This window comes from Procambarus clarkii, chromosome 24 (assembly GCF_040958095.1).
Source record: "Procambarus clarkii isolate CNS0578487 chromosome 24, FALCON_Pclarkii_2.0, whole genome shotgun sequence".
Classification (NCBI taxonomy): Eukaryota; Metazoa; Arthropoda; class Malacostraca; order Decapoda; family Cambaridae; genus Procambarus; species Procambarus clarkii.
This window is the reverse complement of record NC_091173.1, coordinates 277,122-349,210: the sequence shown is the minus strand read 5'-3', so window position 1 is coordinate 349,210 and position 72,089 is coordinate 277,122. Positions and strand designations below refer to the sequence as shown.

Sequence of the window (72,089 nt, the reverse complement as noted above, 5' to 3'; positions counted from 1 at the left end):
GTCTTTTTCTGGCCTTGCACTCCTTCTGCTGTCTTCTCTAATTGTGCCGGATCGCTTTTCCTTTTCCTTATGTTTCGTTTTTCTCCCCCCTCTTCTCCTATCTGCTTGTCGTTTCCTGCCGACCTTTTGCTTGTTTTGGATTATTTCTTTGGACTTCTTCTATTTTGACGCCCGGGTGCTTGAGGAGGCATACTCTTGCACCCGTAGAACTGTAGTACCTGACGTCGAGAGCGAAGGGAACCTTTTATTGTCAATCCCCCTTTCGTCGCTGAACCCGATCTCGACGGACTGACGGTTCTTAAGGTGGCGTTTGTGGGGCGTATACTCACGACGCACCCCTAGGGGGGCCCCGGCATGATCGGCGATAGCTTCCTGTTGGGTGTCCTGCCTCTAATTGTGGCTCCATGGTGGGTATGGGGGCACATTCGTGGATGAATTTATCACTTTTCGTCTCTATGTCGTTGAATGTTTCCGTTGTACCCTCTCAGGCTCGTGGGGTGGGCGACCAAGCCCCGAGTCGGCCTGTATTGGAAGACCAGGCTCTGTAGCTCCCGCTGCGTTGGGCCCCGACCTTGCTCCTCCTTCGACCGTCCTGACTTCTTCCCCCAGCTCCCCTCCCTCCTCTGTGGTTGGGTCGAGCCTCCAGCCCCCGGTGGTGACCACTTCGTCCCCTGGTGCGGCTAAGTCTCTCGTTGTGACTACTGCGCCTTTTGACCCCTCTCTCTCTAGGGGTTCTCAACGCCGTTCGCGCCCCGGCCGCACTCGCTCGATTCCTTCCCGTGCTGATGCGTATCAGGCCTTGTTTGGTCCTGCTTCATGGGCCAAATACTTTGATCTCCTCCCTCTTGATTCTGCGCCTCCTGACGATTTCTCCCTCCATCGGCATCTTGTAGATTCCGTGGATGCGTCTGTTACTTTCAACCCCACTCGTCTCGGTACACGTGTCGTTGCTGCTCCTTCTCAGGATGCAGCTTCCCGCTTGGCTGCCTTATCTTGCCTTGGCGAGATCCCTGTTCGGGTCTCCAAGAACGTTCAGATGAATGCTAGTGTTGGCACTATTCTCCTCCCGCCCCATGTTGCGACCGGTGTTCGGAATCTGCAGGATTGCCACGATGATATTTGGCATATCCTTGATGCCCAAGGCCATGCTGTCCTCCAAGTTGACTCGTTTACTCGTCCCCCTCGTGGTCGTCGCCGTCAACCCCTTCACGTTGTGAAGATCACCTTTGATGGTAGGACCCTTCCATCCTCTGTCATTCTTGCTGGTGCTAGGTGCTCTGTCCAGGAGTATATTCCTTCTCCTTGACTTTGTAACAAGTGCTGAAGGTTTGGGCATGGTGCCCTCCGCTGCTCTGGGACTGTCTCTCTCTGTCCTTTGTGTGGGAGTGAAGGTCACTCAAAGTCGGAGTGCACTTCTCCCCAAGCTCGCTGCCTCAACTGCGGTGAGGCCCATCCTACCTACTCCCGTGCCTGTGTCCATTACAAGCTTGAGGCAGCCGTCCTTAACCTGAAGCACCGGGAGCGTTTATCTTTTCCTGAGGCGAGGCGCCAGGTTCGCCGGCTCCCGCCTTATACTAACATCTCTTATGCTCGCGTGTTGCGCTCTTCCTCTCCTCGTCCTTCCCTCCTTCCTCAGACTCACAACCGTTTCCGGGCCTTGGACCCTGATACGCCCACTGCCCCCTCCTCAGTCCCGAGGGGTCCCTCTCCTGGTCCTCTGTCTGGGGTTCCCCTTCTTTCTACACGGTCTGTCATGTCTCCTGTGTCTTCTTCCTCGTCCCCCTCCGATCCTCCTTCCCATCCTCTTCCTCCATCTATCGGCTCTCCCCGCCGCCTGTCGGTGCAGGCGGATGTCCATCGCTCTCCTAATGGCCGTCGTGTGTGCTCTCGTTCAGCTTCTCCTGTTGACCGGGCTCACCATAGCCTGTGCTATTTGGAACGTTTTGTTCCAAGTAGCTGAGTCTAAAACAAAACAACAACTACGGCGCCACCGGAATCGACCAAGAACTCACCAGACTCCAGAGGTTGTAGAGCCTCAGTGTTCCAGACCAAGCTGTTGGATACAGCCCATGCAGAATTATATTATGGACATTGCAGGCTTGCGAAACTTTTTCATCTCCTCGCCAGATATTTCTTCTGTGTCTTCTGTGTTTACATCCTCTTACCATAAGATCAGTGCCGAGTGAGTCTCTGGCACCATGTCCATTCAAGATGGCATATGGTCACACGGTGAGAGGACCATTAGAGGTGACCAAGAACCAGTGGAGGGACAAGAAGCAGATGTTGGTACACGTAAACATGGTGAAGCGATACCAAGGACGGAATATTCGTCCAGTGACGATGGCTGTTGCAAGGGAACAGGACTAAGAGGTGATGGAGGATGTTGGTAAGCAGGTAGCAACAAATCCAGAGATTCTAATAAATCTACCTACAAAGCAAACTCACGTGCCAGAGAAGTTACAACGATCCCTCACAGATTTATTAAAAGCATATAAGTATGTTTTCAGAGATGCTCCAGGTCTGACGGCAGTTTCGAGGCACAATGTTATTGTCTAGGAGGGTGTGAGACCGCAAAAAACAACATCCCTAACGACTCAATGCCCACAAGGTGGTAAGATGAGTGCCCCAACATAATTTGGTCGCCCCAAGTATTAGTCCGTGATCATCCCGTCATCTACTTGTACCTAAGCCAGGTAATGAGCATAGATTATGCATTGATTACAGGCAGCTAGGTTAACAAGGTCGCAATAGCTGTTACATATTCCTTTTTTGAGGATAGAAAAGGGTATTGATACCATCGGTATCAATACCTACGTCACGAAGTTCGACCTCTTCAAGGGCTATTGGCAGGTAGCGCCTGACAGCTGGGTGGACAGCACTTCGGATTCGTAGTCCTGAGGTTCTGGGTTCGATTCCCGGTGGAGGCGGAGACAAATGGGCAAAATGTTTCTTTCACCCTGATGCCCCTGTTTGGTAGCAGTAAATCGGTATCTGGGAGTTAGACAGCTGCTACGGGTTGCTTCCTGGTCGAGGACCGGGCCGCGAGGATACTAAGCCCCGAAATCATCTCAAGATAACTCTCAAGACGGTACCTCTGACAGAGACACCTGCCAAAACCTATTTCTGCTTTTGTGACTCAAGATAGTTTTTTTGAATGTCAAGTAATGTTATTTGGAATGAAAAATGCGGCTTCTTACATTTAGCGATTGATGAATACGGTACTACGCGACGTAGAGAATGCGATGGTCTACATTGGTGATGTATTGATCTACGACTCAAATTGGAAGCACATTTACGATATCTGGAAGCATTCTTTTTGGCTATTCAACAAGTTTGGTTGGTAGTCAATCTGCATTATTCTGAATTTGTCAAGACCTGTGTTATCTTTTTAGGACATATGTCTGGTGGAGGATGGATCGCCCTGAAGAACAGTAGCGTAGAAGCCGACGTTCAGTACGACGAATACTTATATATTTTATACTTAAACACTCTTCAACGCTTAAGGAGGTCCTGTGCTTCCTGGGTATGGCCGGATTCTATCGTAAGTTCGTTCCAAACTTCTCAACGACAACAGTGCCTTAGACAAATCTCCTGAACAAGGAAACAAAGATCATGTCCAACAAGGACAGTCAGTGAGCTTTTGAGAACCTAAAAACCATACTGGTATGTCTCCAATTCTCATGTCCTATAATGTCAATGACAGATTCCCACAAATGTCCCGAGTGTGGGCGAGCCTTCCCGACCCGGATTGGTCTCGTCCAGCATCATCTGGCACACAACCACCGACCTTCCACTTGATATATTGATGTCATGGCCAACTTATCATCCGAATGACAAACATCATCATCATCAGTATGCCTTGACCTAATAGTTTTCCTTTGAACATCCTTTCCTTTGACCCATTACGACAAGGGTCGTAACGGGCTCAAACCCAGCCTGGCGATGCGATGGGTGAGCGCACTCCCACTACGACACAGAGACAGTCACCTTCTTTGTCCCTAGGGGTCGTGACAGTATATTACATGTGAGACAAGGGTCGTGACAGTATATTACATGTCAGACAAGGGTCGTGACAGTATATTACATGTCAGACCAGGGTCGTGACAGTATATTACATGTCAGACAAGGGTCGTGACAGTATATTACATGTCAGACAAGGGTCGTGACAGTATATTACATGTCAGACCAGGGTCGTGACAGTATATTACATGTCAGACAAGGGTCGTGACAGTATATTACATGTCAGACAAGGGTCGTGACAGTATATTACATGTCAGACAAGGGTCGTGACAGTATATTACATGTCAGACCAGGGTCGTGACAGTATATTACATGTCAGACAAGGGTCGTGACAGTATATTACATGTCAGACCAGGGTCGTGACAGTATATTACATGTCAGACAAGGGTCGTGACAGTATATTACATGTCAGACCAGGGTCGTGAAAGTATATTACATGTCAGACAAGGGTCGTGACAGTATATTACATGTCAGACCAGGGTCGTGACAGTATATTACATGTCAGACAGTGTCAGACCAGGGTCGTGACAGTATATTACATGTCAGACAGTGTCAGACCAGGGTCGTGACAGTATATTACATGTCAGACCAGGGTCGTGACAGTATATTACATGTCAGTTCAGGGTCGTGACAGTATATTACATGTCAGACCAGGGTCGTGACAGTATATTACATGTCAGACCAGGGTCGTGACAGTATATTACATGTCAGACCAGGGTCGTGACAGTATATTACATGTCAGACCAGGGTCGTGACAGTATATTACATGTCAGACAGTGTCAGACCAGGGTTGTGACAGTATATTACATGTCAGTCAGTGTCAGACCAGGGTCGTGACAGTATATTACATGTCAGGCAGTGTCAGACCAGGGTCGTGACAGTATATTACATGTCAGACAGTGTCAGACCAGGGTCGTGACAGTATATTACATGTCAGACAGTGTCAGACCAGGGTCGTGACAGTATATTACATGTCAGACAGTGTCAGACCAGGGTCGTGACAGTATATTACATGTCAGACAGTGTCAGACCAGGGTCGTGACAGTATATTACATGTCAGACAGTGTCAGACCAGGGTCGTGACAGTATATTACATGTCAGACAGTGTCAGACCAGGGTCGTGACAGTATATTACATGTCAGACAGTGTCAGACCAGGGTCGTGACAGTATATTACATGTCAGACAGTGTCAGACCAGGGTCGTGACAGTATATTACATGTCAGACAGTGTCAGACCAGGGTCGTGACAGTATATTACATGTCAGACAGTGTCAGACCAGGGTCGTGACAGTATATTACATGTCAGACAGTGTCAGGCCAGGGTCGTGACAGTATATTACATGTCAGACAGTGTCAGACCAGGGTCGTGACAGTATATTACATGTCAGACAGTGTCAGACCAGGGTCGTGACAGAATATTACATGTCAGACAGTGTCAGACCAGGGTCGTGACAGTATATTACATGTCAGACAGTGTCAGACCAGGGTTGTGACAGTATATTACATGTCAGTCAGTGTCAGACCAGGGTCGTGACAGTATATTACATGTCAGACAGTGTCAGACCAGGGTCGTGACAGTATATTACATGTCAGACAGTGTCAGACCAGGGTCGTGACAGTATATTAGATGTCAGACAGTGTCAGACCAGGGTCGTGACAGTATATTACATGTCAGACAGTGTCAGACCAGGGTCGTGACAGTATATTACATGTCAGACAGTGTCAGACCAGGGACGTGACAGTATATTACATGTCAGTCAGTGTCAGACCTGTCGTGACAGTATATTACATGTCAGACCAGGGTCGTGACAGTATGTTACATGTCATACCAGGGTCGTGACAGTATATTACATGTCAGACCAGGGTCGTGACAGTATATTACATGTCAGACAGTGTCAGACCAGGGTCGTGACAGTATATTACATGTCAAACAGTGTCAGACCAGGGTCGTGACAGTATATTACATGTCAAACAGTGTCAGACCAGGGTCGTGACAGTATATTACATGTCAGCCAGTGTCAGACCAGGGTCGTAACAATATATTACATATCGGACAGTGTCAGACCAGGGTCGTGACAGTATATTACATGTCAGTCAGTGTCAGACCAGGGTCGTGACAGTATATTACATGTCAGTCAGTGTCAGACCAGGGTCGTGACAGTATATTACATGTCAGACAGTGTCAGACCAGGGTCGTGACAGTATATTACATGTCAGACAGTGTCAGACCAGGGTCGTGACAGTATATTACATGTCAGTGTCAGACCAGGGTCGTGGCAGTATATTACATGTCTGCCAGTGTCAGACCAGGGTCGTGACAGTATATTACATGTCAGACAGTGTCAGACCAGGGTCGTGACAGTATATTACATGTCTGTGTCAGACCAGGGTCGTGACAGTATATTACATGTCAGTCAGTGTCAGACCAGGGTCGTGACAGTATATTACATGTCAGTGTCAGACCAGGGTCGTGGCAGTATATTACATGTCTGCCAGTGTCAGACCAGGGTCGTGACAGTATATTACATGTCAGACAGTGTCAGACCAGGGTCGTGACAGTATATTACATGTCAGACAGTGTCAGACCAGGGACGTGACAGTATATTACATGTCAGTCAGTGTCAGACCTGTCGTGACAGTATATTACATGTCAGACCAGGGTCGTGACAGTATGTTACATGTCATACCAGGGTCGTGACAGTATATTACATGTCAGACCAGGGTCGTGACAGTATATTACATGTCAGACAGTGTCAGACCAGGGTCGTGACAGTATATTACATGTCAAACAGTGTCAGACCAGGGTCGTGACAGTATATTACATGTCAAACAGTGTCAGACCAGGGTCGTGACAGTATATTACATGTCAGCCAGTGTCAGACCAGGGTCGTGACAATATATTACATATCGGACAGTGTCAGACCAGGGTCGTGACAGTATATTACATGTCAGTCAGTGTCAGACCATTGTCGTGACAGTATATTACATGTCAGTCAGTGTCAGACCAGGGTCGTGACAGTATATTACATGTCAGACAGTGTCAGACCAGGGTCGTGACAGTATATTACATGTCAGACAGTGTCAGACCAGGGTCGTGACAGTATATTACATGTCAGTGTCAGACCAGGGTCGTGGCAGTATATTACATGTCTGCCAGTGTCAGACCAGGGTCGTGACAGTATATTACATGTCAGACAGTGTCAGACCAGGGTCGTGACAGTATATTACATGTCTGTGTCAGACCAGGGTCGTGACAGTATATTACATGTCAGTCAGTGTCAGACCAGGGTCGTGACAGTATATTACATGTCAGTGTCAGACCAGGGTCGTGACAGTATATTACATGTCAGTCAGTGTCAGACCGGGTCGTGACAGTATATTACATGTCAGTGTCAGACCAGGGTCGTGACAGTATATTACATGTCAGACAGTGTCAGACCAGAGTCGTGACAGTATATTACATGTCAGACTGTGTCAGACCAGGGTCGTGACAGTATATTACATGTCAGTGTCAGACCAGGGTCGTGACAGTATATTACATGTCAGACCAGGGTCGTGACAGTATATTACATGTCAAACAGTGTCAGACCAGAGTCGTGACAGTATATTACATGTCAGACAGTGTCAGACCAGGGTCGTGACAGTATATTACATGTCAGTCAGTGTCAGACCAGGGTCGTGACAGTATATTACATGTCAGACAGTGTCAGACCAGGGTCGTGACGGTATATTACATGTCAGACAGTGTCAGACCAGGGTCGTGACAGTATATTACATGTCAGTCAGTGTCAGACCAGGGTCGTGACAGTATATTACATGTCAGACAGTGTCAGACCAGGGTCGTGACAGTATATTACATGTCAGACAGTGTCAGACCAGGGTCGTGACAGTATATTACATGTCAGTCAGTGTCAGACCAGGGTCGTGACAGTATATTACATGTCAGTCAGTGTCAGACCAGGGTCGTGACAGTATATTACATGTCAGTCAGTGTCAGACCAGGGTCGTGACAGTATATTACATGTCAGTCAGTGTCAGACCAGGGTCGTGACAGTATATTAAATGTCAGTCAGTGTCAGACCAGGGTCGTGACAGTATATTACATGTCAGTCAGTGTCAGACCAGGGTCGTGACAGTATATTACATGTCAGTCAGTGTCAGACCAGGGTCGTGACAGTATATTACATGTCAGTCAGTGTCAGACCAGGGTCGTGGCAATATATTACTGTTATAAGCCAGCGCACCAGTTAAGACTGGATACGTTGAACCCATTCTTCTAATTGTTGATTTAGGTGTTTGTTCATGGCTCCTGCGTGGGCCTTGTGTGTTGTTGTCTGTTTATGTATTTCACTGTTTTTCCGTATTCATTTTTTGTTGTTTCCTGTAGTTTTGTATTTTTGCCTCTGTGTCTGTGGTTTCAGAGTCCTGTTGTTATTAGGTACTGTTATGCACCTGTGTTTGGGTTGTTGGGCAGGGTTTGTTTGTGTCTTATCTTTCTGTATTTCTGTACTTACGGTTTTGTGGATGTGACTATGTTTTATGGTATTTATATCTTGTGCTATTTATTTGTAACATTCTGTTTTTTGTGATGTATCCAGTGCCCGTTTCAAGGTTTTCTCTTTTTGTGCTTTGTATCATGTATTTTCATTCTTGGTTTTTATTGTGTATGTTTAGTTTGCATTCGTGTATTACTTTGTTATATTTGTCCTTTATGTAATCATGAATTGTTTATTCTGCATTTGCCTGTTTTGTGTTTTGTACATTGTGTGTTTCTTTTATAAATATATAAGAAAATTGTCAATTTATCATTTTTACACTGCTGCATTGTTTATATTTATGCAAATATGCATTTAGATATGATTATGTACACGTGTAGTATCCTATGATTGTATTATTCTTAAATGTTATACTTCTATGTTGTTATGTGAGCTCGTAACTGCTTGTTGCACGACTGACTGTTGGCTTCCTCATGCCCGTGTGTGTGTGTGTGTGTGCGTGTGTGTGTGTGTGTGTGTGTGTGTGTGTGTGTGTGTGTGTGTGTGTGTGTGTGTGTGTGTGTGTGTGTGTGTGTGTGTGTGTGTGTGTGTGTGTGTGTGTGGTAATGTCAGAGCCACCATCCTGTGCGGTGGTTGTCTGTCCTTGCTTCTCTTGTATGTATGTATATTATCATTTGTCTGTGTAGCTGAACATATGCACATGTTTCAGAATTTGTGTATTTACTATGGTGTGTTATGTGTTCTTTGTCTTTACTCGGAGGGGATTTATATTTGTTTACAATGTTGGTATTGTTTAGTTGATATGTGGAGACAGTGAGGGACTGCCTTCACTGGTGTGGTGGTGTCGGTAAGGGTCAGACGTTGTTGTGTGTGGTCTCTCTTGAACATTTGTATATTAACGATATTTATATATCTTTTATCTTCTTACCAGTAAGGTAAGAAGGGATTATTGTGTGGATCAGAGTTGATAAGTGTTATTATTATGTTTTCAAATTTTAGCTCCTTTGGTGAAGTGACTTATATTATTAGATCCGTTTGGGGACTTTGTCATATTTCATGTCTTGTGGACTTTAACTCATGAAAGGAGATTCCTGACTGTCGGATCATCAGTCATTGTGGACTCTGACTTGTGAGAAGAGTTCTTTGACTTTGGCATTTGCCAGTCGAGCTGGTACTTAGTTTTTATAAAGGCAAAGTGATAGTTAAGTGACATATATTTATTGATGTTTATGCTGAGACATTAACCCCCCCCCCCCTACACTGGGTATATAACATCACTCACCTTGTCCACAACTTACCGGCCAGTCTTATGGTGACTAGTGTTCCAAGGTTATTAAGTTATCTTTGGTTAGTGCCATCTAGCTGGGGTGACTTGTCCCATGTTTAACGTGCTTGATTATTACTTGGTTGTGGGTATCCATATCTATTGTGTTATATCTACTGGGATATGTATATAAGCTGTGTCATGTAGATAAGTTCACCTCGGTAAACTGGTGGATTTTACTAAGACTTTCATTCAGCCGTAGACATTTGCAACTTACATATTTGAGGCCAGGAGGTTCACTGATTTACCACAAACATTCTACACCACGAGCCTCACTTGGGGTCATGACATAATTATTACAGGTCGTACTAGGGTCGTGATTGTATAGTACATGTCAGACCAGGGTCGTGACGATATATTATGTGTCAGATAGTGTCAGACCAGGGTCGTGACGATATATTATGTGTCAGATAGTGTCAGACCAGGGTCGTGACGATATATTATGTGTCAGATAGCGTCAGACCAGGGTCGTGACGGTATTTGTGTAGTGACGGTATTTTGTATTATCCAACTGAGTCGCGAGAAAATAACTGCTTAAAGAACCGTATTGAAGTGGGCGTGACTAGATGGACGTGTACACTGATTGGTGTGTACCTAACTTCTCTGTCTATACAAACTGAGAGTTTCATATAGTCCTGGACAATGTTCAGGACTATATGAAACTTGCTTGTTGGTCAATAAGCTATTATAGCGGTCTTAATAACCCTCCTGCTGTTGATGGGCCTTGTGACCAGCACCAAACTTGGATATAACTGTTGGGTTGAAGGATGAATATCTAGTGATTATAACGATGGGAGTGGACCACACTTGTTAAGTGTGGCTGTGATTTAGGTGAGGCGCGGCAGTGACTGCTTTGAGCCTCCCGGCCATGATGTCATAACCCAGGTGTGTTTGACACACACACACACGCTTTTAATTCCCAAATGAAGATAGTGCCAGGCCGACTTCCGTGTGGAGTGGACGTGCCGTGTGTCAGCCCTCCACCCTCTATTGGCAAGTATATTTAGAGCTATCTAAAGGGTCGTGGGTCTAGCTCTAAGGCCTCCAACTTATACTATTTTACGTTTTAATAACGCCCAGTAATTTTCGTAGCGCTAGAATCCTCTCCGTAGTTAACATCACTGGGCCTTAAGCCAATATATCTCGGGCCAGGGGACAACACAGATCATCCCCACAAGCATTCATCAATCTGACATAATGTGTATTAAACATTGGTTTGTTCTTATATATAAATTAATGTTATTAATCATAAATATTCTGTGTATAGTTACACGTAGATTGGGTTGGGTGTTTTGGTTCTGTTGGCGATTATTTGTATTTGAAGTACGTGGGTGAAGCTGAGTCGTCCACGACTCAAGTCCATTACATCCAGCGGTCGACCCCACAGACGCATTCATAAATTTTACCATGCTGTTCATGCAAAACGGCAATTTTCACAACTATAAATTAATATTATAAGAACATAAGAACAAAGGTAACTGCAGAAGGCCTATTGTCTCATACGAGGCAGCTCCTATTTATAACCACCCAATCCCACTCATATACATGTCCAACCCACGTTTGAAACAGTAGAGGGACCCCACCTCCACCACGTTACCCGGTAATTGGTTCCACACATCAACAACCCTGTTACTGAACCAGTATTTACCCAAGTCTTCGCTAAATCTAAACTTATCCAATTTATACCCATTGTTTTGTGTTTTGTCTTGTGTTGATACTTTTAATACCCTATAAATATCCCCTTTGTTATATCCATTCATCCACTTGTAAACCTCTATCATGTCACCCCTAACTCTTCGCCTTTCCAGTGAATGCAATTTAAGCTTTATTAATCTTTCTTCATATGAAAGATTTCAAATTTGGAATTAACTTTGTCACCCTACGCTGGGCTTATTCAAATTAATTTATATCCAATCTATAGTATGGCGACCAAAACTGAACTGTATAATCTAAATGGGGCCTAACCAGAGCAAGATATAGCTGAAGAACCACACCAGGTGTCTTGTTACTAACGCTTCGATTAATAAATCCCAGTGTCCTATTCGCCTTATTTCGAATATTCATGCATTGATCCTTTGGTTTAAAATTCTTATTAATCATAACTCCCAGATCCCTTTCGCAATCCGACTTCGCAATCTCAACACCATCTAGCTCGTGTCTTGTAACCCTATCATCATTATCTAGCCTCAAAACTTTACATTTATCAGCATTAAACTGCATCTGCCAATCCTTTGACCATTTCAAAACCCTATCTAGATCTACTTGAAGTGATAGTGAGTCCTCCTCCGTGTTATTTTCCCTACCGATTTGTGTATCGTCAGCAAATTTGCAAATGTTGCTATTCAAACCTGAATCTAAATCATTTATATATATATTATAAACAACAGAGGTCCCAAGACAGAGCCTTGAGGCACTCCACTAACAACATTATCCCACTTAACCCCATTTATACTAACTCTGTTTCCTTTAATTCTTTTTCCTTTATCTTACCCCTCTATTGTCAACCCATGTATGTTTTTTGTTTTTTCTTGTTTTTCAAAACAACGCTGTTTGAATGTAATTTTCTGTAATAATTTGTAATTGTATTTGTGCTGCTTTTTCAACAATGTTCCCCCCTCTTTTACCTCTATTTTTATTTGTACTCAACACATTTTGTTCTTTTTACCCATTAGTTTTAAGCTTTAGTCATTAGTGTTTTTTCCTGCCCGAAACGCTTTGCGTAATAGTGGCTTTAGGCATTGTATGTACTAGCTCTATCTATAAAGCCAACAAACTTTGTAAAATCTCTTTATGTATGTACCTTTACCTAAATAAATATTATTATTATTATTATTATTTATTATAGCCATGCCCTAATCCAGCTTAATATAGCACCCCCAATACCATGAGCCTCTATCTTTTTAATCAGTCTTTCATGTGGCACTGTTCAAAAGCTTTGCTAAAGTCAAGGTACACAACATCACATTCCTTACCACTATCAACTGCCTCAACTATGCTAGAATAAAAAGATAGCAAATTTGTTAAAGATAAACGGCCATTTATAAAACCGTGTTGTGACTCGTTTATTAATTTATGTTTTTCAAGATGAAAATGAATGGTATTTGCAATTATCGATTCAAGTAACTTTCCCACAATAGACGTTAGGCTAATTGGCCGATAGTTTGATGCAAGTGATCTATCTCCTTTCTTAAAAATTGGTACCACATTAGCTACCTTCCATGACTCTGGCACTCTGCCTAACTCTATTGATTTATTAAATATGGTAGACAGTGACTCGGAAAGCTCCTCTTTGCATTCTTTAAGCACCCTGGCAAACACTTCATCCGGCATTGGGGATTTGTTTGGTTTGAGTTATACTATTTGTTTAATAATATTATCCCTGGTAACTGCTAAACTAGTCAACCTGTCCTCGTTCCCACCCACATAGACTTGATCGACTGAAGGCATAGAGTTAAGTTCTTATTTAGTAAATACAGAGAAAAAATATTTATTAAAAATACTACTCATCTCTTCGTCATTGTCAGTTATCTGACCTGTCTCAGTTTTTAATGGACTATCCTTTCCCTAACCTTTGTTCGATATAAATGAAAAAACTTTAGGATTTGTCTTTGCTTGGCCTGCTATGCGAACTTCTTAGTTTCTTTTTGCCCTCCTTATCTCTATTTTAACATTTCTAACCAGTTGTGCAAATTATTGTTCTAAACTTACTTCCCCATTTTTAATCCTTTTGTACCAAGCTCTCTTTCTACCTGGTTGATACCTGGTTGATGGGGTTCTGGGAGTTCTTCTACTCCCCAAGCCCGGCCCGGGGCCAGACTTGTCTTGCGAGAGTTTGGTCCACCAGGCTGTTGCTCGGAGCGGCCCGCAGGCCCACATACCCACCACAACCCGGTTGGTCCGGCACTCCTTGAAGGAAACAATCTAGTTTCCTCTTGAAGATGTCCACGGTTGTTCCTGTAATATTTCTGATGCTCGCTGGGAGGACGTTGAACAACCGTGGACCTCTGATGTTCATACAGTGTTCTCTGATTGTGCCTATGGCACCTCTGCTCTTCACTGGTTCTATTCTGCATTTTCTTCCGTGTCGTTCACTCCAGTACGTTGTTATTTTACTGTGTAGATTTGGGACCTGTCCCTCCAGTATTTTCCATGTGTATATTATTTGGTATCTCTCTCGTCTCCTTTCTAGTGAGTACATTTGGAGAGCTTTGAGACGATCCCAATAATTTAGGGCTTTATATCGTCTATGCGTGCCGTATATGTTCTCTGTACTCCCTCAATTTCAGCAATCTCTCCGGCTCTGAAGGGGGAAGTGAGTACTGAGCAGTACTCAAGACGGGACAACACAAGTGATTTGAAGAGTACAACCATTGTGATGGGATCTCTGGACTTGAAGGTTCTCGTAATCCATCCTGTCATTTTTCTGGCTGACGCAATACTTGCTTGGTTATGCTCCCTAAACGTTAGGTCGTCGGACATCATTATTCCCAAATCCTTGACATGCTGTTTTCCTACTATGGGCAGATTCGATTGTGTTTTGTACCCTGTATTATGTTTAAGATCTTCATTTTTGCCGTATCTGAGTACCTGGAATTTATCACCGTTAAACATCATGTTATTTTCTGCTGCCCAATCGAAAACTTTATTAATATTTGTTTGTAGTAAATCAATGTCTTCAGCAGAGGTAATTTTCATGCTGATTTTTGTATCATCTGCAAAGGATGACACGAAGCTGTGACTTGTGTTTTTGTCTGTATCTGATATGAGAATAAGGAACAGCAGTGGTGCAAGGACTGCGCCTTGAGGTACTGAGCTTTTAACTGCGCTCGGACTCGATTTTACTTGATTGACTGTTACTCTTTGTGTTCTGTTCGACAGGAAATTGAGTATCCAGCGTCCTACTTTACCAGTTATACCCATTGACCTCATTTTGTGTGCAATCACTCCATGGTCATATTTGTCGAATGCCTTTGCAAAATCTGTGTACACGACATCTGCATTATGTTTTTCCTCTAATGCCTCAGTGATTTTGTCATAGTGGTCAAGTAGCTGTGGGCTGGGGCCAGGAGACAGGTGAAAGGGGTGAAGCCGCACGAGAAGCATCATGCTACAGGTGCTGGCGAGGGAGCTAAGCCTAAGACTGGTGTGTCGGGGGAGCAGGGAGACTCCTCCAACAAGCATGTGCACAAGTGCTACACCTGTGGTAAGCCAGGTCATCGGGCAGCTGATTGCAAGGTAAAACCGAAACCAGGTTACATAGCAGGTGTGAGCTCAAGTGGTGAGAAACATCCCAACGTTGGAAAGGATCCACTAGCTTGGATCCTTGAGGTGGTGGACGGAAATGTTAACGGAAAATCGGCGAAAATCTTCCGTGACAAAGGCGCCACTACTCACACGGTATGGAAAAGCCTAGTAAAGCCAGGGTCTGAGACAGGTAGATATATCTATATATATCAGGGTGACGGTCAAGGTGACGGTGAAGGTCAAATTCCCAAATGGCTATGCTAAAGAGATGGTGGAGGTGTATGTGTGGGTCGACACACCTTACATCAAAGGTAAAATTCGTGCCGTTCAACAGGAACGTGCTGTATATGGATTATTATTGGGGAATGTCCCGGGAGTCTGATTGCCCGAGTTCACCCTCGAAGAAAACGGGGGAGAGTGAGAACGCTGACTCAACTGGGTGCTGCCGTCCTCAGTCAGCTGGAGCCACGGATGACGTCACAGGGAGTGACCACACCCTCACCCAGCTGAAGAATAAGGGAGAGAAAGCAAGCTGTGAAGTAATGGAGAAAGAAGCAAAACCTCTGGTTGAAGCGACAGCAACTCCATTAACAGGTAACTCGCTCATGGCAGCTGTCACTACGAGGTCAGGGAGCAACAAGCCGACTCGCCCAGAAAAACCTTTGAAATTACGAGACATTCAGGGAGTGTCTGCAAAGGTGAAACAAGCAAAGGAACGCAACATGCTCAAACGTTACAAGGACCCTCCCGTAAATGGATCCACAAAGCCGAAGAAGCATGTAAGACGTAAGAACAGGAGAGGACCGCGGGGCTCGACATCAACAGGGCCGATCGACCACCCACTGCTCTCAGTGATAACCGCCGACGAGGAGGTAGGTCAGCCAGGTCTCTTTAATCAACAGCAGCAGAAGACACACCGAGATGTTAAGGCTTGATCTTCAGCTGTCTGAAGATCAAGTAGACCAGGTTACTCGACTGGTAGCAGAGTACAAGGAGGTACTCTCTGACGTCACTAAGGTAGCGAAGGTAGAGGGTTACCACATACCTTTGCTAGAGCAGCAAGTGGTACGAACAAAACCATATCCTGTGCCTCATCACCTTGTACCACAGGTGAGAGAAGAACTGGCATCTATGATTATCACGGGAGTAATAGAGAAGTCGACCTCACCGTACTCAAGCCCGATGGTGTTAGTGAAGAAGCCTGGGGGAGGTGTACGCATCTGCCTCGACTTCAGGAAGTTGAACTCCATCATAGAGTTTGATGCTGAACCAATGTTCAATCAAAATGAGATCTTCTCGAGGTTAGCTTCCAGTTGCTATTTCTCCAAGCTTGCTCTGACAAAAGGATTTTGGCAGAATCCATTAGATGACGACAGTAAGCGCTGCACTGCCTTCATGACTAGCGAAGGTCTCTTCCAGTTCACAGTCCTTCCGTTTGGACTGGTGAACGCCCCGGCCGTGTTCAACAGAACTATGCGCAAGGTCTTGGGGGGAATTACTGGAGTAGAAGTGTTCGTGGACGATGTGCTCATCCACTCTGCTACGTGGGAAGAACATCTGACCTTGCTAAGGCAGGTGTTGGCAAGATTACAAGAAGTAGGAATGGTTGCAAAACCCACTAAGTGTGAGTTGGGGTGCAAGGAGGTCAGGTACCTTGGTCACGTGATAGGAGGAGGGTTCACCAGGCCGCTGCCTGAGAAGATCACCAAGATCAGTGAAGCCGCTCCACCCGCCACCAAGACGCAGGTTAAGTCATTCCTGGGACTTGCAGGGTACTACAGAACCTTCATTCCCAATGTCACGTCTATAGCAACTCCGCTAACTAATCTCACCAAGAAGAAAGCACCTGTTAGAGTACGTTGGACAGAAATGGAGAACTCAGCATTCTCGACGCTCAAGAAGAAGCTGACTGAAGCACCCATCCTTAGACTACCAGATTCTACCAGGGAGTACATCCTTCGGACAGATGCCTCAAATACAGGTATTGGTGCTGTACTCATGCAAGAGAACGATGGTGAAATCTGGCCAGTTGCGTACTCCAGTCGTAAATTGAGCGATGCTGAGCAGAAGTACTCCACTGTAGAAAAGGAACTCCTTGCTGCTGTCGTGGGAGTAAGGAAATTCTACCAGTATCTGTACGGTAAGCATTTCACGTTTCAAGTCTAAACCTGCACGGCCTAGCTTCGTGCAGGTCGGCGTTCAATCCCCGACCATCCAAGTGGTTGGGCACCATTCCTTCCCCCCCCCTCATCCCATCCTAAATCCTTATCCTGATCCTCCTTCCCAGTGTTATATAGTCATATTGGCTTGGCTCTTTCCCTTGATAATTCTCTCTCTCTCTCTCACTCTCTCTCTCACGTTTCAAGTAGATCACCAACCCCTCAGCCACATCGGTACGCTTAAAAACGCAAACCCTAGAATAATGTGCTGGGTGTTGTTCCTTCAACAGTTCACATTCCGCGTGGTTTACATAAAGGGAGCCGACAACGTAGGTGCTGACTGGTTGAGTAGGTCAGGGGTGATTAACGAGACGTCGACCGAGGGAGACATGAGCGAGGAAATGCAACGCGAATCACCAGACACTACTTCCCAGTGTGTCTCTGATGTTTCAGGCATGACACAGGTGGAGAGAGGCAGTGGACAGACTAGCGCCACTCAGGGTTTCGAGGCGTTGAGCCGACCCAGACCTGGAGCTACGTCCAACCACAGTGCCTGCTCAAGACCTGAACAGATAGCCACATGTGACCCGGTGACTGAAGAAATTCCTCACTTACCCAAAGAGAATAGTCTAGACGAGGACCCGCCTCGCCTAGCAGTATAGAAAATGGGGTCCGCTCGACCCGGCCGCACCATGTGCACGTGCATCAGCGGTGTGAGGTGGAACGAGCTCCACTATGTGGGGCTCGGTCTTTGTTGGGGGCGATGTAAGAGAATGGTCTGTCAAGATTCTCCTACAGCTGACTTGAATGGCTCATTGCAGTGCACAGTGCACCGAACTACGTGCACAAGCTCTATCTATGTTAACCTTGGATAATAAACTGGCATGTTGGATATCTCCAGGATGCCCACTTAACCAGGAATACGTTTATAATACGGAGGCCGCCGTATGTCCAGGCAGGAAGTAGATACAGGGAAGTTAAGCATACTTGCCACAAAGGGTCAGTGAGTACACATAGGAGGTGTCAGCATGAGGCAGTAGAGGGGACGCCAGCGATGCGACCGTCTGACCTCTGGGGTCAACCGGCGCATTGGAGAATAACAGCTATGGCGTGGTCGTGACGTGTTCATGACGTCACCTCTCCTACTGATCATCGAACGATCAATATGATTGGTTCCCGCTCATTTGCTGCAATGCTATTGGTCAAATTGTAACCTTTTGTGTTGTGTGCCACGAGATGCCCGGCAGCTCCTGCAGAGCATTCTCGTGAGGAAGTCTTTCTACAGAAGACGTGTCCTGTTCTGTCTGTCGGCCAATAGACTGAACACCGTCTATTCCTCACCGTCAAGTTAAACTCAGCATCTTTTCAATATACCAACGTTCGCCCGGAATCGCGTTCGTGAATATATTGTTCACAAGCCTAAGTGACAAATCACCAGAGCGAAACAGACTGGTATCAGGTAATCCCTGGTGACAGACAAAGATCGTTGTGAATGACCTAGAGTAAACTAAGGCAGTGCCGACGCCTAAGTAATCTGTGTGTATCTTTTACCACAATGTACCTGCACCACAGTGTAGAGTGTACACTGTGGTACCATACACGCATTAATAAATGTGGTACACATGGTACCATATAACTTGCAGCAGCCAGCCGCCACTCTGTCCCAATCGTGTAGCGTCGAGCTGCCCGCCGCCGCCCTCACTGTACAACGTGATGTCACCACCCTTACTTACCGCCAGTGTGTTGGAAATTTCCAACACTAACACACCACCATTGTATTATAATACATCATTATTATATACTAATTATAGTAGTTATTAATTTCACTAACGGTAGTGTTAACATAAATTAATATTTCTTTATCTGAGCCTATTGCTAATATTCTCACGACATCGAGAGGCAGGATTGAGTCAGATAATGTACATTTAAACATATTTATTACCAATATGTTAGAGAATTGAATGTGGTTCTCTAAAATTATCAGTATTCCATACAATAATTAACTACAGATAATATAGCTCCCAATAACCCAAAACCGAGAGTTATTAACTGAAATTATTATCAAGTAGCAGTTTCATCTGTTATGTACGAATGCTATGGAGAAAATAAATTTTCTCTCCATTTCTCGATTAACACCGTTTAACGAGAATATGATATTATTTAATTCCCTATAATTGCAACCCAGTTCTCATTAACGCATTACATCAGTAATTACACGGAAAAGAATTATCCGTGATTAGTAATTTCTGTAATGAATGCGTGAGACGAGTTGAGGGAGGGCGGAGAGACGCCGCCATTACTTCGCCAGCAGCTACCACGCTGTGAGGACGCCAACAATTACATCGTGTGTCCCGGGAGCGTCGATTACCATCAGTACTACAGTAGGCCCTTGCATTTAATCGGCCTAGGAGCGTGCAATTGCTCCAGTAGTAATTTGGAATTGATTCGGTGGACAGCCAGCAGGTTAAGTGTTTAGTACTGGTTATATTGAGTACTCTTCATATCAATTTACTGTGCACTGTCCATCGTTATGCTACGCGACCTCCCCAAACAATAAGTACGTCCATAAGGAATCAAATTTATTCCTTTTATGGCATAGTGCGGATATTATATAGCAGGTGTAATCAATTAATATATTTAGTTGAAATTTCAGCTTGTGTTGTAAGCGGTCGTGGTCATCATGTTCCCTCGCCATGCTTGAACTCACGTGTTGCTGCAAGTAGCAGACGACGCCATTGCACCTCTACCTCTCCGTTCACTATTACAGCTAAGCAGCTGAAATCCTTTCTCATGTTCTTTTATTGAGCAAATTCTAGATCAGTCAAAGAGATTTAGTTTATTTGATTTGAGATACTTAACGGAATATGTTAGCCTCATAAAAGTCAAATGAGAATAATTGCTTAGCTTATCAACATAATCTTTTTACCATTAATCAATTTATCTAATAGTTCTTAATAGTATTTAGTAGAATTACTAATTTTTATTCGAGGAAGAACCAGCCTCGATGAAGCGTACTGGGAGTAGATTACTTCTGGTATTAACCCCAATTTTGTGAAGGACAGAAAGTTTATTCTTGAACATTAATATTTTACAGCCCATAGAAGTTTAAAGAATAATCTTTAATAGTTTCTTATCCATAGGCACTGGTGTTTCAGTCCTTATTATTTAACTTTATCTGTTTCCCTTTTCAGTCAAAATAGGGTGGTCCTTTGATTAATTTAAATTAATCTATTAATTAAATATCAATTAATTAATAGAGAGAAAGCTTTCTTCCCAACACAAAAATATGGTCCTTCGAACCGGATGTATTACAATTAATACCATAATCATAACTAATTACTGTGTGTAGTAATCTAGGCTAACCACATTTTATTAATCGTGGCTACTGGCAGAGTACCACATAGGTTAGCCTAACACACACCAATTTATTTGCTGCTAATACCTCATGTATAAAGTAGCACTAGTGGGACACAGTCAATTACCCACAACACTCAGACCTATACCTCACACTGAGGTAAGAATCTTCAGGTCACCAGGAGCAACAGCTCATAACTTCTATAATAACTCCACATTAACACTAGCGTTAGAGTGGCCTCACCATCTACTATTATTTATTTAGGTGGTAATGACATCCATCCTACTCGACACCCAGCTGAGGCAATTAATCACCTTAAAACAATAATTTCCTCGTTTAAACTTGTTAGCAGTTCAGTAGTGTTCACATTGGTGGAACCTCGCCAACTAAGCAATAATAATCGTTGGGGAGTGAGTCCAGAATATTACCAAAGGGCTGCCAAATATATAAACTTTAGGCTGAGGAAGAGAGTACGATTGGATGCCACATACATTCAATTTACAGCCAGACCATACAGGCAAAACCTGGCAAGAGATGGTGTACACCTGTCAGGTGAGTCTAGGTCACATGTAGTTGACAAATTGGTCAACACAATCAACCACCATAAAAGGCTGTGGCTACCAAGCCAAAATTAACTGTACATATTTGTATTTTCACTTGCGTGTGCAAGTGCACATTTATATAAACTATAAAATCTAAAAAACCCAAAAACACAGCACAACTATATATTCACATTTTGCACCACAAATTAATCAATACCAACCTTTATTAGGTAGGAGTTTAGGCTGTGATTGTGCTGAGTTTTGCACAAATGCAGACTAAATAAATTAGTAGTTTCTTAGGTAGAAATTCTTTCCACTAGTCTTGGACTAGACAGTAGTGCATACACTATTCATTTTTGTGCTGACCCTATCAAGGGTGGGATTCAAACTTTATGGTAACTCAGATTAGAGTATATCCATATCAATTATTTATGTGTATGAATTTTGAGTGCTGCTGAATGATCACTATTACATCTAATGGTGATAAAGAAGAGCTAGCGGAAAAAAGTTAATGGTGACGTTCAAGCACTGCTCAAAATCCTTAGCTACTTATTGTTAGGTAGGTACATTTAACCTCGAGTGAGGTAGAGTGTAATTTAGCCAGATTAATTTAGGCTATATTCAATATTACTTGTCAACTAATGAGCAAGTACCCAAGCTTCATTAGTAATACTTATTCAAGTCCTATGAAACTTGGACTTAAAGCCAACATGGCTACTTCTGAACAATTAAGGAGAACCTATATTGGCCTTAAAGGTCACTTAACCAGACTAATTAATAAGTCTGATACTTTGTCTAAAGCAACTCCCATTGGTTCCTATCAACTAGAAACATCATTGAGAGTAGCTAATCTCAAATTTGATCAAGTCAGATCTACAAGCCAGTCTTATCTCAACCTACTGAATGCAACTGAAACTGATCCTGATGAAATAGATCAAATTCTAGCAGATATTTCTCAGTATGAAGATGAGACTCAAGATAAAATTGATGTAATATCCAATATAGTAAAACAATATAAATCTAATACAAATAATACTGTGTCTCAATCCAGTTATCAATTACCTGAGGTTCGTCTACCTACTTTAGACTTACCTACATTTGCAGGACTGGATGAAGAAAATTGGGACACATTTTGGACTTCATTTGAAGTACATATACATAAGAAATCTTCTCTTGACAGAGTTTCTAAATTCTCATACCTGATTAGTCTTCTCAGAGGGGAGGCTAAAAAGGTCATAAATAACCTAGCTCTCACTGAGAGTAATTATGAGGAAGCTATGAAACTATTAAAGTTGAACTATTGCAACAAGGAGTTGAGTATAGCTAACCTGTATTACCAGTTACTGGATCTGAATGCACCAAGTAACCGACCAGACTCACTTCAAAGCTTCAGGCTAGAAGTAGAGTCTCTAGTGAAGGACTTAGGTACTATAGTTGATGTACCAGCCTCAGAATGGTCAATTAAGTTACTTTTACAGAGGAAATTAACTCAAAATATCTTAGCAGAAATCTGCTCTCACTATAAAACCGCGTTTCTTACTCTCGAGCAAATATTCGAGGGACTGAGAATAACGGTTAACAGGTTAAAGACTCATGATAAGATTAAACCTGAGTCTAAACAACCTAACTTTGACAACTCAGTCAAACCCAAATCGACTTTGAATAAGTCCAATAAATCCAAACCTAGGACTACTCCATCCACTGGAAAACAGAGTGGTAGTGTAGGTATTTATTCAGTATCTCCCTCTGACGCTATAACTGATATGTCTACTAAAAGGACAAACTCAGCCAGAGAGAGAAGGTGTCTGTTCTGTGACCAAGAACATGTCACCTACAAATGCACTGTTTATCCTAACTTTAATACCAGGATTAAGAATTACACAGATGCACCAAGTGCATGGGTTCTCATGATCCCAGTAAATGTGTAGTGCAGCTACGGTTATGCAGTAGATGCAACAAAGGTGTACATCATTATGACTTATGCAGAAAAACTTCTACACAATCTGTGACACCTGGGGAGGATTCTATGAATTCTACCACAGTACAATATTGCAAGGTATACCAAGAAATAAATGTACTTGCTACTGAGTTAGGCAATAATACCACTCTGCCTACGGCTCAACTCAAACTAATTGATAGGAAGTCTAGAGTTAACACTAGAGGTCTCTTTGATCAAGGATCACAGAAAACCTTCATCACACAACAATTAGTCGAGCAGTTGAAATTAAAACCTGCCAAAAGTGTGAGACTGAATATTTCTGGGTTCTTGACTAATAGTGGACCTCGTGAATACCAAGTAGTCAAGGTGTTAGTGAGACTTGGATCTTCCACTAGTCCAATACAAGCGGTAGTAGTAGATAAACTTCCTTCAGACCTGCAGGTCACAGGACTAGCTCGCACTGTGACATATCTCAAACGTAACCGCATGAGGCTAGCAGATCACAAAATAAATTCTGACTGCCTCACAGATGTTGGTATCCTAATAGGCACTGACTATTATTATAAATTCATAACAAGATGCACCAGACAACACGGAATGAATTTGTTGTCATCTGCTGGAGGCAAATTGCTTACTGGACCGGTGCTTTTTCAACAAAAAACAGCGTCAACCAACAAACAAACAATTCAATAGTGGCGTGACTAGGCTTGGAACAGTCACCCCTACATTTCAAAGAAATATCTGAAGATAATGAGTCTGATCCACCTGTACATCGTCTGTGGGATTTAGACACTTTAGGTATTGTCCCTGAACAACTAAGCCCTGATGATATGTGGGCTTACCAGCAATATCTGGACACAGTTGTCTATAAAGATAAACAATACTGGGTGCGACTGCCATGGAAGTTGAATCATCCACAACTTCCAGTTAATTATTTCATGGCAGCCTCTCAATTACAGTCTCAATACGGCTGAAGAAACAGCCAGATAAATTGAACATGTACCATCAATTAATTCAACAACAACTCAATAGTAAATATATCAAAGTTGTTGATAATGATGACCGAAAAACAAGTCACTATTTACCCCATCACGCTGTGGTGAAAGATTCTTTGAAAACGCCAATACGTATTGTCTTCAACTGTAGTGCCAAAGTGAAGACAAACAGCGTCGTGTCTTTGAATGAATTTAAATTTTAAAATTTTGCCCCGAGGGGCGAGTTTATTGGGCAGCGCCACTCATCTTGTGAGTGGGCACACCGCCATAGCGGCATGTACAACACTCCCCAATAGGAAGAAAACCCGCTGGGTTGTTCATCCTTTCACTTGTACCCAGACACAGCTGGGACTTGCTTAACTGTCTCAAGTGAACAGCTCCTCAAACAAGAAGATTAACATCAACCCTTAAAAGCTTACGTCATCTTGCGGGTGCAAAATGGGGAAATCTTTTAAGAACAGTATCAATATTTGACAAATAGTGTTTTCCTAACTCAAACAATGTGGGGTTTATTATTCTACACATATTCCTAATGTCTCTCAGGTGTTCACATTCACGTAGATAGTGGTCAAGGCGGTGTCCATCACTCTCACTACAGATTCTGCAACTTCGCTGATCAACTGTTGTTTCCATTCCAAATCTCCATGGATATTTGTATCCAAGACGGATTCTCGCTATTACTGATTCTCTCCCTCGTCCTCCTCCTCTTCAGCCATAATGACTGGGATTGCCAGCTGCAATCATGTTGTTCCATCGAACAGATTCACTGGTTTGTGTTTCTATCCTCCTTTCCTCAGTTACCTTGTCACGGTGATGTTGCCTGATAATACCTCTAATTTGTAGTTGAGTCTTGGGTATGAAGTATTCAATATGGTCTCCTTCAGCAGCCAGCACATCTGCTCGTTCATTCCCACATATTCCAACATGGGAGGAGATCCACAGAAACTTGATGACTCTTCCCTGATTGGTAAGTACTCTCACAGCTCTCTTAATTTCAGCGACTATTGCAAGATTTTCTGCCTGATTTTTACTTAGGCTTTGCAGTGCTGCTTTTGAATCGGTGCAAATCACTGCACCATTAGTGTTCCGTTCAAGAAACCTTAACACCATAACAATGGCAGTTAGCTCTGCTTGCGTTGAAGAGGCATAGTTCTCAATACGCGCTTTTTCTTCATTTCTGTGTTGGAAAGTATTATCCTTGATTACCGTGTATGCTGCACCAGTCCTGCCATTGACAGGATTTGATGACCCGTCAGTGTAGATTTGATCTAGTTCATCTCCGGCTTCTTTATAAATTTCCTCGAGATACTTCTGCCTCATTTCTTGTGGTATCATGTTGGATTTTTTCGTTGCCATTTCATTGATGATGATCTTGCATGAGTCATCCTCCCAGGGCGGTAACCTCTCTACAGGCAGGAGCTCACGGGCTTGCTCAAGCAGGTGAAGCTCTTCGAGGTAGCAGACTGATCTGTGATGCCATTTTTTGCTTCTCCTGTTACCCCCTGAAAGTAGCACAGAGCTCAGTTTTTTCTTAGCAATATTATTGTAATGGGGATCTCTGGCTATCCTAATTGCAAGCTTAGCATTCAGCTCCTGAATTCTGCTTTTAACACTGGGAAGGGACAACTCCTCTCGTAGATTAGACGTTTTGGCAGTTCTTGGAACTCCAAGAATGATTGTCATGGCTTCATTTTGAATGCTTTCAAGCCTTTTCATATCGCTTTGAGAGTAGGTGCACAGAACTGGAGCGGCATAGTCTATGACGGAGCGCACATAGGCTGTGTGTGTACATCATTTTAAGCACGGCAATAGAGGCTCCATGTCCATTCCAGGTCATAGCTTTCAGTGCCCTGAGTCGACTTTTGCATGTTCCTATGAGTTGATTGAGCTCCTCTTTCTTTCCGTTGTTAGAACCGACAGTGACGCCAAGGTACCGATAGTGGTCAACCCATTCAAGTGTTACACCATTAATTTGCAGTTCTTCATTTGCTCTCTGCTTGCGATGGGAGTATGCCTTCATCTTGTTTGTGGAGAGAGTGAAACCGAGCTCAATACATTTCCTTCCAAGGAGTTCAAAGGACTGTTCAATTTTTCCCAAGGTGGGAGCTTGTATTAGGACATCATCTGCACATCCCAGTTGTTGTGTTCCCTCCGGAAAATCAATATTTGCAATGGCGTTCATAAGTACATTGAATAGTGTAGGGCTTAAGACTCCGCCTTGGGGGGTCCCGAGTTCCATATTCATTGTTCTGGAGACTGTTCCATTGAAGCAAACCTTGGCTTTCCTTCCTGTGAGGTAGTCTTCAACCCATTTCATGAGTCTCCCCTTGACACCCATGCATGCAAGCTCGTCCAGGATCGTAATCCCCTGTGCTTTGTCGAAGGCTCCTTTGATGTCAACAAATACAGAGTACCTAGCCGTGTCATTAGCCAAGTAATTAACTATACAATTTGCTGTGCTCCGTCCTTTAACAAATCCATTGACCCCCTCCCCTAACCTGCCTATTTTGTGCAACAGTCGGTTTAGGATGATCCTTTCAAGCATCTTGCAAGTGCATGACACGAGACTGATAGGTCTGTAATTACCAGGGTCATTAGGCTTCGGTATGGGAACAATTATTGCATGTTTCCATTGTGTGGGCAACACTCCACATAGGAATGACTTGTCTCCAGATGGGACCTAGCTTAACACAAAGGCTATATGATGTGTTATTACGATTCCGCACTGGTATTTTCGCTTATACTGCTAATATCAGTAAAGCTTTCCTTAGAGTAGGCTTGCAAGAGGAGGATCGTAATTACACCAAATTTCTCTGGATTAAGGACCCACTGGATCCTGACAGTGACGTCATAATCTACCGGTTTGCCTCTGTGCTATTCGGTGCGAGTTCTTCACCCTTTCTACTTCAAGCCACATTAGACACACATTTGAAGAAGTCAAATAGCCCTTATAAAACGGAGATCAGTGACAACTTGTATGTCGATAATTTCCAGGGAACTACAAATGACAAATCCAAATTGGTAGAAATCTACCATGAGGCTAACCGTGAGTTATTAGGAGCCAATATGCCACTACAATCATGGGCCTCAAACAATAAATCATTAAACCAGATAATCGAGAAAGAATTTCCGGGTTATCAGGTGCCTAATCAATTAAAAGTTCTGGGCGTGGAATGGAACAGAGTTACTGACGAGATGAATGTCAAGTCAGTACAAACTAATAATTCATCCCTTACCATGAGAAAATTACTCTCGTATGTCAGTCAACCATTTGGGCTTACTTAGTCCTATATTAATAAGGGGCAAACTCCTCATGCAGGAATGCTGGCAGAAACATATGGGATGGGATGATCCGTTGTGGGATATCTGGGGCTTGTCTCATTTTATTCAATTATTAAATTAATGAAAATAATTACGAAGGACCACCCACTTTTAAGAAAAGAGGGAAACTAATGAAAAGTGATCATTAGAAACACAAGGAAGAACCAGTGTCTATGGCTAAATATTAGGAAGCATAATCACTTAAATAAATTAATGGGCTGTATAGTTAATTAACTTAAATCAAAGCCTCAAACACCTACATTGGGGGGGTATTGCTAGAACTTCATATACGTCTAGGAACTAGTGTGGTTCGTGCACCAGTTCATTGTGTAATAACTAATCTTATGACCAAATTAAAGAATCTATAGAAGATTATCACCAGAAATTATAAGGATTATTAGCATCAGAAATTAATCATTCAAATAAACACAGATTATCTCCAGTGGACATGACGAGCATCCGATTGGATAGAATGATGTATAAATAATCAATTTTGGAATAAAAATGAGTACAAAAAAGTCTTAGCTTAAAGACGATTTCTATGACATCATTTACGCCTCATCCTCGTGATCTCTGGAATTCCTCGTAGAAACACTTAGAGGTGAATAACACGAAGTTAGGTAACAGCGCGTTGACTCCTCACATGCGAGCTGTAATTTAAGGGATATTACGTAGCATTGAACTAGGATACTTAAATCTCTATATTCATGAAATGGAAAATAAATTTGATGTGGTACTAACGTTGGATTTGTTATGGTCGCTCGATATAACGACAAGCTGCCCCGACATATACAATCTCTAATGATGCATCAAAAGGGAACTATATACTTATCTATGGGTACAAATTATGTTGAAGCTTGCCGGTATCGCGTCTCAAGCTCAAACTTCCGCAATGTCGTATACGTGGTTGATAGCTTGGCTTGAATATCGATGCATTATTAGTTGGCCGGTCACTGCAGATCACGTAGAACAATAATAACTCATTCTGTGTTGAGTACCAGTGTAATTCTTGCTGATAATCTCAACGTCACGTGTCTCAGACTCTGACGCCATGACCTTGTTGCTCAATTCCACAACACGAGACCTCCACGCCACACACAATGGCTTCTCCCCCAACCGCGTCCCGCATTCGCCACAGAAATTATTTATCACGAATAATATTATTTCGCGTAATTGTGGCTAAAAAACTTTAATAAAGACTAGGTTGTAATTCTGGGATTTAAATATTATTACTTTCTAGTTTTATGGTAGTAAACAAGAAATGGAGAAGATTTTAAGTTTCTCCATGGCATTCTCGCGTGACGGTAAAATTATTACTTGATAACAATTGTGACTAAAACTCTCGATTTAGAGTTATTTGGGAGTTATGTTATCCATAAATAATTATCACACGGAATACTGATGATTTTAGAGAATCACATTCAATTCTCTAACACACTGGATATAAATGTGTTTACGAGGTATAATCTGACGCAATACTGGTGTTTAGTTTCGTAAGAATTCCAGTATCCCAGAATTCCAGTGTCCTCAGTTTCTGAGGACAACAATTCTGATCCACCGAGCACCCGCCCACCTAGAGCAGCTGCTCAACAATGTAAATGGAAACTAGAAGCCTATTATAACTCTGACTAAGAGCAAATAATTTACCATCCAATTTGAGTAATCATGATGATGCTGTGTTGTGATGTCAAGTAACACATCAGTTACACGTCACAATGACCCAAGACATTCACCTCACAATGGATTCTCAGTTACCTTAAATTGTATGATTTAATCATTAATTTGTTTGTGTAGGCTATCAACTATAACATTATTCCATCTAGAGTATCAATGAGTTTACAAAACTTTAAGACTTAGTAACATAACCGTTACACGTCATCGCGACACCAGTCTTTGAGTACATTGTAGGCTTTAGTAGTTATTAACTTTAGATGATTCACATTTCCATGTTTTACATTTAACATGAGCTCCTTTACAAGTCTTAAGAGTCTTGTCTGTCCTTGACAATTACGGGACATCTGTTATGTGTGTACTAACGTACTAACATACTAACATACTAACATTAATATTAACTTCGGGATAGGTACGTCAGTACTCAACATTGAACTGCGACCCGAATTTTCCCCCCCCCAAGAGTTATGTTGGAAATTTCCAACACTAACACACCACCATTGTATTATAATATATCATTATTATATACTAATTATAGTAGTTATTAATTTCACTAACGGTAGTGTTAACATAAATTAATATTTCTTTATCTGAGCCTATTGCTAATATTCTCACGACATCGAGAGGCAGGATTGAGTCAGATAATGTACATTTAAACATATTTATTACCAATATGTTAGAGAATTGAATGTGGTTCTCTAAAATTATCAGTATTCCGTACAATAATTAACTACGGATAATATAGCTCCCAATAATCCAAAACCGAGAGTTATTAACTGAAATTATTATCAAGTAGCAATTTCATCTGTTACGTACGAATGCTATGGAGAAAATAAATTTTCTCTCCATTTCTCGATTAACACCGTTTAACAGGAATATGATATTATTTAATTCCCTATAACTGGAACCCTGTTCTCATTAATGCATTACATCAGTAATTATACGGAAAAGAATTATCCGTGATTAGTAATTTCTGTTGTGAATGCGGGAGACGAGTTGAGGGAGGGCGGTTCCAGGTCCTGGACTATCAAAATTAATGTTATATGGAAACTGAACTGACCCCTCTTACCCAGGCTCGTGGGGGCGACCAGGCCCCCAAGTCGGACTGTGATGGAAGACCGGGCTCTGTAGCATCTACATTGGGCCCAGACGAAGCAACTCTTTGACTTTCCTGACTACCCACCTTCCTTCCTCTCCTCCCTCCTCTGTGGTAGGGTTGAGCCTCAAGTCCCCCTGTGGTGATCATCTCATCACTAAGAGCGGCTACTTCTCTCATTGTGACTACTGCGCCTTTTACCCCCCCTGTCACTGGGGGTTCTCTGTGCCGTATTCCCCACATCCACAGAGATACTCGCATGATTCCTTCCTGTGCTAATACATTCCACGCCTTGTTTGGTCCTGCTACATGGACTAAATACCTTGATCTCATCTGTCTGGATTCTACACTTTCTGACGATTTCTTCCTCCATAAACACCTCGTTGATTCGGTGGATGCCTCTGTTACCTTTAACCCCATCCATTTTGGTACCTGTGTCATTGCTGCTCCTTCTCAGGAGTCAGCTGACCGCTTAGCCACATTATCCAGCATTGGGGAGACCCTTGTTAGGGTCTCTAAAAATGCCCGGTTAAATGTCAATATTGGCACTGTTATCCTCCTGCACCATGTTGTGACTGGTGTTAGGGACCTGAAAGACAGCTATTAGAATATTTAACATATCATTGAAGCCCAAGGCAATTCTATCCTCCAGGTTGATATGTTCACTCGACCCCTCGTGGTCGTCGTCATCAGCCTCTTCCAGTTGTGAAGATCACTTTTGATAGTAGGACCCTTTTGCTGGTTCCAGATGCTCCGTTCAGGAGTACATTCCCTCTCCTAGACTTTGCAATAAGTGCTGGAAAATTGTGCATGATACCCTCAAATGCACAAGTGCAGTGTCTCTATGCCCCATATGTGGGGCCTCGGGTCACTTAAAGATGGAGTGCTCTTTTTCTTCCCAGGATTACTGTCCTGATTGCGGTGACCCTACCTTCTCCCGCATGTGTATACACTACAAATTTGAGGAAGCCATCCTCAATTTGAAGCTCTACGATCGATTGTCATTTCCTGAGGCGAGATGCAAAGTCCACCATCTCTCCTCTTTCGCATGCAAATCTTATGCTCGTGTGTGTTGTTCCACCTCTCCTCGCCCGTCCCTCCTTACTCAGTCTTACAACCGTTTCCAGGCCTTGGACCCGGAGACACCCACCACCACCACCTCACCTGGACCCGGAGACACCCACCACCACCACCTCACCTGGACCCGGAGACACCCACCACCACCACCTCACCTGGACCCGGAAACACCCACCACCACCACCTCACCTGGACCCGGAGACACCCACCACCACCACCTCACCTGGACCCGGAGACACCCACCACCACCACCTCACCTGGACCCGGAGACACCCACCACCACCACCTCACCTGGACCCGGAGACACCCACCACCTCCACCTCACCTGGACCCGGAGACACCCACCACCACCACCACCTCACCTGGACCCGGAGACACCCACCACCACCACCTCACCTGGACCCGGAGACAACCACCACCACCTCACCTGCTCCTTTACGTTCTGAACCAGAAGGTCTTGCTCCTAGTTCACCGTCTGGTGTTTCCTTCTTTCCTTTCCAGTCTGCTGTCTCCTGTGTCCTCTTTCGCTTCTCCCCCCGATCCTTCTTCCCAGCCCTCCACGCTGCCTGTCTGTCCAGGCTGTTGTCCATCATCCTCCCAACAATCTTCCTGTTGATTGTTCCTGTTCTCCTTCTCCTGTTGAGACTATGGAGACTCGCCCAGTACGTTATTGCTGGCAAACCTGTCTCTTTAAGTCAGAAACGTACGCCTAGCTCCTCTCCTTTTTCCTCTCCACCAGGTAAGAAGGCATCGCTTTCTTCTCCACCTTCCAACTTTGACTGTATCCCTGCATCTCCTCCCATTTCGGTGGTAGAGTTCCCTGTTCCAGCTATGGAGGATGCTTCCCTTGATTAGGTGCTCTCCCCTGTTTGTCCACCCTCCCCTTGATTCCCTTGACCCCGCTTCACCAATGCTTCCTTCCACTCCGGACTCTGACCCTCCGCCTCTGGTCCGTCCTCCAGCTCCCTTGACTCCATCGTCCTTGCAAGATTTATATATATGCCACATAACCCCCAATTTCACTGATCCTGAACTTAGTATACTGTGTTCTTCGTTGCTTTTGTTTCCTCCTTGTTCTCCGTTTCTGTTCTCCATATTTTTGACAATTTCTATTCTTCAATGAAATATTCATGGATTTTATGCCAACTTTCATGAACTCCAACTTCTGATAACAGTTTTCACCGCTTTGTGTTCTCGAACCATTTGTCCCTCTCTTCTTCTCTGTCCCTTCTGAATTCTGGTGAACCCACTCATGATGACTCCCGCACTTGCACCCTCTTTTGTCTTGATCTTTCTCTCTGCTCGTCTTCTCTTTACTTAGATTTCACGTGGTGAGGTCTTGATGACCTCCATAACGGTAATCATTTCCCCATCACCTTTTTCTCTTTTTCACCCTCCCCTCTCCTTCCCTAGGTGGCTATTTGCCAAAGCTGACTAGAATCTATTCATCCTCCGTGCTACTCTTTCTGACCTCTCTGTTCTGCCTCTCCCTCGAGCCTTCCACCTTTTTCATGACAACATATTTGACGCTGCCCTCATCTCTATTCCTCACTCTACCTCCCGGGGCACGCGGAAGTGCTTTCCTTGGTGGATAGTAGACTGTGTTCGGGCTATCTGCTGAAAGCGTGCAGCCTAGAAGAAACACCGACGCCGACATATATCTGATTCTTTAATTTGATTTTGGAAGACGAGGGCAATGAGGAGACGAGTAGGACCACCCTTACAGCTAACTGCGAGAGTTGGAACTCTTGTCTCCACCATTATGTGCGATACTCCCCTGTCCCAGACCTGGAAGAAAATCTGCAAGATAGCGGGTAAGTTTGTTTCAGATGTCTCGCCAGTCCTTTACCTCCGTGGTTCTTTTGTGAAGGATCCAGTGTCAGTCGCAACTGAACTGAGTTCCCACCTTTCGACTGTTAGCTCCGGTTCTCATCTTCCTTCATCTTTCCATACTCGTAAGCCCATTTTTTTATTTTATCGCTTAGATTTTTGCACTCATCTCTGGCTTCCCTATAATGATCCCTTCTCTTTGTATCTCCAAACTTCAGTCTGTCCTGGTCCTCTGCAGTTCTACGGCAGCGGGCTCAGATGATATTCATTATGAAATGCTTCTCCATCTCCTTCCGTGCACGTCCCAGTATTTACTGAATCTGTATAACAGTATCTGGGAGTCGTCGTCAGTCACTGAGGACTGGCTCGAGGCGGTGGTTCTTCTTATTTGGAATCCAGGGTCTCTAGGGACATCCTGTAAGGGCTTGTGCCCCAGTGCACTCACGAGTTGCATTTGCAAACTCTTTGAACGTAAGGTTAATTTGACTTTCAAAGTGTCGCAGCACGACTGATATCCTCGTGAACTTGGAGGTCTATATTCGTACTGAATTTGCTGTAAAGACCTTCGTCGTTGCTGTCCTTTTTGACCTGGAAAAGGCGTATGACAACACCTGGAGATATTATATTCTCTCCCAACTCCATTTTTTTGGCCTTTGTGGTAATCTCCCTCTCTTCCTACAAAGCTTTCTCTCTAGTCGTTCCTTTACAGAGCGGCTTGGTACCACTCTCTCTGCCTCTTTTCGGTAATATGAGGGTGTGCTCCAAGGTAGTGTTCTGAGTACTACTCTTTTTCCTAGTTGTCCTCAATGGTCTCCTCTCCTCCCTTCCTTCTGGCATCTTCTCTGCTCTCTATGTCGACGATCTTACCCTCTGCTAAAGAGGTGATAATTCGCCTTTCCTTCAACGGCGGCTTCACCGTATAAATTGATGCCGTGTCGTCTTGGGCCATCTATCATCTTCATCTTGAGGTTATCTTCAGATGATTTTGGGGCTTAGCGTCCTCGCGGCTCGGTCCTCGACCATCAGGCCTCCTTTTTGTTACACATCCCCAAGAAGCAGCCCGTAGCAGCTGTCTAACTCCCAGGTACCTATTTACTGCTAGGTAACAGGGCATCAGAGTGAAAGAAACATTTTGCCCATTTGTCTCCGCCTCCATCGGGGATCGAACCCAGAACCTCAAAACTACGAATCCGATTATGGATTATGGCTGTGATTATGGTTATCCTGCTTACTCGGCTGCTTCTTTCTACTTTTCGTGGTCTTGACGCTCTGCACCATACTGGGTTACGCCTCAGCTCTGGTGCCTTTCGTTTGTCTCCTACCCTAAACCTGTATGTTGGAACTGGGGTTCTGTAGCTACAGGCTCGCCACTGTCTTCACTACCTTGTGCGGTCCTTGCAACACCTTCACTCTCGCTTATGTCGTGCTTTGACCTTTACTGCTCCCATGACTCCTGTTCCCCTTTACCTCCTACCTCTTTCTGTACAGTTGTCTCGCTTGCAAAATGCTCTTTCGGTTCGTGTCACCAATATTTCCTCTCGTGTCTTTCTGTCCTTGCTCCCATGGAAGGTTGCCCCTTCCTAAGTTTTGAAAAACTTTCACTCACGTATCTAAAGCTTTTCACCCTCTTCCTAATCTGAAATGCCTTTTCCTAGAACACTTTTCTTCACACTTCCGCTCCATTTCCATCTTCACCGATGGGTCGAAGTCTGCATTCGGTGTAGGCTACTCTATTGTTTTTCCTGACTACACCTATATGTGTCGCCTGCCTCCGGAGACTAGCATCTTCACTGCAAAATTTCATGCTATTCTCTATGCTCTTCGTCTACTGCTTTCTCGCTGTCAAACCTCCTTTGTTGTTGTAGTTGACTCGTCGCAGTGTCCTCATGGCTCCGGAGTCCTTTAATCCAGTCTATCCGTTGGTAGTCGAAATTCAACATTGGCCGTTTCTTATCTCCAGCATATTTAAGACAGTGGCATTTTGCTGGGTTCCCAGCCATATTGGGGTGTCCTTAAATGAACGTGTGGATGCTGCTGCTAAGGTGGCTATCCGTACTTGTTCCATCTCCAGTAAAAAGTATCCCTTATTCCAACTTCTTCCCAGTTATTCATTCCTCCATCCTGGCCTGTTGGCAGGGTCGTTGGTCTTCTGTTATTGGTAACTCGCTGCGTGTTCTTAAGGGTAGTGTGTCCTCGTAGCCTTCCTCCTACCACCGTAACCGGCGGTGGGAAACAGCTCTGGCAAGGTTACACATTGGTCATACCCTTTTAACTCACGGGCACTTAATGGAGTGCCGCCCTGCTCCTTATTGTCAAAACTGCATTGTACCTCTTACAGTTGTGCATATCCTTGTTGAATGTTCTGACTTCCAGGACTAATGTGTGTCTTGCTTCTCGACCGTCCCTCAGAGTCACTTGACCCTGGATAGAATCCTTGAGGAATCGGACACCTCTGATATTGTTCGCCTTAATGGCTTTTGTTCTCATATTTGCATCCTTGGTGATATTTAGCTTCCTATGAATATCCCACACATTTGATGGTGATACATAGCCTTCTGGCTTGGTGCCTTTTTTATAAATGCTATATATGCTATTAAGTATCGTATTCTTGTGGATGTCCTCATAAAGCACACAAAGTTTGCAAGTGCAGGATACGGATAACATGGACCTGTATGATTAACAATTCTATGAGATCGAGACTTTTTTTTTTAAGATCGGTAGCTAGCTCTTGACACACTATATAATTCTTCATTTATCCTAGAGCAGCTGCACAAATGCTGATGTACCTAAATATGATTACAAAACAACAACTCTAGAATACACGTACATTTTACAAATACAAATAATTACCAAGAGAACCTAAGTACCTAACTTAACTTAGATTTGACTATACACAATATTCTTATCTATATATATACAAAATTTATTGTTCGTTTGCTAAAAATCGTTAATCTCCGAAAGTTTTTCACCGATTGCTTTGAAATTTTGACACAAGGTTCCATTCGCATCCGAACGTATTTTTATATACATTACTATATAGATGTCATGTCTGTGATGGGTAAAAACATGTTTTTTTAAAAACTGTGAGATGAAAGGAAGGAAATCTTCGAAACCTCTTTACCGATTGCATTTTGCTTTGTTTTTTGAGATATATACAAGAGTTGTTACATTTTTGTACAGTCACAAGTACGCGTAACGTTTCGGGCAGGTCCCTGGAATACGATCCCCACGAAGAATCGTTTTTTACAACCAAGTACCCATTTTACTGTTGTGTTAAACAGAGGATACAGTTAAGGATTTGCACCCAGTAAATCCTCCCCGGTCAGGATACGAACCCATGACACAGTGCTCATGGAACGCCAAGTGAGTGTCTTACCACTACACCACGGAGATTTTAAAATGTTGACTCATTACATTCGAATAGGCGTGCGTTTTTATATTCCTACTATATACATGCCTTACCAGTGACAGGAAAAAACATTTTTTTTTTTTTTTTTTTAAACAGTGCCGTTTGTTGCACGTAATAGCAACACACCCTATACTAATATATTACGATTCCATTTGAATGTTTCCAATTGCATTGATATATTCAATATTCATAGATTTTGATTTATTTTCATTTTGATTTAATTATTTTGTGTGACACTGAGTTCAAATTCAGGTATGTTGTTTATCATACAGTTCATTTCATGAGTATAGTTTATTATTTTTTTTCATTTTTTTCATTTCGTTTTTTTAACTGTTCTACTTATTTTTCAGTGATGGGAACATCAGATCATTTGGGAACGCATCAAACGAGGGAGTAGGGAATGGTGGGGAGGACGAGGGGACTGGGGGTTGGGATAATAGTGAGGAGGACGAGGGGACTGGGGGTTGGGATAATAGTGAGGAGGACGAGGGGACTGGGGGTTGGGATAATAGTGAGGAGGACGAGAAGACAGGGGAGTGGGGAATGTTGGGGACGGTGGAATGGAGAATAGTGGGGAGGACAAGGGAACTGGGAAGTGGGGGATTATGCGGAGGAGGAGAGGACCAGGAAAGGGGGTACAGGGTACAGCTAGTATATAACATAATTATTTTTTATTTGAGAAAATATCGATATTCGTTAAATAGAACGTTTAAGCTGGATGTGTTTTTGGGGTCGCAGCTCTGAAGAGTACAGCCTCGGGAGCAGTTGATACACAAATTACAGACAACAAAACCTAAACGCCTGACCTTACCTATCCTAATTCCATTTCATGACAAATTTATAATTCAAAATAATATTGATTTAAACAGAAAATGCGGATTTTTAATACACAGTACATTAAAATGGAAGAATGCTTCTTTGTGGGTCGATTACAGCTTGACAGACCTTGCCAGAGGATGAACCATTATTGTTCATCAACAGGGTGGCGGTTGCTGGAATCTGGTCAAGGTTTATGAAGGTGAACTGAATAAAGAGAGTATCAGCAATGAGTTCCCGCACCACCAACAAGACGGTGATGGACAGGTACATGAAGCTTGCTCTTCCTGATGGCAAGTGTCAGATGATGTACATCTGGATAGACCCCCATCGTCGAGAGCTTACACTCCAAGACCAGAACCCTCGACTTTATACCTGAAAGCCCCAGTGATAAGTCGTCCAGTGTCCAATTGTTTTGTATATTGCTGAGAAACCTTTCAACTAGAGGCTTGATGAGTGGCTGCCCGGGTGTGATGCTCCATGGGACAGTCCTCTGTCCTTTTGAAGCATTATGCTCCTGCGGCCATCCTCACTAATTTTGCTGTAAGCTATTTCCTCTTCCTTATCTCTCATTTTTCCTCCCACCTTTTCTCCTTTCTAATTGTCCTTTCCCGCCGACATTTTGCCATTCTTGATTATTCTTTCGGACATCTTCTGTTTTGACACCCGGGTGTTTGAGGGGCGCACACTCTCGCCCGTTGAATTGTGGTACCCAACATTGCGAGCGAGGGGACGCTTTTATTGTCAATCCTCACCTTCGTTGCTGAACCCGATCTCGACGGACTGATGGTTCTTAAGGTGGCGATTGCTTGGCCGTATACTCACGATGCACCCCTAGGGGGGGGGGGGGCAGTCTTGTTGGGTGTCCTATACTCTAATTGGGGCTCCATGGTGGGTATGGGGGGCTTATTCGTGAATTAAATTCTTACATGTTTGTTATTATGGCGATGAATAACCCTCTTCACCTCCCAGACTTGTGAGGCGGACGACTAAGTCTCAGAGTTAAACTGTGTTGGAAGACCGGGCTCTGTAGTCCCCGCTCCAGTAGGCCATGACCATACTCCTTCTCGGACTCTACCGACTGCCTCTCTCTGCTCCCCCCTCCCACCTCTGTGGCGGGGTTGAGCCACAAGCCTCCCAATGGTGACGACCTCATTACCTGGCGTGGCTCAGTCTCAGTTGTCCCGGAACAACAGTGGACATCTTCAAGAGAAAACTAGATAATTTTCTCTAAGGAGTGCCAGACCAACCGGGTTGTGGTGGATATATAGGCCTGCGGGCGGCTCCAAGCAACAGCCTAGTGGACCAAGCACTCGCAAATCAAGCTTGGCCTCGGGCCGGATTTGGGGAGTAGAAGAACTCCCAGAACCCCATCGAGCAGGTATCAAGCAGTGTCAAGTTGTCACAACTGCACCTTTTACCCCTTCTCTTACTGGGGGTGTTCAGCATCACCTCCACACTCGCTCGCGCTTGATCCCTTCACAGTCTCTTTCTTCCCAAGCTTTGTTTGGTCTTGCTACATGGACTAAGTATTTTGATCATAGTCATGTTGACCGCTATTTATCCTGATGATTTATTTCTCCATAAGCACCTTGTTGATTCGGTGGATACGTTGGTCACCTTTAACCCCGCCCGTACTGGTGCCCATGTTGTTGCAGCCCTTCTCAGGAAGCGGGTGCCACTTGGCTTCGTTGTCCTGCATTGGGGAGACCTCTGTTCTGATCTCCAAAAATGCCCGGTTGAATGCCTGTATCGGCACAGTTCTTTTCCTGCACCATGTTGCGACTGGTGACAGGGAACTTAAAGACTGCCACGAGGATATTAAGTATATCCTTGAGGCCCATGGCCATTCTATCCTCCATGTAGATAGCTTCACTCGTCCCCCTCGTGGTCGTTGCCCTCAGCCTCTTCGTTAACCAACATAAGAATCATGAACACTCGCCCATCACGTTACTGTAAGCAACATATGAGTCACAAGCAATCATTCACCATCTTTATTTAAGCAACATTTGATTCAAAAACATTCACCCACCAAGTTAATGTAAGCAACAAAGGGTATTTATGGGTTGTGAAGGTCACGTTTGATGGTAGGTCTCTTCCCTCTTCAGTAATTCTTTCTGGTGCCAGATGCTCTGTTCAGGAGTACATCCCGTTCTCCTCGCCTCTGCAGCAGGGGCTGGAGATTTGGGCATGGTCCCTTCAGGAGCACAAGTGAGGTGTCTCTCTCTGCCACTTGTGTGGAACCTCGGGTCATTCCGAGACGGAGTGCTTTTCTTCCCAAACTCTCTGCATCAATTGCAGTGACGCCCACCCTGCCTTCTCCCACGCATGTGTGCATTACAAATTTGAGGAAACCATCCACAATTTGAAGCATCATGATCATTTTTGTCTTTTCCTGAGACTAGGCGCCAGGTTCAGTCTTCCCTCTTCGCTCATGTTTTCCCTCATGTTGCCCATTCTCCTTTTCCTGTTGAAACTGTCGAGGCAGTCATATAGTATATTGCTGATGGTATGCTTGTCTTTCTCCATCAAAAGTGTAACCCTGGGTTCTGTTGTCCAAGATCTCCTTCTTCCTCCCCGACGGGTAAGAAGGCTTCGATGTCTTCCTCTCCTTCCAACTCAGACACTGTCCCTGCTTTCCCTTCCCTTTTCAGTAGTGGGGTCTCTTTTTTTTCCCCTCCTATGGAGGTTTCCTTGGTTCTTGATCCTCTCTTGGATGCTGTCTTTGCTCCGGTGCCCTTACTTGTTTCTGTCCTTTCTTCCTCCGTTTCCCTTGACCGCTCCTCTCCATTGCCTCCTCCCGCTCTGGACTCTGTCCGTTCGCCTCAGGTCCATCCTCCCCCCCCCCTTGTCTCGGTTATCTTTGCCCGCTTTACCTCTGCCCCGTCACCCTAATTTCACTGATCCTGATCTTGTTCTTCCTTAGTCTACAGTGTTCTACTTTGCCTTTGTTTCTCCCTTGTTATCTTTGTTTCTGTTCTCTCTTTTTTGTCTGTCTGTTCTTCAATGGAATATTCGTGGTTTTTATGCTAACTTCCATGAACTCCAACTTCTGATCGTGCAATTTTCCTGCTTTGTGTTGGTATCCAGAAGCCGATGCTTGGCGCTCATCCTGGTCGCTTCAGTGGTTATTCGTTTCTCTCTTTCCCTCCAGCTCTTGCTGGGGCCCATGCCTCTACTGCTGTCTTGATCCGTCTTGATATTCCCTTCGTCACCATACTTTTCAGTCCCCAATTCAGTGTTCTGAGGCCCGCATCTTTGTGAGTAAATGGTATACAATCTGTTCTGTTTATTCCCCCCCCCCCAACGTCCCACTTTCTCTTCCTGATCTCAAACAGGATCTTCCTGATCTCTTGGACTCCTTACCAGAGCCTCTGTTTTTTGGGTGATTTTTTTTTCTCTCTGCTCGGCATCTCTTTATTTGGACTTCACCTTGCGGGTTCCTAATGACCTACATAAGTGACCAGTTCCCCATCATTGTCACCTCTTTTCTCCCTCCCCTCCCCGCTCCTTGCCTTTGGGTCAGTTTGCCAAGGTTGACTAGAACCTCTTCACTTTGCATGCTACTCTTTCCGACCTCTCTGATCTACCTCTTCCCCTGAGCCCTCCTCTTTCATGACAGTTTTTAATGCTGCCCTTCGCTCTGTTCCTCATTCTACCTCCAGAAGAAGCGTGGGGAAGTGCGTTCCCTGGTGAAATGCAGACTGCTCGGGCTTTCCGCTATAAGCGTGCAGCCAGGAAGAAACACCATCGCCGTAGAACGCTCGTTTCTTTTTTCTTTTCTTTTTATTCAGAGAGTGAGGTGGCCCGTAGGGCCATCTGTACGGCTAAACATGAGGGTTTTAGATCTTTCGTTTCTACCATTATGTCTGATATTCTTCTACCCCTGATATGGAAAAAAATCCGAAAGATAGTGGGCAAGTTTATTCCAGATATCTCGCCAGTCCTTCACAACCGTGGTTCTCTTGTGGCGGATCCGGTGTCGGTCGCGACTGAACTGGGTTCTCACTTTTCGACTGTTAGCTCCGGCTCTCATGCTCCTTCTTTCCTTACTCGTAAGCCCCTTCTTGAATCTTCTCCCTTAGATTTTTGCACTTCTCTTCAGCTTCCCTACAATGATTCTCTCTCACTCTCTCTCTCTCTCTCTCTCTCTCTCTCTCTCTCTCTCTCTCTCTCTCTCTCTCTCTCTCTCTCTCTCTCTCTCTCTCTCTCTCTCTCTCTCTCTCTCTCCCACTCTCTCTCTCTCTCTCTCTCTCTCTCTCTCTCTCTCTCTCTCTCCCACTCTCTCACTCTCTCTCCCACTCTCTCTCTCTCTCTCTCTCTCTCTCTCTCTCTCTCTCTCTCTCTCTCTCTCTCTCTCTCTCTCTCCCACTCTCTCTCTCTCTCTCTCTCTCTCTCTCTCTCTCCACTCTCTCACTCTCTCTCCCACTCTCTCTCTCTCTCTCTCTCTCTCTCTCTCTCTCTCTCTCTCTCTCTCTCTCTCTCTCTCTCTCACTCTCTCTCCCACTCTCTCTCTCTCTCTCTCTCTCTCTCTCTCTCTCTCTCTCTCTCTCTCTCTCTCTCTCTCTCTCTCTCTCTCTCTCTCTCTCTCTCTCTCTCTCTCCCACTCTCTCTCTCTCTCTCTCTCTCTCTCCCACTCTCTCACTCTCTCTCCCACTCTCTCTCTCTCTCTCTCTCTCTCTCTCTCTCTCTCTCACTCTCTCTCTCTCTCTCTCTCTCTCTCCCACTCTCTCTCTCTCTCTCTCTCTCTCTCTCTCTCTCTCTCTCTCTCTCTCTCTCTCTCTCTCTCTCCCACTCTCTCTCTCTCTCCCACTCTCTCTCTCTCTCCCACTCTCTCTCTCTCCCACTCTCTCTCTCCCTCTCTCTCTCTCTCTCCCACTCTCTCTCTCTCTCTCTCTCTCCCACTCTCTCTCTCTCTCTCTCTCTCTCTCTCTCTCTCTCTCTCTCTCTCTCTCTCTCTCTCTCTCTCTCTCTCTCTCCCACTCTCCCTCTCTCTCTCTCTCTCCCACTCTCTCTCTCTCTCTCTCTCTCCCACTCTCTCTCTCTCTCTCTCTCTCTCTCTCTCTCTCTCTCTCTCTCTCTCTCTCTCTCTCTCTCTCTCTCTCTCTCTCTCTCTCTCTCTCTCTCTCCCACTCTCTCTCTCTCTCTCTCTCTCTCTCTCTCTCTCTCTCTCTCTCTCTCTCTCTCCCACTCTCTCTCTCTCTCTCTCTCTCCCACTCTCTCTCTCTCTCTCTCTCTCCCACTCTCTCTCTCTCTCTCTCTCTCCCACTCTCTCTCTCTCTCTCTCTCTCCCACTCTCTCTCTCTCTCTCTCTCTCCCACTCTCTCTCTCTCTCTCTCTCTCTCCCACTCTCTCTCTCTCTCTCTCTCTCCCACTCTCTCTCTCTCTCTCTCTCTCCCACTCTCTCTCTCTCTCTCTCTCTCCCACTCTCTCTCTCTCTCTCTCTCTCCCACTCTCTCTCTCTCCCACTCTCTCTCTCTCTCTCTCTCTCTCCCACTCTCTCTCTCTCTCTCTCTCTCCCACTCTCTCTCTCTCTCTCTCTCTCCCACTCTCTCTCTCTCTCTCTCTCCCACTCTCTCTCTCTCTCTCTCTCTCCCACTCTCTCTCTCTCTCTCTCCCACTCTCTCTCTCTCTCTCTCTCTCTCTCTCTCTCTCTCTCTCTCTCTCTCTCTCTCTCTCTCTCCCACTCTCTCTCTCTCTCTCTCTCTCTCTCCCACTCTCTCTCTCTCTCTCTCTCTCTCTCCCACTCTCTCTCTCTCTCTCTCTCTCTCTCTCCCACTCTCTCTCTCTCTCTCTCTCTCTCTCTCTCCCACTCTCTCTCTCTCCCACTCTCTCTCTCTCCCACTCTCTCTCTCTCCCACTCTCTCTCTCTCCCACTCTCTCTCTCTCCCACTCTCTCTCTCTCTCTCTCTCTCTCTCTCCCACTCTCTCCCACTCTCTCTCTCTCTCTCCCACTCTCTCTCTCTCTCTCTCTCTCTCTCTCTCTCTCCCACTCTCTCCCACTCTCTCTCTCTCTCTCCCACTCTCTCTCTCTCTCTCTCTCTCCCACTCTCTCTCTCTCTCTCTCTCCCACTCTCTCTCTCTCTCCCACTCTCTCTCTCTCTCTCTCTCTGTTTCTTTAACCAACAGGAAGAGCCTGTAGGCAGCTTTGTACCAGAGCCTCACACACACACACACACACACACACACACACACACACACACACACACACACACACACACACACACACACACACACACACACACACACACACACTGAATGAGAGGAGGGGATGAACCAGCCTTGCTTGATCTGATATTTACCCTAAATGAGTCGGATATAAGGAAAGTTAAGTTGGAAGCCCCCTTGGGAATGAGTGATCATAGTGTATTGACCTTTGAGTACCTGGTTGAGCTAGGAATTATCACCCCCAAAAAAGAACTGGGAAACAAAGGGCTGGCGTACCGAAAGGGAAACTATGAGGAGATGAATAAATTCCCATTGGATATACATTGGGACACAGAACTCGGAACCAAGTCCGTACAAGACATGATGGACTATGTCACCCAAAAATGTCAGGAGGCTGTAAGCAGGTTTGTCCCAGCCCGACAGGAAAAAACAGAGAAGCAAAGGAAGAATCCGTGGTTTAATAGGGAATGTATGAAAGCAAAGGAGCTGAACAAAAGGGCATGGAGGAACTTCCGTAATAACAGAACACCAGAAAGTAGAGAGAGATACCAGAGAACCAGGAACGAGTATGTTAGTGTGAGAAGAGCAGCTGAGAAAAGGTATGAAAATGATATAGCTAATAAAGCCAAGACCGAACCAAAGCTTCTACACAGTCACATCAGGAGGAAGACAACAGAGAAGGAACAGGTGATGAAACTTAGGGTGGGCGAGGACAGGTACACAGAGAATGACAAAGAGGTGTGTGAAGAACTCAACAAAAGGTTACAGGAGGTCTTTACAATAGAACAGGGAGAAGTCACGCCACTAGGAGAGGTGGCAGCAAACCAGTTGACCTTGGAAAGGTTCGAAATTACAAGAGATGAGGTCAAGAAGCACCTATTGGAGTTGGATGTAAGAAAAGCTGTTGGGGCAGACGGAATCTCACCATGGGTATTGAAAGAGTGTTCAGGAGCACTTTGCTTGCCACTCTCCATAGTGTATAGTAGGTCAGTGGAAACGGGAGACCTACCAGAAATTTGGAAGACTGCTAATGTAGTACTAATATACAAAAAGGGTGACAGACAAGAGGCACTGAACTACAGGCCAGTGTCCTTAACTTGTATACCATGCAAGGTGATGGAGAAGATTGTGAGAAAAAAACTAGTACCACATCTGGAGTGAAGAGACTTCGTGACAACCCATCAACATGGGTTCAGGGAGGGTAAATCTTGCCTTACTGGCTTGATAGAATTCTACGATCAGGTGACAAAGATTAAGCAAGAAAGAGAAGGATGGGCGGACTGCATTTTTTTGGACTGTCGGAAAGCCTATGACACAGTACCCCATAAAAGGTTGATGCATAAGCAGGAGAAACAGGCAGGATTAACTGGTAGGGCGCTCCAGTGGATAAGGGAGTACCTAAGCAATAGGAAGCAGAGAGTTACAGTGAGGGGTGAGACCTCAGAATGGCGTGAAGTCACCAGTGGAGTCCCACAGGGCTCTGTGCTTGGACCTATCCTGTTTCTGATATACGTAAATGATCTCCCAGAGGGTATAGACTCATTCCTCTCAATGTTTGCTGATGACGCCAAAATTATGAGAAGGATTAAGACAGAGGAGGACAGCTTGAGGCTTCAAGAAGACCTGGACATGCTGCAGGAATGGTCGAACAAATGGCTGTTAGAATTTAACCTAAGCAAATGTAATGTAATGAAGATAGGGGTAGGAAGCAGGAGACCAGATACAAGGTATCACTTGGGAGATGAAATACTTCAAGAGTCAGAGAGAGAGAAAGACCTGGGGGTTGATATCGCGCCAGAGCTGTCCCCTGAAGCTCATATCAAGAGGATAACATCAGCAGCATATGCCAGGTTGGCTAAAATAAGAACGGCCTTTAGAAACTTGTGTAGGAAATCTTTCAGAACATTATATACCACATATGTCAGACCAATCCTGGAGTATGCGGCTCCAGCATGGAGTCCATATCTAGTCAAGCATAAGACTAAACTGGAAAAGGTTCAAAGGTTTGCCACCAGACTAGTACCCGAGCTGAGAGGTATGAGCTACGAGGAGAGACTACGGGAATTGAACCTCACTTCGTTGGAAGACAGAAGAGTTAGGGGGGACATGATCACCACATTCAAGATTCTCAAGGGAATCGACAGGGTTGATAAAGACAGGCTATTTAACACAAGGGGCACACGCACTAGGGGACACAGGTGGAAACTGAGTGCCCAAATGAGCCACAGAGATATTAGAAAGAACTTTTTTAATGTCAGAGTGGTTGACAAATGGAATGCATTAGGAAGTAACGTGGTGGAGGCTGACTCCATACACAGTTTCAAGTGTAGATATGATAGAGCCCAATAGGCTCAGGAATCTGTACACCTGTTGATTGACGGTTGAGAGGTGGGACCAAAGAGCCAGAGCTCAACCCCCGCAAGCACAACTAGGTGAGTACAACTAGGTGAGTACACACACACACACACACACACACACACACACACACACACACACACACACACACACACACACACACACACACACACACACACACACACACACACACACACAAATCTTCGGGATCCAAGAGTCAATGCTCGATCCTGCAAGCACATATAGGTGAGTACACACACAGAGGTACCATAAACATCCCCAGATCACTGATAAAAGTTGAGGAGTGGCGCTTGTGAAAATATTCAAATTACAAATTTGTTTGGGGGTTCCGGGGACCAGTGCAGACGACATCAAAACAAAGATGGCGGACGGGACAGGCTCTTCAGTGGTGACAGTCTTCAAAGGTTTTACTCAGAAACAAATGGAGGAAGATGGTTTTCTAGGTAGGTTAGTGAGGATTGAAGATTTGCTAAAGGCTTATAAAGAAAATATTATATAGCTATATAGCAATATAGCAATAGAAAGAATCAATGTAGACCAGATTTTCGAGAAATTAAGACCAACTAGAAGATAGGCAAGGAATTTCTAAAAGAAAATCCATGAGCAAGTTCAATGGAAGAAGTTACTAAAGGTTAGGTGCTACATAGCCTTCCCGGCTTGGTGCCTTCTTTTAATATTTACTTACTAAAGGTTAGAAAAGTATAGAGAGGAAGTGAGAGAAACATTCAGGCGATGAGTGACAATAACGGGGCTGAGGATATGATGACCAAACCACACACCAGAAGATGAGGAGGCGACAGAACGTTTCGGTCCGTTCTGGACCATTATCAAGCCGTGTGTTGATAATGGCCCAGGACTATTACACACGACTTAACAATGGTCGAGGACGGACCGAAACGTCGTCGTTTCTGCATCTTGTGGTGTGGGGTTTGGTCAAGAAGGAAACATGCACAAGTTGTAAAAGAGAGAAACAATAAAGGAAGTATATTTGGAAGCCTGACACAGAAATTAGAACTCAGGGTCTGACATTACACAGGTAATTAGAAGAAAACTCGTTATTAGCTGTAAATTAGAACACAACACATTAGATAGAAGTGAGTCTATAATAATTTTTGGACGTTTGGAAAAAGAGATAACATCTTGGGTGGACAGAGCATCGAAAAGAGGAAAAGCTCATTGAGAAAATAGTAGGTTTAGAGGAAGGCCTGTCATTGAAAGAAAATGTTCGTGATTGTAAAAGAATAGGAAACTATGTAAAAGGCAAGACTCGCCCCTTAAGGTTGACATTGAATGGAGTGAAGCAAATGATTGAAGTGCTTAGAAATGCAGAATGGTGAGGACAGGAAACAATGGTCAACAAGACGAGACCTTTGCTGAAGCAAAATGTTTATATGAGAATAGAAATGAAAAATTAAATCTCTTTTTCTACAAGGTGATAGAGATCACGAAGCCAGTGAGATGGTACACAAAATCAAATCAACAAACACATTAGAGGAAAGAAGTGTGAAGGGCAAAGGAGGAGAGGACGTGTTCCTGAAAATTGTGTTTACTAGCATAAATGGGTAAGGTAAAAAAATGCTGGAGTTAAATTATATAGAATTTATAATTTATATATTACAGCTTAAAAATAATTATGTAATACAGCTTAAGAATAATTATATAATACAGCTTAAGATCCCGGATATTGTCGCACCAGCAGAGACGAAACTGGAGGATAACAATTTAAATGAGGTGATATTCCTGAGTGGTTGTGCTATTTGGAGACGTGACAGGCAAGTCAGAAAAGGTAGAGGTGTTGCAGTCCTGGTGGAAGAACAACCAAAGGCAAGAGACTTATGTGAAATCCCTCGAGAAGTTGACATAATGGCGCTGGAGGTTTGCAGCCAGAACGATAAACTAGTAATCATTACTGCATACAGTCCACCAGCAAGCAATGCATGGACTAAGGCGCAGCTCCATGACATAGAGAGGGCCTTATAATTGTCATAAAAAAAATTATTACTAGATCAGATAAAGATAAATCACGAGTGTTGATACTTGGTGACTTCAATTTAAAAATCAATAGACTGGTAAGACTTAAAAGCAAGAACAGAAGATTTGTCGGACTGGCTGATTCGTAAACCTCATCATTAAATCTTCAATGAATCAACATGTAAATCAGTCTATACGAAAAGGAGAAGGTGATGCTCCATCATTGCTGGATTTGGTAATATCCGTGAAAAAAGAAAAGATATTTGTCATTCAGTACCTTCCTCACTTGGAAAAGAGTTACCATGTCCTGTTGGAAATTAGATAAAATATGCAATATAATTTATAAGAGTATAGCGAAATTTAAACAATTGACAAACTTGATTTTAAGAGAGGACACTATGTGAAACTTAGTAAATTTTTTAATGAATTTAATTGGAAAGACTTGTTGCTGGGCAAGGAAGTAAATAAGATGTATGACAAATTATGTGAACTATATGATCAAGGTACGATAAATATGTACCAAATAGATATACAGAACCGGAAAACATGATTGGTTCAACAGAAAATGTGAGAGGGCTAGAGAGGAAAAGACAAGAATATTGGTTCAATATAGGAAGAGTCCTAACCCGCAAACATACCAGCACTACAAGTAAGTAAGAAACAATTACACAGCGGTGAGAAGAGAGACGGTAAGGAACTTTAAGAAAGCTATAGTGGACAAATGTATATCAGATCCAGGCCTTTTCTACAAATTCATTAAAAACAAGCTGCATGTAAAGGATAAAATCCAGAGATTGAGAACGGGGACCAGGACTACTGAGAATGCACAGGGAATGTGTGAAACACTAAATGAACAGTTCCAAAATATGTTTGTGCAAACTTAGGTATTCAGAGAGCCAGACAAAATGCCAACTCCAGAAATCACAATATAATACATAGAGGTGTCTCAAGACGAAGTGGAAAAATTACTCAAGGGGCTAGGAAAAAATAAAGCAGTTGGACCTGATGGAGTTTCAACTTGAGTACTGCGAGAATGTGCAACTGAGATGATCATTCCACTCCAAATGATATTCCAGACATCTTTGTCCACAGACCTCCGTTGTTGCCGTCCTTTTTGACTTGCAAAAAGGCTTACGACACCACCTGGCAGTATTATATTCTGTCCCAACTTCATTCTTTTGGCCTTCGTGGTCATCTCCCTCTCTTTCTCCGCAGCTTCCTCTCTCGTCGTTCCTTTCGGGTGCGCCTTGGTACCGCTCTCTCTCCCTCTTTTCAGCAATACGAAGGTGTGCCCCAGGGTAGTGTTCTGAGCACTGCTCTTTTTCTGGTTGCCCTCAATGGTCTTCTTTCCTCTCTTCTTTCTGGTGTCTTCTCTGCTCTCTATGTCGATGATCTTACCCTTTGTTGTCAGCGTGATGATTCGCCTCTCTTTCAACGCCGGCTTCAGCTTGCAATTGATGCCGTGTCGTCTTGGGCCACAGATCATGGCTTCAAGTTCTCTACTTCTAAGACTTGTGCCATGACTTTTACGCGGAAACGGGTTGTTCTTCGTCCCTCTTTGTCACTTTATGGTCATCCCCTTGAGTACAAAGATTCCGCGAAGCTTTTGGGGTTATTCCTTGACTCTCGTTTGTCTTGGTCTCCCCATATCTCTTACCTCCGTGTTGAGTGCTGAAGGCCCTTACCCTCCTTCGGGTCTTGTCCCATACTTCTTGGGGGGCAGATAGGCGCACTCTCCTTGCTTTACATTCCTCTCTCGTCCTGTCTAAGCTCGATTATGGTTGCCCTGCTTACTCGTCTGCTTCTCCTTCTACTCTTCGCCGTCTTGATGCTTTGCACCATACTGGGTTGCGCCTCAGTTCTGGTGCCTTTCGTTCGACTCCCATCCTTAGCTTGTATGTTGACACTGGCTTCCTGTCTCTCCAGGACCGCCGTGATCGCTACTGTCTTCGCTATCTTGCGCGGTCCTTGCAACATCCTTCCTCTCGCCTCTGTCGTGCTTTAACTTTTACCCCTCCTGCGGTTCCTGTTCCTCTTCACCACCTCCCTCTTTCTGTCCGGTTATCTCGCCGACAGGATTCTCTTTCCGTTCGTATTTCTGATGTTTCTCCTCGTGTTGTTCCTTCTTTGCCCCCGTGGAGGGTCCCTCTTCCGCGGTTTTGTACATCCTTGACCCGTATCACTAAAGCTTATACCCCTCCTACGGTTCTAAAACGCCTTTTCCTCGAGCACTTTTCTTCACACTCCCACTCCATTTCTGTCTTCACCGATGGGTCTAAGTCAGCGGACGGTGTTGGCTACTCTGTTGTTTTTCCTGATCGCACTTATATGTGCCGCTTGCCTCCGGAGACTAGCATCTTTACAGCGGAACTTTATGCTATTCTCTATGCTCTTCGTCTCCTGCTTTCTCGTTGTCAGTCTTCCTTTGTAGTTGTTGTTGACTCTCGTAGTGCCCTCATGGCTCTCGGGTCCTTTAATCCGGTTCATCCAGTAGTTGTCGAGATCCAGCATTGGCTGTTTCTCGTTCACAGTAAATTTAAGTCGGTTGAGTTTTGTTGGGTTCCCAGCCATATTGGTGTGTCTTTAAATGAGCGTGCGGATGCTGCCGCCAAGGAAGCTGTCCGCTCTTGTCCCATCTCTCGTAAAGGCATTCCGTATTCCGACTTTTACCCGGTTATCCATTCCTCAGTCCTTACCCGTTGGCAGGCTTCTTGGTTGTCTGTTACTGGTAACAAGCTACGTACTCTTAAATGTTGTGTTTCCTCGTGGCCGTCCTCCTTCCACCGTAACCGGCGGTGGGAAACAGCTCTGGCGAGGTTGCGTATTGGCCATACTCGCTTAACCCATGGTCACTTGATGGAGCGCCGCCCTGCTCCTTATTGTCCTAGTTGCATTGTCCCTCTTACGGTCGTGCATGTCCTTCTTGAATGTCCTGACTTCCAAGACGAGCGTGTATCTTGCTTTCCGACCGCCCCTCGCGGTCACCTGTCCCTCGATAGAATTCTTGGTGACTCGAATACTTTTGATATCGTTCGCCTTATGCGTTTTTGTTCTCGTATTGACATCCTTGGTGATATTTAGCGCCCTCTGATTATTTTGCGTATTTGATGGTGCTACATAGCCTTCCCGGTTTGGTGCCTTCTTTTGATAATTACTTACTTACTTGGCCTTCGCGGAAATCTCCCTCTCTTCCTCCAAAGTTTCCTCTCTCGTTGTTCCTTTCGAGTGAGGCTTGGTGCCACTCTCTCTGCCCCTTTTCGGCAATATGAGGGTGTTCCCCAAGGTAGTGTTCTGAGCACTACTCTTTTTCTAATTGCCCTCAGCGGTCTTCTTTCCTCCCTTCCTTCTCGCGTCTTTTCCGCTCTCTGTGTCGACGATCTTACCCTTTGTTGTCAGGGTGATGATTCGCCTCTCCTTCAACGCCGGCTTCAACTTGCGATTGATGCCGTGTCGTCTTGGGCCACCAATCATGGCTTAAGGTTCTCAACGTCTAAGACTTGTGTTATGACTTTTACTCGGAAGCATGTCATTCTTCGTCCTTCTTTGCTACTTTATGGTCATCCCCTTGTGTACAGGAATTCCGTTAAGGTTTTGGGGTTAATCTTTGACACTCGTTTGTCTTGGTCTCCCCCTATCGGGTTCCGCTGAGCTGAATGCTCTAAGGCCCTTGCCCTCCTTAAGGTTTTGTCCCATACTTCTTGGGGGGCAGATAGATGCACGCTCCTCTCTTTACATTCCTCTCTTGTCCTGTCTTAACTCGATTATGGTTGCCCTGCTTACTCGTCTGCTTCTCTTTCTGCTCTTCACCGTCTTGATGCTTTGCAACATGCTGGGTTACACCTCAGCTTTGGCGCCTTTCATTCGACTCCCGCCCTCAGCTTGTATGTTGACACTGGCTTCATGTCTCTCCAGGACCGCCGTGATCACTACTGTCTTCGCTAACTGGCGCAGTCATTGCGAGTTATGGAAACTGAAACATGCTGGAGGGGTGACAGGGAGACTTCTGACATGGATGAAAAATTTTCTAATTGACAGACAGATGAGGACAGTAATCATAGGCAATGTAGCTGACTTGAGGAGTGTTACTAGCGGAGTACCACAGCGTTCAGTTCTTGCACCAGTAATGTTCATCGTCTACATTGATCTACCAGAAGGAATACAAAATTATATGAACATGTTTGCGGATGATGCTAAGATACTGGGGAAGATAGGAGACGCATATGATTGTAATGCCTTCAAATTGATCTAGATAAAATTTGCTTGGAGCGTCAAGTGGTAAATTAAAATCAATGTGAAAAAATACCATGTTATGGAATGTGGAATCAGAGAAAACAGACCACACACAACTTACAAATTATGTGGAAAGGCATTACAGAAGTGTAATAAAGAACTAGACCTCGGGGGTGGTTTAGGATAGTAAGCTGTTGCCAGAGGAACACATGAAGAACATTGTGAGAGGAGCGTATGATCCGCTTTCCAACTTCAGACTTGCTTTTAATTATATGGATGATGAAATACTAAAGAAACTGTTCATGACTTTTGTGAGACCAAAACTGGAATATGCAGCAGTTGTGTGGCGCCCAACTCTCAAGGGGCAGCAGTTGTGTGGCGCCCAACTCTCAAGGGGCAGCAGTTGTGTGGCGCCCAACTCTCAAGGGGCAGCAGTTGTGTGGCGCCCAACTCTCAAGGGGAACATCAATAAACTGGAAAAGGTGCTACAAAATGGCTTATAGAACTGAACAACAAGAGTTACGACGAGAGAGTAGAGGCGTTAAACATGCCACAACTAGAAGATGGAAGAAAAAGAAGCCATATGACTTGAAAAACAATAATGGGAATTTACCAAATTGACAAAGAGGAATTCCTGAGACCAGCAATATCAAGAACAAAAGGTCATCAGCAATATCAAGAACAATAGAGGTGTTCTATTGGGTCAAAAGGTCATAAATTCACGCTAAGGAAACAAAGGTGCTGAAAAAATATTGGAAAGTTTTCCTTTGCAAACAGAGTGGTAGACGGTTAGAATAAGCTTAGTGAGAAGGTGGTGGAGGCCAAAACCGTCAGTAGTTTCAAAGCGTTATATGACAAAAAGTGCTGGGAAGACGGGACACCACGAGCACAGCTCTCATTCTGTAACTACACTCACGTAATTACACTTAGATAATTACACTTAAGTAATTACACACACACACACCTCTGGTATGGTGTAGGGCCTGATAGCCTGGTGGATAGCGTGCAGGACTCGTAATTCTGTGGCGCGGGTTTGATTCCCTCACCAGGCAGAAACAAATGGGCAAAGTTTCTTTCACCCTGAATGCCCCTGTTACCTAGCAGTAAATAGGTACCTGGGAGTTAGTCAGCTGTCACGGGCTGCTTCCTGAGGTGTGTGGGTGTGTTTCTGGTGTGGGGGGAAAAACTAGTAGTTAGTAAAACAGTTGATTGACAGTTGAAAGGCAGGCCGAAAGAGCAGAGTTCAACCCCCGCAAGCACAACTAGGTGAATACACACACACACACACACACACACACACACACACACACACACACACACACACACACACACACACACACACACACACACACACACACACACACACACACACACACACACACACACACACACACACACACACACACACTCTCACACACACACAAACACACACAGGTGGGCAAGTTTCTACGTACTCACCTAGTTGTACTCACCTAGTTGTGTTTGCGGGGGTTGAGCTCTGGCTCTTTGGTCCCGCCTCTCAACCGTCAATCAACAGGTGTACAGATTCATGAGCCTATCGGGCTCTGTCATATCTACACTTGAAACTGTGTATGGAGTCAGCCTCCACCACATCACTTCCTAATGCATTCCATTTGTCAACCACTCTGACACTAAAAAAGTTCTTTCTAATATCTCTGTGGCTCATTTGGGCACTCAGTTTCCACCTGTGTCCCCTTGTGCGTGTTCCCCTTGTGTTAAATAGACTGTCTTTATCTACCCTATCAATCCCCTTCAGAATCTTGAATGTGGTGATCATGTCCCCCCTTGGAAACCGTGTGAAACCCTGATTGGGCTTCGGTGGAAGCCTCAGGATACCAAGAGAATTCCATTGAATCCGAAGTCTCATAGTTTTTTAGCATATTGTGGTAGAGTGGTTTAGGGCATATGCTTGGGAGTACCCAGTGTGCAGGTTCAAATCCTCACAATGGTTTCTATTGATTTTCCTCATTGTGGTCAGTGTCAACATCATTACAAGATATAGAAGCTCTGAAAGAAAACAGTATTGGTATATACATGAATGTTTAAATGTCACATATGATTTAATACAGAGAATAAACAGTGCCAGCCTAGTTTAAGGTTCAGAGGTGAGGCTGATCCTTAACAACCAAGTGGCGAGGAAGTTATTGGTGCTTGCCAAGAGCTTCCTTGCTACCTGGTATACAGAACAATATCACACCAACATCTGTGATATAATAATTTATACATATTTAATGAGGATAGGTTTATACATATATTTACTTATAAATATGGGCATGGTGGTGGAAAAGTCTGACTTTTATAGTTTTTTCATTGACATGTGTTGATTTGTACTCAGATTTGCCACTCTGGTATTACTGCGGGCCGACGAAGGGCATTGACCCGATCAAGGTGGACGTGTCCCTTCACCCGATCGCCATTTACCGGGACCCTTTCAGGCCGGGAGACAACAAACTGGTGTTGTGTGAGACCTACAAATATGATAATCTTACACCAACTCTCTCAAACCATCGCAAGAGTTGCCTGGAGGTGATGCAAAAGGTACAAGATCAAAAGTTGTGGTTTGGCATGGAACAAGAGTACACTCTCCTGGACACTGACAACCATCCCCTGGGCTGGCCCAAGAATGGCTTCCCTGGCCCTCAGGGCCCCTATTACTGTGGTGTGGGGGCCAACAAGGTCTACGGCAGGGACGTGGTGGAGGCCCACTACAGGGCGTGTCTGTACGCCGGCATCAACATCTCTGGAGAGAACGCTGAGGTGATGCCCGCTCAGTGGGAGTTCCAGGTTGGTCCCTGTGAAGGCATCACTATGGGCGACGACCTCTGGATGGCCCGGTACCTCCTTCACCGTGTTGCAGAAGACTTCAACGTTGTGGTGTCCCTGGACCCCAAGCCCATCCCTGGCGACTGGAACGGTGCCGGAATGCACACATTCTTTTCCACTAAAAATATGAGGGAGCAAAGTAGAATTTCAGAGATCCAAAATGCTGTAGACATACTTTTTAAGAACGACTTCAAGCTTGTAAAGACCTCTGATCCCTGTGATGTTAATGAACATAAGCAGCCATTGCGGGCCTTCCTGGGCCTTGCTCGTGCATCCCGCAGGGTGTAGTCGAGAAGGTTGGCTACTTGCAGGACGTGAGACCGTCCTCCAAGGCCGACCCGTACCTCGTCCTCGAGAGTCTGGTGCGCACTCTCTGCCTCACTGACATCTCAACAGCGTCTTGTGGACGATGCTCCCTGAATGTCTCTTCAACTTAACTAAAGAAAGTTAGAATTATTATATGATGTTACGTGTCATTAGTCTCCTTAAAGCATACACAAACTGTACCCGCTAAGTAACCACTGTAAACTGTACCCGCTAAGTAACCACTGTAAACTGTACCCGCTAAGTAATCACTGTAAACTGATCCATTATGTATCATGTAAATAAAATATTTTATTTGAATTATTAATTATTATTATTTTTGTCATCCCTACTTCCGTGGAAAAAACATTTCATTCACAGGGTTCTAGGAGACTCGAACCACGGACCCCACGAGTGAGAGGCAGAGACTCTATCCACTCAGCTGTAAGTAGTCTTTATAAGGAATGATTCCTGGCACTCCACATGTGACTTCCCAGTTGTATAACTTCCTGCTGTAATGTTGTGTACTGACATGACCTGCTCCAGTGTTGTGTACTGACATGACCTGCTCCAGTGTTGTGTACTGACATGACCTGCTCTAGTGTTGTGTACTGACATGACCTCCTCCAGTGTTGTGTACTGACATGACCTCCTCTAGTGTTGTGTACTGACATGACCTGCTCCAGTGTTGTGTACTGACATGACCTGCTCCAGTGTTGTGTACTGACATGACCTCCTCTAGTGTTGTGTACTGACATGACCTGCTCTAGTGTTGTGTACTGACATGACCTCCTCCAGTGTTGTGTACTGACATGACCTCCTCTAGTGTTGTGTACTGACATGACCTGCTCCAGTGTTGTGTACTGACATGACCTGCTCCAGTGTTGTGTACTGACATGACCTCCTCTAGTGTTGTGTACTGACATGACCTGCTCTAGTGTTGTGTACTGACATGACCTCCTCCAGTGTTGTGTACTGACATGACCTCCTCTAGTGTTGTGTACTGACATGACCTGCTCCAGTGTTGTGTACTGACATGACCTGCTCCAGTGTTGTGTACTGACATGACCTGCTCCAGTGTTGTGTACTGACATGACCTGCTCTAGTGTTGTGTACTGACATGACCTCCTCTAGTGTTGTGTACTGACATTACCTGCTCTAGTGTTGTGTACTGACATGACCTGCTCTAGTGTTGTGTACTGACATGACCTCCTCTAGTGTTGTGTACTGACATGACCTGCTCTAGTGTTGTGGTGTTGTGTACTGACATGACCTGCTCCAGTGTTGTGTACTGACATGACCTGCTCCAGTGTTGTGTACTGACATGACCTGCTCCAGTGTTGTGTACTGACATGACCTGCTCCAGTGTTGTGTACTGACATGACCTCCTCTAGTGTTGTGTACTGACATGACCTGCTCCAGTGTTGTGTACTGACATGACCTGCTCTAGTGTTGTGTACTGACATGACCTCCTCTAGTGTTGTGTACTGACATTACCTGCTCTAGTGTTGTGTACTGACATGACCTGCTCTAGTGTTGTGTACTGACATGACCTCCTCTAGTGTTGTGTACTGACATGACCTGCTCTAGTGTTGTGGTGTTGTGTACTGACATGACCTGCTCCAGTGTTGTGTACTGACATGACCTGTTCCAGTGTTGTGTACTGACATGACCTCCTCTAGTGTTGTGTACTGACATGACCTGCTCTAGTGTTGTGGTGTTGTGTACTGACATGACCTGCTCCAGTGTTGTGTACTGACATGACCTGCTCCAGTGTTGTGTACTGACATGACCTGCTCCAGTGTTGTGTACTGACATGACCTGCTCTAGTGTTGTGTACTGACATGACCTCCTCTAGTGTTGTGTACTGACATGACCTGCTCTAGTGTTGTGTACCGACATGACCTGCTCCAGTGTTGTGTACTGACATGACCTGCTCCAGTGTTGTGTACTGACATGACCTGCTCTAGTGTTGTGTACTGACATGACCTCCTCTAGTGTTGTGTACTGACATGACCTGCTCTAGTGTTGTGGTGTTGTGTACAGACATGACCTGCTCTAGTGTTGTGTACTGACATGACCTCCTCTAGTGTTGTGTACTGACATGACCTGCTCTAGTGTTGTGTACTGACATGACCTGCTCCAGTTTTGTGTACTGACATGACCTGCTCTAGTGTTGTGTACTGACATGACCTCCTCTAGTGTTGTGTACTAACATGACCTGCTCCAGTGTTGTGTACTGACATGACCTGCTCTAGTGTTGTGTACTGACATGACCTGCTCTAGTGTTGTGTACTGACATGACCTGCTCCAGTGTTGTGTACTGACATGACCTGCTCTAGTGTTGTGTACTGACATGACCTCCTCTAGTGTTGTGTACTGACATGACCTGCTCTAGTGTTGTGTACTAACATGACCTGCTCCAGTGTTGTGTACTGACATGACCTGCTCTAGTGTTGTGTACTAACATGACCTGCTCTAGTGTTGTGTACTAACATGACCTGCTCTAGTGTTGTGTACTGACATGACCTGCTCTAGTGTTGTGTACTGACATGACCTAGCTCTAGTGTTGTGTACTGACATGACCTATCTCTAGTGTTGTGTAATGACATGACCTGCTCCAGTGTTGTGTACTGACATGACCTGCTCTAGTGTTGTGTACTGACATGACCTGCTCTAGTGTTGTGTACTGACATGACCTGCTCTCAGTGTTGTGTACGACATGACCTGCTCCAGTGTTGTGTACTGACATGACCTGCTCCATGTTGTGTACTGACATGACCTGCTCTAGTGTTGTGTACTTACATGACTGCCTCTCAGTGTTGTGTACTGACATGACCTGCTCTAGTGTTGTGTACTGACATGACCTGCTCCAGTGTTGTGTACTGACATGACCTGCTCCAGTGTTGTGTACTGACATGACCTGCTCTAGTGTTGTGTACTGACATGACCTCCTCTAGTGTTGTGTACTCACATGACCTGCTCTATGTTGTGGTGTTGTGTACAGACATGACCTGCTCTAGTGTTGTGTATGACATGACTCCTCTAGTGTTGTGTACTGACATGACCTGCTCTAGTGTTGTGTACTGACATGACCTGCTCCAGTGTTGTGTACTGACATGACCTACGCTAGTGTTGTGTACTGACATGACCTCCTCTAGTGTTGTGTACTAACATGACCTGCTCCAGTGTTGTGTACTGACATGACCTGCTCTAGTGTTGTGTACTGAACATGAACCTGCTCTAGTGTTGTGTACTGACATGACCTGCTCCAGTGTTGTGTACTGACATGACCTGCTCCAGTGTTGTGTACTGACATGACCTGCTCTAGTATTGTGTACTGACATGACCTGCTTCAGTGTTGTGTACTGACATGACCTGCTCTAGTGTTGTGTACTGGCATGACCTGCTCTAGTGTTGTGTACTGACATGACCTGCTCTAGTGTTGTGTACTGACATGACCTGCTCCAGTGTTGTGTACTGACATGACCTGCTCTAGTGTTGTGTACTGACTTGACCTGCTCCAGTGTTGTGTACTGACATGACCTGCATACCAGTGTTGTGTACTGACATTGACCTGCTCTAGTGTTGTGTACTGACATGACCTGCTCTAGTGTTGTGTACTGACATGACCTGCTCCAGTGTTGTGTACTGACATGACCTGCTCCAGTGTTGTGTACTGACATGACCTGCTCTAGTGTTGTGTACTGACATGACCTGCTCCTAGTGTTGTGTACTGACATGACCTGCTCTAGTGTTGTGTACTGACATGACCTGCTCTAGTGTTGTGTACTGACATGACCTGCTCCAGTGTTGTGTACTGACATGACCTGCTCCAGTGTTGTGTACTGACATGACCTGCTCTAGTGTTGTGTACTGACATGACCTCCTCTAGTGTTGTGTACTCATGACCTGCTCTAGTGTTGTGGTGTTGACATGACCTGCTCTAGTGTTGTGTATGACATGACCTCCTCTAGTGTTGTGTACTGACATGACCTGCTCTAGTGTTGTGTACTGACATGACCTGCTCCAGTGTTGTGTACTGACATGACCTACTCTAGTGTTGTGTACTGACATGACCTCCTCTAGTGTTGTGTACTAACATGACCTGCTCCAGTGTTGTGTACTGACATGACCTGCTCTAGTGTTGTGTACTGACATGACCTGCTCTAGTGTTGTGTACTGACATGACCTGCTCCAGTGTTGTGTACTGACATGACCTGCTCTAGTGTTGTGTTCTGACATGACCTCCTCTAGTGTTGTGTACTGACATGACCTGCTCTAGTGTTGTGTACTAACATGACCTGCTCCACTGTTGTGTACTGACATGACCTGCTCTAGTGTTGTGTACTAACATGACCTGCTCTAGTGTTGTGTACTAACATGACCTGCTCTAGTGTTGTGTACTGACATAACCTGCTCTAGTGTTGTGTACTGACATGACCTACTCTAGTGTTGTGTACTGACATGACCTTCTCTAGTGTGTGTACTGACATGACCTGCTCCAGTGTTGTGTACTGACATGACCTGCTCTAGTGTTGTGTACTGACATGACCTGCTCTAGTGTTGTGTTACTGACATGACCTGCTCCAGTGTTGTGTACTGACATGACCTGCTCCAGTGTTGTGTACTGACATGACCTGCTCCATGAGTGTACTTGTGTACTGACATGACCTGCTCTAGTGTTGTGTACTGACATGACCTCCTCTAGTGTTGTGTACTGACATGACCTGCTCTAGTGTTGTGTACTGACATGACCTGCTCCAGTGTTGTGTACTGACATGACCTGCTCCAGTGTTGTGTACTGACATGACCTGCTCTAGTGTTGTGTACTGACATGACCTCCTCTAGTGTTGTGTACTCACATGACCTGCTCTAGTGTTGTGGTGTTGTGTACAGACATGACCTGCTCTAGTGTTGTGTATGACATGACCTCCTCTAGTGTTGTGTACTGACATGACCTGCTCTAGTGTTGTGTACTGACATGACCTGCTCCAGTGTTGTGTACTGACATGACCTACTCTAGTGTTGTGTACTGACATGACCTCCTCTAGTGTTGTGTACTAACATGACCTGCTCCAGTGTTGTGTACTGACATGACCTGCTCTAGTGTTGTGTACTGACATGACCTGCTCTAGTGTTGTGTACAGACATGACCTGCTCCAGTGTTGTGTACTGCATGACCTGCTCTAGTGTTGTGTTCTGACATGACCTCCTCTAGTGCTGTGTACTGACATGACCTGCTCTAGTGTTGTGTACTAACATGACCTGCTCCACTGTTGTGTACTGACATGACCTGCTCTAGTGTTGTGTACTAACATGACCTGCTCTAGTGTTGTGTACTAACATGACCTGCTCTAGTGTTGTGTACTGACATAACCTGCTCTAGTGTTGTGTACTGACATGACCTACTCTAGTGTTTGGTACTGACATGACCTTCTCTAGTGTTGTGTACTGACATGACCTGCTCCAGTGTTGTGTACTGACATGACCTGCTCTAGTGTTGTGTACTGACATGACCTGCTCTAGTGTTGTGTACTGACATGACCTGCTCCAGTGGTTGTGTACTGACATGACCTGCTCCAGTGTTGTGTACTGACATGACCTGCTCTAGTATTGGTACTGACATGACCTGCTCCAGTGTTGTGTACTGACATGACCTGCTCTAGTGGTTGTGTACTGGCATGACCTGCTCTAGTGTTGTGTACTGACATGACCTGCTCTAGTGTTGTGTACTGACATGACCTGCTCCAGTGTTGTGTACTGACATGACCTGCTCTAGTGTTGTGTACTGACTTGACCTGCTCCAGTGTTGTGTACTGACATGACCTGCTCCAGTGTTGTGTACTGACATGACCTGCTCTAGTGTTGTGTACTGACATGACCTGTTCTAGTGTTGTGTACTGATATGACCTGCTCTAGTGTTGTGTACTGACATGACCTGCTCCAGTGTTGTGTACTGACATGACCTGCTCCAGTGTTGTGTACTGACATGACCTGCTCTAGTGTTGTGTACTGACATGACCTGCTCCAGTGTTGTGTACTGACATGACCTGCTCTAGTGTTGTGTACTGACATGACCTGCTCTAGTGTTGTGTACTGACATGACCTGCTCTAGTGTTGTGTACTGACATGACCTCCTCTAGTATGGTGTATTAACATGACCTGCTCTAGTGTTGTGTACTGACATGACCTCCTCTAGTATGGTGTATTAACATGACTGCTCTATTGTTGTGTTCTGACATGACCTGCTCTAGTGTTGTGGTGTTGTGTACTGACATGACCTGCTCCAGTGTTGTGTACTGACATGACCTGCCTCCAGTGTTGTGGACTGACATGACCTGCTCCAGTGTTGTGTACTGTACATGACCTGCTCTAGTGTTGTGTACTGACATGACCTCCTCTAGTGTTGTGTACTGACATGACCTGCTCTAGTGTTGTGGTGTTGTGTACTGACATGACCTGCTCTAGTGTTGTGTACTGACATGACCTGCTCCAGTGTTGTGTACTGACATGACCTGCTCCAGTGTTGTGTACTGATATGACCTGCTCCAGTGTTGTGTACTGACATGACCTGCTCCAGTGTTGTGTACTGACATGACCTGCTCTAGTGTTGTGTACTGACATGACCTCCTCTAGTGTTGTGTACTGACATGACCTGCTCCAGTGTTGTGTACTGACATGACCTGCTCTAGTGTTGTGTTCTGACATGACCTCCTCTAGTGTTGTGTACTGACATGACCTGCTCTAGTGTTGTGTACTAACATGACCTGCTCCACTGTTGTGTACTGACATGACCTGCTCTAGTGTTGTGTACTAACATGACCTGCTCTAGTGTTGTGTACTAACATGACCTGCTCTAGTGTTGTGTACTGACATGACCTGCTCTAGTGTTGTGTACTGACATGACCTACTCTAGTGTTGTGTACTGACATGACCTTCTCTAGTGTTGTGTACTGACATGACCTGCTCCAGTGTTGTGTACTGACATGACCTGCTCTAGTGTTGTGTACTGACATGACCTGCTCTAGTGTTGTGTACTGACATGACCTGCTCCAGTGTTGTGTACTGACATGACCTGCTCCAGTGTTGTGTACTGACATGACCTGCTCTAATGTTGTGTACTGACATGACCTGCTCTAGTGTTGTGTACTGACATGACCTCTAGTGTTGTGTACTGACATGACCTGCTCTAGTGTTGTGTACTGACATGACCTGCTCCAGTGTTGTGTACTGACATGACCTGCTCCAGTGTTGTGTACTGACATGACCTGCTCCTAGTGTTGTGTACTGACATGACCTCCTCTAGTGTTGTGTACTCACATGACCTGCTCTAGTGTTGTGGTGTTGTGTACAGACATGACCTGCTCTAGTGTTGTGTATGACATGACCTCCTCTAGTGTTGTGTACTGACATGACCTGCTCTAGTGTTGTGTACTGACATGACCTGCCTCCAGTGTTGTGTACTGACATGACCTACTCTAGTGTTGTGTACTGACATGACCTCCTCTAGTGTTGTGTACTAACATGACCTGCTCCAGTGTTGTGTACTGACATGACCTGCTCTAGTGTTGTGTACTGACATGACCTGCTCTAGTGTTGTGTACAGACATGACCTGCTCCAGTGTTGTGTACTGACATGACCTGCTCTAGTGTTGTGTCTGACATGACCTCCTCTAGTGTTGTGTACTGACATGACCTGCTCTAGTGTTGTGTACTAACATGACCTGCTCCACTGTTGTGTACTGACATGACCTGCTCTAGTGTTGTGTACTAACATGACCTGCTCTAGTGTTGTGTACTAACATGACCTGCTCTAGTGTTGTGTACTGACATGAACCTGCTCTAGTGTTGTGTACTGACATGACCTACTCTAGTGTTGTGTACTGACATGACCTTCTCTAGTGTTGTGTACTGACATGACCTGCTCCTAGTGTTGTGTACTGACATGACCTGCTCTAGTGTTGTGTACTGACATGACCTGCTCTAGTGTTGTGTACTGACATGACCTGCTCTAGTGTTGTGTACTGACATGACCTGCCCTCCAGTGTTGTGTACTGACATGACCTGCTCTAGTATTGTGTACTGACATGACCTGCTCAGTGTTGTGTACTGACATGACCTGCTCTAGTGTTGTGTACTGACATGACCTGCTCTAGTGTTGTGTACTGACATGACCTGCTCTAGTGTTGTGTACTGACATGACCTGCTCTAGTGTTGTGTACTGACATGACCTGCTCTAGTGTTGTGTACTGACTATGACCTGCTCCAGTGTTGTGTACTGACATGACCTGCTCTAGTGTTGTGTACTGACATGACCTGCTCTAGTGTTGTGTACTGACATGACCTGCTCTAGTGTTGTGTACTGACATGACCTCCTCTAGTATGGTGTACTAACATGACCTGCTCTAGTGTTGTGTACTGACCATGACCTGCCTCTAGTATGGTGTACTTAACATGATCTGCTCTATTGTTGTGTTCTGACATGACCTGCTCTAGTGTTGTGGTGTTGTGTACTGACATGACCTGCTCCAGTGTTGTGTACTGACATGACCTGCTCCAGTGTTGTGTACTGACATGACCTGCTCCAGTGTTGTGTACTGACATGACCTGCTCTAGTGTTGTGTACTGACATGACCTCCTCTAGTGTTGTGTACTGACATGACCTGCCTCTATGTTGTGGTGTTGTGTACTGACATGACCTGCTCTAGTGTTGTGTACTGACATGACCTGCTCCAGTGTTGTGTACTGACATGACCTGCTCTAGTGTTGTGTACTGACTATGACCTGCTCCAGTGTTGTGTACTGAACATGACCTGCTCCAGTGTTGTGTACTGACATGACCTGCTCTAGTGTTGTGTACTGACATGACCTCCTCTAGTGTTGTGTACTGACATGACCTGCTCCAGTGTTGTGTACTGACATGACCTGCTCTAGTGTTGTGTTCTGACATGACCTCCTCTAGTGTTGTGTACTGACATGACCTGCTCTAGTGTTGTGTACTAACATGACCTGCTCCACTGTTGTGTACTGACATGACCTGCTCTAGTGTTGTGTACTAACATGACCTGCTCTAGTGTTGTGTACTAACATGACCTGCTCTAGTGTTGTGTACTGACATAACCTGCTCTAGTGTTGTGTACTGACATGACCTACTCTAGTGTTGTGTACTGACATGACCTTCTCTAGTGTTGTGTACTGACATGACCTGCTCCAGTGTTGTGTACTGACATGACCTGCTCTAGTGTTGTGTACTGACATGACCTGCTCTAGTGTTGTGTACTGACATGACCTGCTCCAGTGTTGTGTACTGACATGACCTGCTCCAGTGTTGTGTACTGACATGACCTGCTCCAATGTTGTGTACTGACATGACCTGCTCTAGTGTTGTGTACTGACATGACCTCCTCTAGTGTTGTGTACTGACATGACCTGCTCTAGTGTTGTGTACTGACATGACCTGCTCCAGTGTTGTGTACTGACATGACCTGCTCCAGTGTTGTGTACTGACATGACCTGCTCTAGTGTTGTGTACTGACATGACCTCCTCTAGTGTTGTGTACTCACATGACCTGCTCTAGTGTTGTGGTGTTGTGTACAGACATGACCTGCTCTAGTGTTGTGTATGACATGACCTCCTCTAGTGTTGTGTACTGACATGACCTGCTCTAGTGTTGTGTACTGACATGACCTGCTCCAGTGTTGTGTACTGACATGACCTACTCTAGTGTTGTGTACTGACATGACCTCCTCTAGTGTTGTGTACTAACATGACCTGCTCCAGTGTTGTGTACTGACATGACCTGCTCTAGTGTTGTGTACTGACATGACCTGCTCCAGTGTTGTGTACTGACATGACCTGCTCTAGTGTTGTGTTCTGACATGACCTCCTCTAGTGCTGTGTACTGACATGACCTGCTCTAGTGTTGTGTACTAACATGACCTGCTCCACTGTTGTGTACTGACATGACCTGCTCTAGTGTTGTGTACTAACATGACCTGCTCTAGTGTTGTGTACTAACATGACCTGCTCTAGTGTTGTGTACTGACATAACCTGCTCTAGTGTTGTGTACTGACATGACCTACTCTAGTGTTGTGTACTGACATGACCTTCTCTAGTGTTGTGTACTGACATGACCTGCTCCAGTGTTGTGTACTGACATGACCTGCTCTAGTGTTGTGTACTGACATGACCTGCTCTAGTGTTGTGTACTGACATGACCTGCTCCAGTGTTGTGTACTGACATGACCTGCTCCAGTGTTGTGTACTGACATGACCTGCTCTAGTATTGTGTACTGACATGACCTGCTCCAGTGTTGTGTACTGACATGACCTGCTCTAGTGTTGTGTACTGGCATGACCTGCTCTAGTGTTGTGTACTGACATGACCTGCTCTAGTGTTGTGTACTGACATGACCTGCTCCAGTGTTGTGTACTGACATGACCTGCTCTAGTGTTGTGTACTGACTTGACCTGCTCCAGTGTTGTGTACTGACATGACCTGCTCCAGTGTTGTGTACTGACATGACCTGCTCTAGTGTTGTGTACTGACATGACCTGCTCTAGTGTTGTGTACTGACATGACCTGCTCTAGTGTTGTGTACTGACATGACCTGCTCCAGTGTTGTGTACTGACATGACCTGCTCCAGTGTTGTGTACTGACATGACCTGCTCTAGTGTTGTGTACTGACATGACCTGCTCCAGTGTTGTGTACTGACATGACCTGCTCTAGTGTTGTGTACTGACATGACCTGCTCTAGTGTTGTGTACTGACATGACCTGCTCTAGTGTTGTGTACTGACATGACCTCCTCTAGTATGGTGTATTAACATGACCTGCTCTAGTGTTGTGTACTGACATGACCTCCTCTAGTATGGTGTATTAACATGATCTGCTCTATTGTTGTGTTCTGACATGACCTGCTCTAGTGTTGTGGTGTTGTGTACTGACATGACCTGCTCCAGTGTTGTGTACTGACATGACCTGCTCCAGTGTTGTGGACTGACATGACCTGCTCCAGTGTTGTGTACTGACATGACCTGCTCTAGTGTTGTGTACTGACATGACCTCCTCTAGTGTTGTGTACTGACATGACCTGCTCTAGTGTTGTGGTGTTGTGTACTGACATGACCTGCTCTAGTGTTGTGTACTGACATGACCTGCTCCAGTGTTGTGTACTGACATGACCTGCTCCAGTGTTGTGTACTGATATGACCTGCTCCAGTGTTGTGTACTGACATGACCTGCTCCAGTGTTGTGTACTGACATGACCTGCTCTAGTGTTGTGTACTGACATGACCTCCTCTAGTGTTGTGTACTGACATGACCTGCTCTAGTGTTGTGTACTAACATGACCTGCTCCAGTGTTGTGTACTGACATGACCTGCTCTAGTGTTGTGTACTGACATGACCTGCTCTAGTGTTGTGTACTGACATGACCTGCTCCAGTGTTGTGTACTGACATGACCTGCTCCAGTGTTGTGTACTGACATGACCTGCTCCAGTGTTGTGTACTGACATGACCTGCTCTAGTGTTGTGTACTGACATGACCTCCTCTAGTGTTGTGTACTGACATGACCTGCTCTAATGTTGTGGTGTTGTGTACTGACATGACCTGCTCTAGTGTTGTGTACTGACATGACCTGCTCCAGTGTTGTGTACTGACATGACCCGCTCTAGTGTTGTGTACTGACATGACCTCCTCTAGTGTTGTGTACTAACATGACCTGCTCCAGTGTTGTGTACTGACATGACCTGCTCTAGTGTTGTGTACTGACATGACCTGCTCTAGTGTTGTGTACTGACATGACCTGCTCCAGTGTTGTGTACTGACATGACTTGCTCCAGTGTTGTGTACTGACATGACCTGCTCTAGTGTTGTGTACTGACATGACCTGCTCTAGTATTGTGTACTGACATGACCTGCTCCAGTGTTGTGTACTGACATGACCTGCTCCAGTGTTGTGTACTGACATGACCTGCTCTAGTGTTGTGTACTGACATGACCTGCTCTAGTGTTGTGTACTGACATGACCTGCTCTAGTGTTGTGTACTGACATGACCTGCTCCAGTGTTGTGTACTGACATGACCTGCTCCAGTGTTGTGTACTGATATGACCTGCTCTTGTGTTGTGTACTGACATGACCTGCTCCAGTGTTGTGTACTGACATGACCTGCTCTAGTGTTGTGTACTGACATGACCTGCTCTAGTGTTGTGTACTGACATGACCTGCTCTAGTGTTGTGTACTGACATGACCTGCTCTAGTATTGTGTACTGACATGACCTGCTCTAGTGTTGTGTACTGACATGACCTCCTCTAGTATGGTGTATTAACATGACCTGCTCTAGTGTTGTGTACTGACATGACCTCCTCTAGTATGGTGTATTAACATGACCTGCTCTAGTGGTGTGTACTGACATGACCTGCTCTAGTGTTGTGTACTGACATGACCTCCTCTAGTATGGTGTATTAACATGACCTGCTCTAGTGTTGTGTACTGACATGACCTGCTCTAGTGTTGTGTACTGACATGACCTGCTCTAGTATTGTGTACTGACATGACCTGCTCTAGTATTGTGTACTGACATGACCTGCTCTAGTGTTGTGTACTGACATGACCTGCTCTAGTGTTGTGTACTGACATGACCTCCTCTAGTATGGTGTATTAACATGACCTGCTCTAGTGTTGTGTACTGACATGACCTGCTCTAGTGTTGTGTACTGACATGACCTGCTCTAGTATTGTGTACTGACATGACCTGCTCCAGTGTTGTGTACTGACATGACCTGCTCTAGTGTTGTGTACTGACATGACCTGCTCTAGTGTTGTGTACTGACATGACCTGCTCTAGTGTTGTGTACTGACATGACCTGCTCTAGTATTGTGTACTGACATGACCTGCTCTAGTGTTGTGTACTGACATGACCTCCTCTAGTATGGTGTATTAACATGACCTGCTCTAGTGTTGTGTACTGACATGACCTCCTCTAGTATGGTGTATTAACATGACCTGCTCTAGTGGTGTGTACTGACATGACCTGCTGTAGTGTTGTGTACTGACATGACCTCCTCTAGTATGGTGTATTAACATGACCTGCTCTAGTGTTGTGTACTGACATGACCTGCTCTAGTGTTGTGTACTGACATGACCTGCTCTAGTATTGTGTACTGACATGACCTGCTCTAGTATTGTGTACTGACATGACCTGCTCTAGTGTTGTGTACTGACATGACCTGCTCTAGTGTTGTGTACTGACATGACCTCCTCTAGTATGGTGTATTAACATGACCTGCTCTAGTGTTGTGTACTGACATGACCTGCTCTAGTGTTGTGTACTGACATGACCTGCTCTAGTATTGTGTACTGACATGACCTGCTCTAGTGTTGTGTACTGACATGACCTGCTCTAGTGTTGTGTACTGACATGACCTGCTCTAGTGTTGTGTACTGACATGACCTGCTCTAGTGTTGTGTACTGACATGACCTCCTCTAGTATGGTGTATTAACATGACCTGCTCTAGTGTTGTGTACTGACATGACCTGCTCTAGTGTTGTGTACTGACATGACCTGCTCTAGTATTGTGTACTGACATGACCTGCTCTAGTGTTGTGTACTGACATGACCTGCTCTAGTGTTGTGTACTGACATGACCTGCTCTAGTGTTGTGTACTGACATGACCTCCTCTAGTATGGTGTATTAACATGACCTGCTCTAGTGTTGTGTACTGACATGACCTGCTCTAGTGTTGTGTACTGACATGACCTGCTCTAGTGTTGTGTACTGACATGACCTGCTCTAGTGTTGTGTACTGACATGACCTGCTCTAGTGTTGTGTAAAAACATGACCTGCTCTAGTATGGTGTAATAACATGACCTGCTCTAGTGTAGGAGGTTCGCTTTAATGCCATGTACCTCAATTATCCTCTAATATCAGTACTTATTATTGGTAGCTTTGTCACTGTCTGCGGCCTCATATGTCTTAATGGAGCATGAGACCACACTCTCCATATATAATCGTCCCCTTGAAGAGTGTCTTTAAAAGGAATGTATTAATTTGTGTATTGATATATATTCTGAAATATTTTGTAAAAAAATCCTTTGCCATTACTGGTTCCCGCAATTTTCACACAGTTGACATAGAGCAAATCGTATGATAGTTAGATGCTACCAGTTATTCTCCATTCTTAACTATTCGAAAGTTAACAATGCAAAGTGTACATAACACAACACTCACTAGGAACATGCACATAGATAATACAACACTCCTGGCATCCACAACTTACCACAGAACACTGCAAATACTGGAAGCTATATTCACCATAGAAAAAAGACCCACCCTAAATATACATAATAACACCTTCGATACCTTGCCTACGCTCAGACCCAGACCTCACCATACAGCACCTTGCCTACTCTCAGACCCAGACCTCACCATACAGCACCTTGCCTATGCTCAGACCCAGACCTCACCATACAGCACCTTGCCTACTCTCAGACCCAGACCTCACCATACAGCACCTTGCCTATGCTCAGTCCCAGACCTCACCATACAGCACCTTGCCTACTCTCAGACCCAGACCTCGCCATACAGCATCTTGCCTATGCTCAGACCCTGACCTCACCATACAGCACCTTGCCTATGCTCAGACCCAGACCTCACCATACAGCACCTTGCCTATGCTCAGACCCAGACCTCACCATACAGCACCTTGCCTACTCTCAGACCCAGACCTCACCATACAGTACCTTGCCAACGCTCAGACCCAGACCTCACCATACAGCACCTTGCCTATGCTCAGACCCAGACCTCACCATACAGCACCTTGCCTATGCTCAGACCCAGACCTCACCATACAGCACCTTGCCTATGCTCAGACCCAGACCTCACCATACAGCACCTTGCCTACTCTCAGACCCAGACCTCACCATACAGCACCTTGCCTACTCTCAGACCCAGACCTCACCATACAGCACCTTGCCTACTCTCAGACCCAGACCTCACCATACAGCACCTTGCCTACTCTCAGACCCAGACCTCACCATACAGCACCTTGCCTACGCTCAGACCCAGACCTCACCATACAGCACCTTGCCTACTCTCAGACCCAGACCTCACCATACAGCACCTTGCCTACTCTCAGACCCAGACCTCACCATACAGCACCTTGCCTACGCTCAGACCCAGACCTCACCATACAGCACCTTGCCTACTCTCAGACCCAGACCTCACCATACAGCACCTTGCCTATGCTCAGTCCCAGACCTCACCATACAGCACCTTGCCTACTCTCAGACCCAGACCTCGCCATACAGCATCTTGCCTATGCTCAGACCCTGACCTCACCATACAGCACCTTGCCTATGCTCAGACCCAGACCTCACCATACAGCACCTTGCCTATGCTCAGACCCAGACCTCACCATACAGCACCTTGCCTACTCTCAGACCCAGACCTCACCATACAGTACCTTGCCAACGCTCAGACCCAGACCTCACCATACAGCACCTTGCTTATGCTCAGACCCAGACCTCACCATACAGCACCTTGCCTATGCTCAGACCCTGACCTCACCATACAGCACCTTGCCTATGCTCAGACCCAGACCTCACCATACAGCACCTTGCCTATGCTCAGACCCAGACCTCACCATACAGCACCTTGCCTACTCTCAGACCCAGACCTCAACATACAGCACCTTGCCTACTCTCAGACCCAGACCTCACCATACAGCACCTTGCCTACTCTCAGACCCAGACCTCACCATACAGCACCTTGCCTACTCTCAGACCCAGACCTCACCATACAGCACCTTGCCTACTCTCAGACCCAGACCTCACCATACAGCACCTTGCCTACTCTCAGACCCAGACCTCACCATACAGCACCTTGCCTACGCTCAGACCCAGACCTCACCATACAGCACCTTGCCTACTCTCAGACCCAGACCTCACCATACAGCACCTTGCCTACTCTCAGACCCAGACCTCACCATACAGCACCTTGCCTACGCTCAGACCCAGACCTCACCATACAGCACCTTGCCTACTCTCAGACCCAGACCTCACCATACAGCACCTTGCCTATGCTCAGACCCAGACCTCACCATACAGCACCTTGCCTACTCTCAGACCCAGACCTCACCATACAGCACCTTAGTAGTGGGAGTTATGACGCAGACCGTGCGTTTTGGTTTTTCCCATGCACGGTCTATGGCAAAGGCATTTTATGTTACCCCAGTGAAGTTTTTTACCCCCAGGCCTGGGCTATGGCATAGGGGTTTTTTTTCTAAGTGCTGGGCATTGTCATAGTAAGTATTTTCATATAATTTATCAATATCTCCCTTGAATCATATATTATCTCTCTAAAATGGGAATTAAAAGGTAGCCTCCTAGTCCCTTCCATTTCGCTCTAGGGGATTAAAAGGTCGGCTCCTGTCAATAGTCAAATTTCGTTACCCCAGTGACCCTTGCACAGACATCGCTAATGGTCAATAACGTCCTCAGCTAACCAGTCTTCATCTTCCCTGAATAAGTCAGTTTACTGAAATTACATATTTAAACCCATTTTCTTAAAGTTTCCCATTTTCAAAGTACATTTTATAGATGAGACCGCACATTAAACATGAGAAATTAAATTGCACAAGGTCTTTGCCGGATCTATTTATTTCTAATCTATGTCAACCAAAACATTAACTAACTCTGTTAGATGAACTGCAGTAGACCTATTCCCTATGTAATTATTACCCCTTGCCTCTCCTGTTATACATTCATTCACGCCACTCTGTCAATTTTTAGAAGGATCCATTTGCTCACCTTACTTATATTTATAGTAGCCAGTCATGGATCGTTTATCGAGCATAAAAATTGATAAAATCCACTATCCATTTTCG

General features: G+C 45.0%; 1 pseudogene; it reads left to right on the top strand.

Annotated features, from left to right (window-relative positions):
- Positions 1-46,199: 46,199 nt before the first annotated feature.
- On the top strand, positions 46,200-55,335 carry LOC138368142 (glutamine synthetase-like; annotated as a pseudogene).
- Positions 55,336-72,089: the final 16,754 nt, after the last annotated feature.